The sequence below is a fragment of the Engystomops pustulosus genome, chromosome 1 (genome assembly GCF_040894005.1).
Source record: "Engystomops pustulosus chromosome 1, aEngPut4.maternal, whole genome shotgun sequence".
Classification (NCBI taxonomy): domain Eukaryota; kingdom Metazoa; phylum Chordata; class Amphibia; order Anura; family Leptodactylidae; genus Engystomops; species Engystomops pustulosus.
In genome coordinates this window covers 34,506,925-34,579,013 of record NC_092411.1, presented here as the reverse complement: position 1 = coordinate 34,579,013, position 72,089 = coordinate 34,506,925, and the positions used below count along the sequence as shown (strand labels likewise).

At 43.5% G+C, this 72,089-nt stretch overlaps 2 protein-coding genes across 6 annotated transcripts; both read right to left on the bottom strand.

Annotated features, from left to right (window-relative positions):
• Window positions 1–8,100: 8,100 nt before the first annotated feature.
• LOC140069925 (uncharacterized) lies at window positions 8,101–16,192 on the bottom strand. 2 transcript variants are annotated; one of them, XR_011848879.1, is made up of 3 exons: window positions 15,343–16,192; window positions 9,196–9,262; window positions 8,101–8,251 (listed from the first exon to the last, which is right to left on the bottom strand). XR_011848879.1 is itself a non-coding variant. In XM_072116291.1 (2 exons), exons 1-2 carry the CDS (start codon window positions 16,090–16,092, stop codon window positions 9,254–9,256), a joined length of 759 nt encoding a protein of 252 aa, XP_071972392.1. In that variant the 5' UTR covers window positions 16,093–16,192; the 3' UTR covers window positions 9,021–9,253. The 2 variants fall into 2 exon arrangements, 1 of the variants encoding a protein (XP_071972392.1); XM_072116291.1 differs by lacking the exon at window positions 8,101–8,251 and having other exon boundaries at window positions 9,021–9,262.
• A 14,894-nt stretch (window positions 16,193–31,086) lies between these two features.
• PIK3R1 (phosphoinositide-3-kinase regulatory subunit 1) lies at window positions 31,087–66,271 on the bottom strand. 4 transcript variants are annotated; one of them, XM_072137442.1, is made up of 15 exons: window positions 65,678–66,271; window positions 44,221–44,313; window positions 43,429–43,503; window positions 42,578–42,709; window positions 41,814–42,015; window positions 41,650–41,729; window positions 36,166–36,271; window positions 35,747–35,845; window positions 35,474–35,654; window positions 35,254–35,379; window positions 34,953–35,095; window positions 34,391–34,567; window positions 34,229–34,297; window positions 33,170–33,337; window positions 31,087–33,077 (listed from the first exon to the last, which is right to left on the bottom strand). In XM_072137442.1, the coding sequence occupies exons 1-15, from the start codon at window positions 66,009–66,011 to the stop codon at window positions 32,888–32,890; spliced, it is 2,175 nt and encodes a 724-aa protein (XP_071993543.1). In that variant the 5' UTR covers window positions 66,012–66,271; the 3' UTR covers window positions 31,087–32,887. The 4 variants fall into 4 exon arrangements, with proteins under 4 accessions (XP_071993543.1, XP_071993552.1, XP_071993572.1 ...); XM_072137451.1 differs by lacking the exon at window positions 65,678–66,271 and adding an exon at window positions 46,383–46,570; XM_072137471.1 differs by lacking the exons at window positions 41,650–41,729; window positions 41,814–42,015; window positions 42,578–42,709; ... (1 more) ...; window positions 44,221–44,313; window positions 65,678–66,271 and adding an exon at window positions 38,194–38,465.
• Window positions 66,272–72,089: the final 5,818 nt, after the last annotated feature.

The window sequence follows — 72,089 nt, the reverse complement described above, 5'->3', positions numbered from 1 at the left end:
TTATACCCCTGACTGAATACTTATGGTCTTTTAATAAATAATAATAATTCCTTTATTTATATAGTGCACACATATTACGCAGCGCTGCACAGAGCTTTGCCGAATCAGTCCCTGTCCCCAATGGGGCTCACAATCTAAACAATCTACCAGTATGTTTTGGAGTGTGGGAGGAAACCGGAGGACCCAGAGGAAACCCACTCAAACATCGAGAGAAGCTACAAACTCTTTTAGATTATTTTGGAGGGATATAAAAATGGTAATTATACTGCCCCCTAGCAGTCAGAGAGGATGCTGCCTCTAGCTGCCTGTGTGATGCTGTACTGAAACATCATAGGATTAACCATACACAGTAGAAAATATGAACATTGAGATGGTCAGAGAAGAATGGAGAAGAGGTAATGAGTTATAGATTTCTGAATGTTTGAGAGGGACCACAATGCACATGTGTGATGGACTCTCCGGCATTACTATGGCGTTGCCGGGATCATCCCATAGACGTGAGTAGCGCATCCTTCATACACAGTCCCTGTTGCTCCATTAATAAAGTTCTTCTTTCCCATTTAATTGGTGATAAGTTACATTGGAGGGATAACCCCTTTAAGACAAGATGACTTCTCACATGACCAGGATAGAAAATGTAAATTTTTTCTCTTTTTCACTTTTGAGGTCATTACTGTGACTGTGTCTCTTCCATAGCGATGAGATCTGACAATAAGTGAATAAATGGCGCGGCAGCAGAAACTAAATTAAAATCAATGAACATTGGATGACAATTACTCCTGATCATTGAGAACTGTGCAGTCTCCCTAATATGGATTCACCTAATGAATATTTTGTGACATTTTTATCTCCCCCATCAGGACCTGTGGGCATGTGACAGGTGGAATTTATGTGCGAGCCGCAATCTGTTTTATGACTGGTGGATGAAGCTGTGACATAGAGCCGTATTGTGCTGCTGCGCTCTACAGAGACAGTAGCTGCGGGCCCTGTAAGCGTGACATTGATAAGCTGCTCCTGCAGTCATGAGGGAGTAATTTGATCACTACTGGATGACATAAGACCTGAAATAAGTTCACGCATGTCTCTCTCGGCAAAATAGGAGGAGAAAAATGGGCTCTTCTGTTCATTTGCTCTGCGTTAGCAATTTTCAACAGCTCTGTTAATAATCTGTATGCACGGGAAAGCTTATCATGATGTATTTTTTAGCCTTAAACATCTACAGACAGTAAAATTCCATGAAAGATGTTACCAACTTTTCACATAAACCACTAAAGAGCAGCTCTAGTGCACTCAAGCGAAGTCCTTTTATTTGAATAGCTGTACGTAATACCAACTATCACCTGTAGTGGCCACTGCAGGAAAAACTAGTAGCTCGCACCATCTTGCCCATTAAAGGGTTGCCTTGAAATGAAAACAGGCAAACTTCTGTCTTTGGGATAACCACAGCATATATATGTATACCTATATATATATATATATATATATATATATATATATATATATATATATATGAGCAATGAGTCTTCTTCCATAGCTTTAAACTATGTTAGCGTCCAGCTAAGTCCTCAACTCATTTCAACACCTTGTCTAGGAGAATTTTTTGCATCCCCTGACTGTGTCCCCCTTTAATTCTGGAGCTTCAAGTTATGGCTTGGGTTGCTTTATGTGCAAATCTGACAACCCCTTTTTCCCAGGATTGGATTAGCCAGGACTTGTTTGTAGTGCTATATTATTAACAAAATGCACAACACCCAAAATGTAGAGTGATTTAACACATAAGGTTCTCTATCTATGGTCACTAGATGGGGAGAGGGCACTGGTAGACCAGAAAATGGGCTACCCCTCAATAATCAAGGGACCACAAGAGGGCAGCGCCTTCTGGTAGTCAGGAAATGTGCATACATAAATATTCAGTAACAGCGCATGTTCAAAGTACATTAAAAAAAACCTGGTTGCTTGGCGTGTTCTTTAGCTCTTTGTCTTTTATGTCTAAAGACCACTCAAAGCAACCTGGTTTTCTTTGTTTCTATAGTGGAAGTGCAATATATTACGATATTGCAGAAGCAAAGAAGTAAAGACTAGGCAGAAAAATATTAATTTGAAAAAATTACAGTAGTGTAACATTTGTGTTTAATTATGTAACATTCTGTCCTAATTAGTCTGAATACTGCTTCACTACTTTCCTGGCTGTGTTAATTGATTTCCACCACACCTGTCTGTCTCCTGTGAATTCTGCTCTGGGTTTAAGACAGTGAGATGGACAGAATCTCCCTCAATTCATATTTCTCGCCTACTGGTCTTCCTTATCTGGATCTCTGGTCTGTCTGGAACTGGTCTAATCCCATTATGGACAGGGACTCTGACACCTCATATATGATTTGCATCCTATTTCCTCTTTGTTTTCTATAAGTCTTCTTGGAGCTTGTTGGCATTTACCTTGAACTTCTTCTTATTTTCCATTCCTTGACCCTTTGCCTGTTCTTTGAGCATCCATTAGCCAATCGATTCTGTACTGTATTGTCCTCTTGGTTCTGACCTGTGTTTGTTTACTACTCTTCTGTGTTTGTATTGTCTATCCTTCCCGTCCATCTAAACCATTCCCATCCAGCATTATTAGCAGATTTTGTATATAAAATTAGCACAAAGTCTTTTGTTGTTGTTGTTATATTGATTCTTCTAACCCCAAGGGAGTGTCAATGGTGGAGATGGTTTAAGGTGATATTTAAGGCATAATAAACATTTCAACACCTCTCAATACCAGTTTAATGTGATATCTATAGAAGTTGACTTCTTGGATAAACCCTACTTACAAAGGCCCCAAGTCAATAATTAGATGTCCTGGACCACCAGTGATCAGCTGTTGTCTGCAGAGATCTTTATAGCCACCCTTCATGTAGGATTTATGATAAATGAACCACTCCACTTGTTCTCTTTGTTTTGCTCCACAATGTATGCCGCTCTTCTAGTCATTTTCTCTTACCTTGTTGGGTGTGTAATCTATGCCTAGCCTGGAGCTCAGTCTGGGATTGTATGTAATGTCTTCCAAGAGCCAAATGTATTGTGATTAGTGGGAAAATCCATCATCGCACAGAAGTGTAAAGGCAACAGGATGCCGATGCCGAGGTGTGAAGCCTCCAAGCAGATAATCATCTGACAGTCTTGGAGATTATAAGAGATTCCTGCGTGTGCTCTTCAATGATTTATCATCTGCATGGGAATAAAATCCATCATTACTGCTTCTCAGCCTGGAAAATTAAATAGATATTCCTGGATACTGAAAATATAGTTAGGATCAGTAGTAAATTCACACAGAGCAATAGTATTGTATTGACTTTCTCAGAAATTGGTGCATGTTCCTTTGGTCATGGTACTTACTGCCTTGAATGAAACTAATAAACTCTTGAGGATGCAGTGTAAATAAAATGGCAGCCTTATGTCTCTAGACTTCACTAGGGAGAGCATTGAGTTATAAAAGTATGAAGCAATCTCTGGAGCTCCCTCTAGAGGTGGTTTTGGACTGTTAGAACACTGTTATTTAAATCCTTTGTAAATCTTCACATTATCTTTTTTATTATAATTAATGTATTTTATTGTAAAAAAAATTCAATTGGGTATAATGAAAATTTGATTCTGTATTTTAGTGAATACATATCAAGCTTTTCAACCCTGACCTCTCAATTTCCATCTGGTTTATCACCATAACCCTGAGGCAGCATTTCTTATTTCAAAGAAAAAGGAGTTCCAGCTCACCTCCAGCCTCTATGTGCTCCGGAAACGGCACGGACTTTACCTCGTTTGTTGAGGTCAAAATTGCATATAAAAAAACTCTCGACAGTCCAGCCAAATTCCAGGAAAACTTCAAGACTTTATTTAGTCAAATCCATACATCCACAGCATTGTTTCCAATGTTCCCTTCACAATCCAACGCGTTTCGAACGGGTTAACCGTTCTTAGTCATGGTGTATCAGATACACCATGACTAAGAATGGTTAACCCGTTCGAAATTATTGCTCTGATTGACTCTCACATCAACTACTGTAGTTCCCTAATAATCGGTCTTCCACTTACTAAACTTTATCCTCTACAATCTATCCTCAGTGCAGTAGACAGACTACACGGATGCCTCCAGTTTGTGCCGGTCACTGCATTGGTTGCCCGTCTCCTTCCGAATTCAGCTTATAGTAATCATCCTCATCCACAAAGCTCTGCACATTGCGTCATCTCCCTACATAACCCAGAAAAATCCAAGATAATGGCAAGTCACAGAATCAAATAGCAAGAGAATGGTCAAATAAATGTAGCAGAGGTCAGATTCACAAAAGAAATATCAAAAGGGCTGCAGTAACCAACAAAAAGAACTGGGCGAACGTGCAAGAAGTTCCTGGATGCTGCCCCCAGCAGAAGACTGGTTCCATCATCCTTCACTCAGATCACAGTTGATACTAACACACAGGATCTGATGACACCAGAGAAATACACACCGAGCTTAGCGATTGGAACGGACTCTAAAAGGCAGCTATCAATCAATGCTCCAAGCCAATCAGCCCTGGAATGACTACAAGCTCAGAAGCCAAAACCTGATACCTTTCAGAACACTGCAGTAGCAATTCAGCGAGTCCTGACAATACCAGGATACAGGCTACAATGGACTTTTTATATAAGATGGCAGCTAATGACTAATTCATAAAGCAGGATTATTTATTTTTTAATTTATTTAATTAATTTATTCTGATCCTCTATAAAGAATGGCTTGACCATTCTACAAGCTCTAATACCTCCTGTGTCAACCCCTTCCAGCAGTGCAGAATATGGTGGCACTGTATAAATTTAGTATTTACCCATATTTTAATATGCAGAGTTCAATAAAAAAATAAATAAAATTACAAATTTGTGCATAGCTTTATGTCTAGGTTGGATCAGGAAAGTTCTGTATAAAGTAAACAAAGGTTTCACTGTTATAAAGATTTATTTTAGGAATATAAAAAAAAGTTGGCCAACCTCAGCAGGTTCAGCCACAACCATCTGATATTCGATATTCGGCCTCCGTAATTTTGCCCAGATTGCACATGTTGGGGAAGATAAGGTGGGAATTCAATAACTCAAAAAAAATGATTAAAGAAAAAAAGATTAAAGTGATACATTTTGTCATCTGGTTTTAATGGAGACACTTTCCCTTTTAATTACTGCATTTACCCTTCATTAAAATGTAATCCCGTTCTCACATTCCTGCAATTAGTTATAACTATTTTTGTACTCCTGGAAAAAAAAAAAGTTCAAAAACTTAGTCACCAAACTGACCTTTCCCAATAGATAAACTAAATTGGATAAAACTAATTGGACGCACATTTTAATCATTGAACGTAGAAACATTTAGGAACCACAACAACTCAGCAGGGTCATGCGGTGCAGCGACGCATAGTACATAAAACTTGCCAACGCTCTGCTAACTCAATAACCTCAAGTCTCCTCTGACGTTAACATCAGCACAAAAGCGGTGTAAGGCACAATGCCACCACTGGGTTTTGGAGCAGTAGAAACCAGCTCTATGACAAAGCCCTCTTCTCTCACTGCCTGTCTCATGGTCAAGTCTGGATTGGGCACAGCCGGTATCATAGCACTATCAATGCCCAAGACATTTTTGATAATAGGGAAAGATATTTTTTTGCTTCCAGTATTAATGTGACTCAGTGCTCAAAGTAAGGTGCATAAAGGTTTGTTTGGGCATTTGATGTTGGAGAAATCCACTGGTTGAATGAAACTGTGACCTCCGGAGCATTACTCCTTTAGGATGAACTTGAACTTAGATTAAGAGCCATGACCTCTTATCCAACATCAGAAACACCAGATAAAATGAATCTCAATCATCACCTAAGAAATAGAGCCTAGAAGCCTCCAACTTGGGTCATCTACTTCCATTTTTCATTATTAAGGCCGTTCACTGTGTGGGTCCAATTATGTTTCATATTTATTGTATAGATTGTTACGGATTCAGCAATACCAAATATATGTGTTTAATATTTAATAGTTTATTGGGTATTTCTATGCGGTTAAACAGCTTTTATAAGTTATATTACCCTGCTGTAGTCTCAATGACTGATAAGGAGCTGATATGTTGACTTAACGCTTTAGAGACAGTTCCCAGATAGTATGATGTTCAATCCGAGCTGAATCGTTATGTAAAGTATTCTCTAGGTATGTAAAGTGTTAATTTTTAGCCTCCTCTCCTAATCTCTTTGCTGTGTAGAGACTTGAGAAGACTTTTAGACACAGTGCTCACTACAGGGGAAGAAAGGAGCAAAGAAAATGGCACATAAAGTATATTACAAAATGTACTATTATCACCTGTTCTATTCATTCATGAAATAAAATTTTTTTAAAAAGTTTCAAAAGGTTTGTGATGCTATTCTGTAATGTTATTACATACAGCATTGTAGAAGAGCAGGTTTCATTGGTGGGTGAAGAAGTGAAGTTTAGGTTTGGGTCAAAGATGGCGGATCCCACACTTAATTTTTAGAGTCTATTGGTTGATTATCAGTTTTCCTAAGAATTTTAAATACTTAAAGAAACACTCTAATAAAATGCTTGGCTAATGTGTGAACTGAAATAAGAATTGTCTCTCAATGTTTCCAATTGAAAACAATGAAGGACAGATTTGAGAAGTCCTTATTTTGACCCATTTTGTGTGCCGGAATGAGAATACAAAAATTCTGAATAAACATACCCTTACTTATATGGTAGATGGGCTTTTGGCCTGAGGTCTGACTTCTACCCCTCATAATAAACATCTGACCCAGAAATTAAATAATACCACAAGACATTGTATATCTTGAGTCATCTTAACAAGGCAGAATCCATACTATAGATTTATTGGATAGTTCAATGCAAACCAAGGTCAGAGATCTATCAGTCTGCGAGGTCTTCTCGGACTTCTATGTTTTATGTTTTTCATGCTTCTAATAACTCATTACATATTTGTAGACACACAGCCGCTACATCGCCCTGGAGATCATATCGTATCCCATCCTGTCATCACTCATGATTTGTGGCTCCTTGGTCATAGAACAAGCGACACACTGTGACAGAACACCCTTCAGGGCAGACAAGGGGAGAAAGATAACAGATAGCAGGACTCATAAATACTAATAATCACCCAACATTTTCAGAGAGAAATCTTGTGTCTTAGCTGGATGGTTAGAGATGGACACTTATAGACTACTGTGGGTCATCTATGTACATGACCAAGGTCTTCGGCACGATCAGAATACTATAAGATTTATATACAAACACAGAAGTGCAAAATTTTACTCTTATAATTGTTACATATTGTCATATGGTATATATTAATTCAGTGGTCCCCAATTTTTTAATAACCATGAAAAAATTGCATGTCTGTACTTAACCTCCTTTCATGCACCTACCCCCCTTTATAATTCCCTGTTACCTTCAGCTGTTCCCTTATAATGCCGCTATCATGCAGCTGCCCCCTTACTACCGCCCACTTTCCTGCCACCACCATTATAGTGCCCTCTTTCTGATGCCCCCTCCTTATAATGCCTGCTTTTTTCAGACACCCTAATAATGTCCCTTTTTCTATAGCAACCCTCCTTAAAGAAAAAAAAAACTACTAAATCAAGTCTAATAAACCAGGGACACTCACTCTTAGATTCAGGCACCGTGACTGTGGTCATCCTCTTCCTTGGTTCTACAATCAACTTATAAAATTATGCTATTGAGCCTATCATCTGCTTTAGTGATGGATTAGTTGCTGGGGGCGGCGTACATAACCTTTATATGCTGCCCAGTTCCATTAGAGGTTGCTGTTTTCACTATTGCTTTGCTATTCTGTATATCCGACCTCAGCTACCTTTATTCGACCATTATCTTGTTATACGATTCTGGGCCTCACTGCCATCTTGGATTTGATCAGGTTCTCTCTTACATTTTTGTCCATCTACTATCTGTTGTTTGCCCCTCTGTGTCTTGTCTCTCCTGGTGTGACCCCGCTTTCCCTGACTTAAACTTATGTTTGTTTATTGGCTTGACATTTTCCTGTGTCCTTGTGTGAACACTAGGAAAAGAAAACGTAGCACACATCCTGTTTTAATTTTTATGCTTTCATTTTTTATTTCTTATGCATTTGTTTAGTATTTGTAGCTCCACCAAAAACGGTTTTACAAAAGTCATATGATGTGATAACAGATCATAGGTTATTTCGACGTTTCGGTCTCAAACGACCTTTGTCAAGCGTGATCTAAAATTAATACAAAAGTAGAGCAAAGTAAACGTAGAGCACAATAAACATCCTCAAAATCATAGTCTATTGCTAATGATAATAACATAATGGATCTAATTGACAAGTATATTGTGAATAATTCTAAGTTGAAGTCAGAACTCTAAAGAGAAATATGTTCAAAGAAGTCTATAAGGTATCTAAGTAGAATGTGAAGTGGAAAGTTGTTCCTGGTATACTGAGAGGTGGTGTTTGAGGAGGCAAGGTATGGGTGAACAAGCAGAAGATGAGGTAAGTGAAATACAAGTATGTCATGATGCTTACCTGGGTTGAAAACTGTATGGGCTCAGGTGGAGAGAGGGGCTTGTGCCTCTGGGTGGCGTGCTAATAAGCACGCTCCGTGCATGGCCGAGCCAGTGAGCGGTCGCGTCGCCGCGAAACCGGAAGTCCGGTCCGGGAGACCGGAAGTCGGGTCCGAGGTGCGCGAGTCGCTCCAATGCGCCCGCGCGCCTCGAGCGCGCCCCACGCCCCGAGGCATCGGGTCTCCATGGTAACGCGCCGCGAGGCGCGCACTCGCAGTGTAGGAGCCGCGATCCCCACCTCCCCATAAGGGGATGTTTTGTGGGGATCTGACTCCTTACCGGCCCGGCCATGCTTATGATAGATACAGATAACAGTGTATATTGAGAAATATGGTTGTGTGAAAGGTGGCTTAGATGTTGGGATATGGTTGTGTAAAAAATATGGTTGTTGGGATATGGTTGTGTGAAGGGTGGTTAAAATATTGGGATAAGATGGAATGACAATATACGTAGTGTGATGGACTATGGTATATGTGTAGCTAGAGTAATAAATATAAATGATGGAAAAAGAAGTATAGAAATACAGTAATAAAGAAAGATCATGTATAGGAAAAACAAGAGATGATGTTCATGAGCATTACTCTTATGTATGTATACAATTACCATATACCACGAGTCTATGTGTAGAAGTCGGTCCCAATGACCATATCCACGCTACAATCTATTTTTTCTGAAAGGCAAAAATAAAGCGAGTTAGAGATAAATCTAGACAGTCAAATGTACATAATACAGGGCATTAATCAAGAGAATATTCTATCATAGGCACGATTTAGTCCCTTTGGCTCAATTGTTTGGAGGGTATGTATCCACAGTGTCGGACTGGCCCACCGGAGGACCGGTGGATCCTCCGGTGGGCCCTTGATACCTCTGCCGTGGCAGGGGCCGCCATCCCCATCGGGGGGGCCAGCCAGCAAGCTCGCGCTGGCCCACAATGGGCCCCCGATATCTCCGCTGCGGCAGGGGCCTCCATCCCCTGTTGAGGCCCCTGCCAGGGAGTAACAGCAGTGGTACTCGATGCGGCCATAAGCGGCCACTCGAGTACCACCTTTGATGTAATGCGCGACCATTGCTGTGCCTGCGCGACGCGGCCTCTTCTTTTACCCGGCCCGCGTCGCACTATGACCTCCGATGCGCGGCAGCGTGATGATGCAATCACGCTGCCGCGCGCCTTGTTCTTGACAGTTCCTCTGCCGCAGGGAGAAGATTCGCGGAGGACGCGGGAGCGCTGCGACAGGTAAGTGAATTTAATTACCGTATTTTCATCTACTAAACTAAATATATTATAGGGGGCCACAGTAGTTAGGGAAACGTATAATAAGGGACTCCAAGGGGCCACTAGAAAACTAAATACATTAATGGGACTGGTTATATAATTAATGGCCACTAGAGGAAATATACAGTATAGTAAGGGGGCACAATATGTAGTAAGGGGGGGGGGGTTATTTTACATAAATACAGGATAGGAGTAGTAGTACTGTGCTGTGCCCATATATATAGGATAGGAGTGGTAGTACTGTGCTGTGCTCATATATACAGGATAGGAGTAGTAGTACTGTGCTGTGCCCATATATACAGGATAGGAGTAGTAGTGCTGTGCTGTGCCCATATATACAGGATAGGAGTAGTAGTACTGTGCTGTGCCCATATATACAGGATAGGAGTAGTAGTACTGTGCTGTGCTCATATATACAGGATAGGACTAGTAGTACTGTGCTGTGTCCATATATACAGGATAGGAGTAGTAGTACTGTGCTGTGCCCATATATACAGGATAGGAGTAGTAGTACTGTGCTGTGCCCATATATACAGGATAGGAGTAGTAGTACTGTGCTGTGCCCACATATACAGGATAGGAGTAGTAGTACTGTGCTGTGCCCACATATACAGGATAGGAGCAGTAGTACTGTGCCCATATATACAGGATAGGAGTAGTAGTACTGTGCTGTGCCCATATATACAGGATAGGAGCAGTAGTACTGTGCTGTGCCCATATATACAGGATAAGAGTAGTAGTACTGTGCCCATATATACAGGATAGGAGCAGTAGTACTGTGCTGTGCCCATATATACAGGATAGGAGTAGTAGTACTGTGATGTGCCCATATATACAGGATAGGAGTAGTAGTACTGTGATGTGCCCATATATACAGGATAGGAGTAGTAGTACTGTGCTGTGTCCATACATACAGGATAGGAGTAGTAGTACTGTGCTGTGCCCATATATACAGGATAGGAGCAGTAGTTCTGTGCTTTGCCCATATATATACATGATAGGAGTAGTAGTACTGTGATATGCCCATATATACAGGATAGGAGTAGTAGTACTGTGATGTGCCCATATATACAGGATAGGAGTAGTAGTACTGTGCTGTGTCCATACATACAGGATAGGAGTAGTAGTACTGTGCTGTGCCCATATATACAGGATAGGAGTAGTAGTACTGTGCTGTGTCCATACATACAGGATAGGAGTAGTAGTACTGTGCCAATATATACAAAATAGAAATAGTAGTTACTGTGCTGTGCCCATATATACAGGATAGGAGTAGTAGTACTGTGCTGTGCCCATATATACAGGATAGGAGTAGTAGTACTGTGATGTGCTCATATATACATGGTAGGAGTAGTTGTGCTGTGTTCATATATACAGGATAGGATTAGTAGTACTGTGCTGTGTCCTTATATACAGGATAGGAGAAGTAGTACTGTGCTGTGCCCATATATTCAGGATAGGAGTAGTAGTACGGTGCTGTACCAATATATACACGATAGGAGTAGTAGTACTGTGCTGTGCCCATATATACAGTATAGGAGTAGTAGTACGGTGCTGTGCCCATATATTCAGGATAGGAGTAGTAGTACGGTGCTGTGCCCATATATACAGGATAGGAGTAGTAGTACTGTGCTGTGCCCATATATTCAGGATAAGAGTAGTAGTACTGTACCCATATATACAGGATAGGAGTAGTAGTACTGTACCCATATATACAGGATAGGAGTAGTAGTACTGTGCTGTGCCCATATATACAGGATAGGAGTAGTAGTACTGTACCCATATATACAGGATAGGAGTAGTAGTACTGTACTGTGCCCATATATTCAGGATAGGAGTAGTAGTACGGTGCTGTGCCCATATATTCAGGATAGGAGTAGTAGTACGGTGCTGTGCCCATATATTCAGGATAGGAGTAGTAGTACGGTGCTGTGCCCATATATACAGGATAGGAGTAGTAGTACTGTGCAGTGCCCATATATACAGGATAGGAGTAGTAGTACTGTGCTGTGCCCATATATACAGGATAGGAGTAGTAGTACTGTACTGTGCCCATATATTCAGGATAGGAGTAGTAGTACGGTGCTGTGCCCATATATTCAGGATAGGAGTAGTAGTACTGTACCCATATATACAGGATAGGAGTAGTAGTACTGTACCCATATATACAGGATAGGAGTAGTAGTACTGTGCTGTGCCCATATATACAGGATAGGAGTAGTAGTACTGTACCCATATATACAGGATAGGAGTAGTAGTACTGTACTGTGCCCATATATTCAGGATAGGAGTAGTAGTACGGTGCTGTGCCCATATATTCAGGATAGGAGTAGTAGTACGGTGCTGTGCCCATATATACAGGATAGGAGTAGTAGTACTGTGCAGTGCCCATATATACAGGATAGGAGTAGTAGTACGGTGCTGTGCCCATATATTCAGGATAGGAGTAGTAGTACTGTTCCCATATATACAGGATAGGAGTAGTAGTACTGTACTGTGCCCATATATTCAGGATAGGAGTAGTAGTACGGTGCTGTGCCCATATATTCAGGATAGGAGTAGTAGTACGGTGCTGTACCAATATATACACGTTCGGAGTAGTAGTACTGGCCATATATTTGTGGAATAGGAGTATTTATTAGGACTTTTATATAAAATATTTGATAAGAGGGGCACTAAATATAAGAATAATAATTAATAAAATATAATTAATAAGTAGGAGCACTGTAAGACTGTATAAATGAAAAGATTAATCGGAAATGATATATTATGAAAGGGAATTATGTCGGAGGCACAGTGTGGTCAGTTGTGTTGTGAGTGGTAAATATTATTTAGGAGCACAGAGTGGGACAGTGTTATCCAGGTGACATTGTGCTGTAGTGACGGTGATATTTTTAGTTCCACAGTGTGGAGATATGCCACACACAGATGAAGATATCTGGTGGAAAATTCACCATTGATAAGAAAAATAAAAAGGGAGAAGTCGTCCTGCAATTCAGTACCCAAAGGAGAAGACGTGTGACATGTGAGGTACTGAATCCCACTTCTGAGTCTGGTAACTGTAATTACTGACTATTTTTCTGTGGTGCAGAGAACATATGAAGGTGAAGGGTTATAGTTAAGTTATTCTTATTGGTAAGTTAGTGCTAAGCATAATGCAGCCACTGTGAACTCCTGTTAAATAACGAATATTTCTAGGCAGCCGTATGGTGGGCCCCCAGAATCAATTTCTCTGGTGGGCCCCAGGCGCCCCAGTCCGACCCTGTGTATCCAGTAGGCTTCTCTCTGGCGTAGTAGTGCTACACGATTGCCTCCTCTTCTTGGCATGTCGATTTGTTCGATTACCTGAAATCTCAGTTGTGATGGGTGGTGATGATGAGAGTTGAAATGCGCTGGTACGGGGAGTAGGTTCTGGTTTGTACGGATGGTAGATTTGTGTTTACTTATTCTGTCCTTTATTGGGGTGGTAGTTTCGCCCACATATCCTAATCCACATGGACACTTCAATAAATACACCACAAACTGAGAATTGCATGTGTGGTAACCCTTTATCGGGTACCGATGTCCAGTTCTGGGGTGACTGAAATATTCACCCTTGATTACTGAAGAGCATTGGTTACAGTCCAAGCATGGGAAGGTACCTTTCCTGGGGGTTGCTAGAAAGATCTGTTTTGACATTCTAGAAAAACTACCAATGTCCGCTCTTACTAAAGAGTCTTTTAAGTTCTTTGTGCGTTTGTAGCACATTAGGGGAGGTTCCTGAAATTCTTGAATGTCAGGGTATGCTCTTTGTAACAGGGGCCAATGCTTATTTACAGTTCTCGTAAGTAGGGGTGATAGTGAGTGATACTGATGTATCAGTGGTATGCGTTTGGAGTTTTTTTTAGGTAGTGGTTGTGTCTCTGTCATGCTTCTAGTTTGTGTTTCGTGTAAGAGTTTGGAGGGATATCCTCTCTGGGAAAATTTTTTTACCATATCGTCCATTCTCTCAATCTTTTTAGTTGGTTCCGTTACTATCCTATTGAGTCTATTGAATTGAGATGTCGGTAAGGATTTTTTTGTACTCGGGGCATGTGAGCTTTGGTAATGGAGGAGTGTGTTGCGATCAGTTGGTTTAATGTACAAATCCACTTGAATCTGGCCCTCCTTATTTTGCATGATCAAAGTGTCTAGAAAGTTCATTTGTGCGTTGTCATGATGTATCGTGAACTGCAATTCCGGGGTGATTGAGTTGAGATATATGTGGAATTGTAAAAGGGTGTCCAGGGGGCCCACCCATACGCAAAATATGTCGTCTATATAACGGCGCCAGTAGATAGAGTGTTGTTTAAAGATGGGGTTGTTGTACAGGTTTTTTTCTTCAAAATATGCCATATAGGCGTTTGCGTATGGGGGGGCCATGTTGGACCCCATTGCTGTTCCTTGTAATTGGAGGTAATATTGGTCCCCAAATAGAAAAAAGTTGTTGTGTAGGACGATATGTAGTAGTTCTATTAAGAATCTCCTGTCTAGTTCCGCAATCTGATTTTGTTTGAGTAAATGTTCCACTGCCATCAGACCTTTGTCGTGTTTGATGGACGTATATAAACTACATACGTCCCACGTCACTAAAATAGCATCTCTGGGTAGGGGAGAGAGGGCTTTGATGGAATCAAGAAATTCTGATGTATCCAATAGGAAGGCTGGAGTGGTTTTAATCATGGGTGTTAAGATTTTCTCTAAGAATACCGCCAGGGGGGAGAGTATAGAGTCCGTTGAGGCCACTATGGGTCTACCCGGGGAATTCTCTAACCTCTTATGAATTTTTGGAAGTGTATAAAACACTGGTGTGATTGGGTGATGGTTAATTAAATAGTCAGCGGTCTTAGAATCTATTGTCTCTGATCTTAGGTATTTTTCGATGGTGTTTCTCAGTAATTCCCTGATCTTAGGGGTGGGATCTTGGTGTAATGGTCTGTATGTGGTGAGGTCTGATAGTTGTGAGTTGATCTCCTTTATGTAGTCTGTCTTGTTCATTACTACTATAGCTCCCCCCTTATCTGCTGGTTTGATTATTAGGTCTTTCGCCTCCTTTAATGTATTAACCGCTTGTCTCTCTTCTCTTGTGAGGTTGGATCGATATTTAAATTTGTTCTTGTTGACCCCCTCTATTAGATCATGTACCTCCCTGGTAACTAGGGAGATATAGGTTTCTACTGGGTGATGGTTAGTGGGAGGATTGTACCTACTCTTTTTCTTAAGGCCTAGTTTATCTATTGAGAGGTTCGGTGTAGTGGTGGTTGCGATAATTTGAGTTGGAGGAGAGTCTGAAAAGTGGGCCTTAAGCCTAATGTGTCTAAAAAAGCGGTGTAGATCATCTTCAAGTGTAAACGTGTCTAACGGGTTAGTAGGACAGAAGGATAGCCCTTTACTTAACACTGTCATTTCGGTTGGTGTTAGTAATTGAGAAGAAATGTTAATTACTTGGTTCGACTCACCTGTGAGCGAGTTTGTAGGTGTGGGGGAGGTATTTTGGGTCTTGCCCCCTCGTCTCGTTGGTCGTCTTTTTCTGGTTGAACGGGTGGGCGAGGATAAGGGCTCCTGTGTTGTCTGCGTAAAAAAAAATGACTATTTCTTGAATCTGTGGATCTTTCTCCGCTTGATGACGAAGATCTACGATATGTTCTTCGTTGAAATCTTTGACTTTGGAAATTTGGGTCTTGCCACTTATAGACGCGTTTTTGTTGGTAATCCTCTGTGTCCCTCAGGAACTTTTGTCTCTTCTTATTTTCTGTATCTAATCGAAACTCTGAAATGGTTCTATCGACCTTTTCTCTAAGTTTGGACCATTCCTCTGGAGATAAGCTTGTACTGAGTTGTTGTTCGATTGATTTCAAGTTGGTTGATGATTCCGCTATCTTTTTCTGTAGGGTCTCGACCGTCAACAGGATAAGGTCAAATGAACACTTGTTTAGTATGTTTTCAAATTTTTTACAAAATTCTGGGTCATCTTTGAAAAGTGTAGGGTAGAGGTGGCTGCGAAGCCCTCTCGGTATACGTTCCACTTTGTAATATTCTGTTAAAGTGGCACAATGAAGTTTCAAGGAAGTGAATTTTCGATATTCCTTCTCGAACTCTCTTGTTTTGAGTTCTGTACTGGGTATTTGGAGGAACTGGCTAGTCAGAGTTACTTGGTCAATAATCTGGCTCGCCACCTCCTCTGTATAGAAAAAAGTATTGGTAGACATCTGTCCACAGGGTGCTGGTTCCGGGTGAGAAAATACAGTCCAGAAAACAGGGGTACCGCACTCCTGAAAAAATGTGTGGGTGGTGCTTACGTCGGGTCCTCAGTCCCGATATGCAGGAAAAGAAAATGTAGCACACATCCTGTTTTAATTTTTATGCTTTCATTTTTTATTTCTTATGCATTTGTTTAGTATTTGTAGCTCCACCAAAAACGGTTTTACAAAAGTCATATGATGTGATAACAGATCATAGGTTATTTCGACGTTTCGGTCTCAAACGACCTTTGTCAAGCGTGATCTAAAATTAATACAAAAGTAGAGCAAAGTAAACGTAGAGCACAATAAACATCCTCAAAATCATAGTCTATTGCTAATGATAATAACATAATGGATCTAATTGACAAGTATATTGTGAATAATTCTAAGTTGAAGTCAGAAATCTAAAGAGAAATATGTTCAAAGAAGTCTATAAGGTATCTAAGTAGAATGTGAAGTGGAAAGTTGTTCCTGGTATACTGAGAGGTGGTGTTTGAGGAGGCAAGGTATGGGTGAACAAGCAGAAGATGAGGTAAGTGAAATACAAGTATGTCATGATGCTTACCTGGGTTGAAAACTGTATGGGCTCAGGTGGAGAGAGGGGCTTGTGCCTCTGGGTGGCGTGCTAATAAGCACGCTCCGTGCATGGCCGAGCCAGTGAGCGGTCGCGTCGCCGCGAAACCGGAAGTCCGGTCCGGACTCTTTAGTAAGAGCGGACATTGGTAGTTTTTCTAGAATGTCAAAACAGACCTTTCTAGCAACCCCCAGGAAAGGTACCTTCCCATGCTTGGACTGTAACCAATGCTCTTCAGTAATCAAGGGTGAATATTTCAGTCACCCCAGAACTGGACATCGGTACCCGATAAAGGGTTACCACACATGCAATTCTCAGTTTGTGGTGTATTTATTGAAGTGTCCATGTGGATTAGGATATGTGGGCGAAACTACCACCCCAATAAAGGACAGAATAAGTAAACACAAATCTACCATCCGTACAAACCAGAACCTACTCCCCGTACCAGCGCATTTCAACTCTCATCATCACCACCCATCACAACTGAGATTTCAGGTAATCGAACAAATCGACATGCCAAGAAGAGGAGGCAATCGTGTAGCACTACTACGCCAGAGAGAAGCCTACTGGATACATACCCTCCAAACAATTGAGCCAAAGGGACTAAATCGTGCCTATGATAGAATATTCTCTTGATTAATGCCCTGTATTATGTACATTTGACTGTCTAGATTTATCTCTAACTCGCTTTATTTTTGCCTTTCAGAAAAAATAGATTGTAGCGTGGATATGGTCATTGGGACCGACTTCTACACATAGACTCGTGGTATATGGTAATTGTATACATACATAAGAGTAATGCTCATGAACATCATCTCTTGTTTTTCCTATACATGATCTTTCTTTATTACTGTATTTCTATACTTCTTTTTCCATCATTTATATTTATTACTCTAGCTACACATATACCATAGTCCATCACACTACGTATATTGTCATTCCATCTTATCCCAATATTTTAACCACCCTTCACACAACCATATCCCAACAACCATATTTTTTACACAACCATATCCCAACATCTAAGCCACCTTTCACACAACCATATTTCTCAATATACACTGTTATCTGTATCTATCATAAGCATGGCCGGGCCGGTAAGGAGTCAGATCCCCACAAAACATCCCCTTATGGGGAGGTGGGGATCGCGGCTCCTACACTGCGAGTGCGCGCCTCGCGGCGCGTTACCATGGAGACCCGATGCCTCGGGGCGTGGGGCGCGCTCGAGGCGCGCGGGCGCATTGGAGCGACTCGCGCACCTCGGACCCGACTTCCGGTCTCCCGGACCGGACTTCCGGTTTCGCGGCGACGCGACCGCTCACTGGCTCGGCCATGCACGGAGCGTGCTTATTAGCACGCCACCCAGAGGCACAAGCCCCTCTCTCCACCTGAGCCCATACAGTTTTCAACCCAGGTAAGCATCATGACATACTTGTATTTCACTTACCTCATCTTCTGCTTGTTCACCCATACCTTGCCTCCTCAAACACCACCTCTCAGTATACCAGGAACAACTTTCCACTTCACATTCTACTTAGATACCTTATAGACTTCTTTGAACATATTTCTCTTTAGAGTTCTGACTTCAACTTAGAATTATTCACAATATACTTGTCAATTAGATCCATTATGTTATTATCATTAGCAATAGACTATGATTTTGAGGATGTTTATTGTGCTCTACGTTTACTTAGCTCTACTTTTGTATTAATTTTAGATCACGCTTGACAAAGGTCGTTTGAGACCGAAACGTCGAAATAACCTATGATCTGTTATCACATCATATGACTTTTGTAAAACCGTTTTTGGTGGAGCTACAAATACTAAACAAATGCATAAGAAATAAAAAATGAAAGCATAAAAATTAAAACAGGATGTGTGCTACGTTTTCTTTTCCTGCATATCGGGACTGAGGACCCGACGTAAGCACCACCCACACATTTTTTCAGGAGTGCGGTACCCCTGTTTTCTGGACTTGTGTGAACACTAGTCTGTCTCTGACTTCTTATTAGCTGTCCTCTGCACCATCCAGCAGCTGCCAAAGTCCCCTCTCACCTTGCCAGGTCTCTTAGTGTCTGTTAGCAGGTTCCTGATAGTGGGTTCCCCCATTACCAGGGCGGTTTATCTGCTGTAGGCAGGGCCATAGCCCTCAGGGATGTTGCAGGGTTAGTGTGCCACCTCTTACCCAATCTAACAGCTTGCGGCAAGGCTGGTTGTGGTTGTCCTGTTCGCTGGACAGGTTCGTGACAGGTGTATTACGCATTGGAGCCTGTCCATTCTCTTGGTTCATCATTTGATGAGTTAAAAAAAAAACAACTGCTTGAGATTTGTAGGTACACTTTGCAGAAAAGCAGACAACACTATAAAAATGTACTTTTGGTTAGCGGCTGCCACTAAATCACAGATTATTTGGTGCCTTTAGTAATGGAACAGAGAAGACAAATAGACCTTAGCTGTGATTACTATTGAACCTAAATGTACTGCTATGCGGTGTAATATAAGAGTGCTTAAAAGCGCAGCCGTCCACCTATCCCAATAAATGACACTTTACTCTAGATATTGCCTAAACTTAGAAGAGAAATGTGTTCATAGGTTGTGATCACGTATTTATTTATAGTGATGTCAAACGCAGGGCATCCGGCTGCAGGAGAATGCTTCTATATCATCAGCTTCCAAATAAGAAGAAATGTGCAGCCATTGCGAAAAGGCTGCCAAACTATCGGCTCACTCCCTTTAACCCTTTGATATTGGAGGTATCTATGCCCTATTTTTTATTTTTGCTAAGAAAATTAAAAAACATGTACTGTGCGAAAGTTTAAGGCAGGTAACAAAAAAGTACTGCAAAATAGAAAGTAAGAATGCATTCAAGAATAGAGGTTTATGACAAAATACAAAGTAAATGAACAGGAACTCAGTTGGAAGGTAGTTCCGAAGATCTTGGGGAACAAACCACCAATCTTAAACACTTTTTGTGCAGGGAAAACTCATTGATGTTCAGATTAGGGCACAGCTGGGAACACCTAATTAAGGACTCCTTCTTATACTTTACGGTAAAATGGTTCCCAATGACATTCCTTTTTAAAGAAAATATACCATCAAAATCTGTGCAGTTGCATCAGAGGTTGTTGGTTATTGCAGTCTTACTCTTTGTCTATTGCATTTGCTATTCTGTGTATCCAACCTCAGCTACATTTGTTTGACCATTCTCTCACTATACGATTCTATGCCTCGCCACCATCTTGGATTTGACCCAGTTCTGTCTTATTTTCTAAGGCTAAATTCGCACTGCCGTGAGCCCGCCGCACCGTAGCACGGCGGGCACACGGCAGCGCGGGGAGAGGAGGAGGAGGTGAGCGCAGCCTCTCCATAGGAATTAATGGCGCACGGCGCCGTAATACGGGGAAAGATAGGACATGTCCTATCTTTCCCCGGGCTACGGAGCGCTACGGTGCCGCACGTGTGCTGCACCGTACCACTCCCGTACAGGGCCGTGAGCCCATGGAAGTGTATGGGGGACGTATATCGGCCGTATATAGGCCCCCCATACTGTAGTGTGAATGTAGCCTTATCTGTATATCATCTGTTGTTTGTCCCTGAAAAAATACTGCAAAATAGAAAGTAAAAATGATTCAAGAATAGAGACGTTTATAACAAAATACAAAGTAAATGAATAGGAACTCAGTGTGAAGTTTGTACCTTGGAGAACTAACCTCCGATCTCCAACTCTCTTCATGTAATCCCAGAAAACTCAATGATGATGAGATCAGGGCACTGCTGGGAACACAATTCATTTCTGGACCCCTTGTTATACTTTACACTAAAAATGGTTCCCAATGACTTTCATTTTTAAAAGAAATCTACCATCAAAATCCATCATGATAAACCATGGACACTTACTCGTAGATCCAGGCACTGTGACTCTGGTTATCTTCTTCTATTTGTTATCCATGGCCTCCTTCCTTCTAAAATCAACTTTTAAACTTGTACTAATGAGGTGTTACAAGAGCTCCTACATGCTTCTACATGTAGCTTCACAGACTGTTACAATGTGCAGGAGCAGGTAGATCTCTTTAACACTGTTTTTAAAAACATTCTAACTTTTTCCATACCGGCCTGAAACTTTTGCATGTTACTAGATATAGGTAGATAGATAGATAGATAGATAGATAGATAGATAGATAGATAGAACCACAGGCCTGACTGTTGTGGCATAAGTTTATGCAAAAAACAATACCAGACCCAAATATTATTTGGAGAACCACTATTCTAAACCCACCAAATGATCTACTTAGAGCTCCTGTACAGGTCATTGTGCTTCCTTGATAGTAGACAACAAATAAACCACCTGCTTCCCACATCTTGTGTGTTTATCATTTGTAAGTTTTAAGAAAACATTGTGACAGATTTACTTACCCGGTCCATTCGTGATCCAGCGGCGCGTTCTCTGCGCTGTATTCGGGTCCGGCCGGGATTCATTAAGGTAGTTCCTCCGCCGTCCACCAGGTGGTGCTGCTGCGCTGAAAAGCATCGGAACGAACTGGAGTTCACCGAGCCGGGCTGAGTGAAGGTGAGTGCAAGCTCCGCGACAGATTTTTTTAAAAAATACGGCGTTTTTTCCGAATCCGTCGGGTGTTCGTTCGGCCACGCCCCCCGATTTCCGTCGCGTGCATGCCAGCGCCGATGCGCCACAATCCGATCGCGTGCGCCAAAATCCCGGGGCAATTCAGGGGAAATCGGCGCAAATCGGAAATATTCGGGTAACACGTCGGGAAAACGTGAACCAGGCCCTTAGTAAATGACCCCCATTAGGTCCAGACTACACTGGATTTGTTTGCTGTCTGTTACCATGGGAACATTTTGATCTCCATGGGTCCTGTAGACACAAATGTTTCAGTTGTTTTGTAAAACTGCTCCTTTTTCCATGGCAGATGCATTGGAATAGTAATAAAATGATTGTGAGAGTAAGAAGTGAGTTTCATTAGAAGGGAAATTAAGCACAACAGTGATCTGCGAGAACTATTTGGTACATTATTCTTCCTGAAAGTAGTTAATCCAGTTACCACGTTTATGAGCATTATAAAACTTACGTCTTCTGAATTGGTAGATCTTTATTGATATGATCTACAATAGAAATTACATATAACAGGAGGAGGGCCTGTGGCCTATGGCGACCTCAGTCAGAGTTTTCAGCAGACAGTTACTTATACGACTGTCGATCTAAAGTTTGGGGTAATGAAGATATAAATTTTTCCGCGATAAGAATGTAAAAAGAAAAAAATCTTCCCCTTGCCTTTATGAGACGATATCTCACAGTAGGCAAATAAAGCCAATGATTCATTCACAGCAAAGATTATGTCATCTCCTTTATTTCTGTGTAACATTCAGTGAAAGCATTAACCTTCATGAAACGCCTGAGAAAATGAACTTAATATTCTTGACTTGTTTCTTGGCAGCTATAATGTGATATTAAACACATACTAGTAATATCTGCTCTCCGCAAGCTGTACGGCATGGGGGGGGGGGGGGCTCACCGGCCGCTAACTTACAGATTTATGGACGTTAATAGAAAGAGAAAAGCTCTAGGAACTGACCAGCTGTCAGACATTAGTGGAGAGGTACAAAAAGAAAGTGATGGTCTGATGGTTTGTGCAAATTTTCTAAATGTTAAGGGAATATTGGAAAAATGTAGCGTTCCCGGTGCAGGTCAATATATTGACATATGGGGTCTTAAGGGTCCCGTGGTCAGGTTTTCCGACTTTTCGGGGAACGTGCCGCAGGGACAGGGATTTAAAAGTAGACTGTGTCGCATAAAATCAGATTGTGTCGCATTTGCGCCGGATTTCATGCAATAAAAATCGGGGGGGGCGGCTCACCGGCCGCTAACTTACAGATTTATGGACGTTAATAGAAAGAGAAAAGCTCTAGGAACTGACCAGCTGTCAGACAGTAGTATAGAGGTACAAAAAGAAAGTGATGGTCTGATGGTTTGTGCAACTTTTTAAAATTTTAAGGGAAAATTGGAAAGATGTAGGGTCCCGTGGTCGGGTTTTCCGACTTTTCGGGGATTGTGCCGCAGGGACAGGGATTTAAAAGGAGACTGTGTTGCATGCAATCAGATTGTGCCGCAATCGCGTCGGGTTTCATGCGATAGAAACCAAGGGGGGGGGGGGCATCGGACGACCCAACGGATTTGGACAAACCACGAGAATTAACATTTAAATTGTGTCACAAGCCAAGCACTTACATGCACCGGGAAGGAGTTGAACTCCGGCGGACCTGAGCGGGGAGCGACACATGCAGGATTATCGGGAGTACGCTCCTAGTGAATCGCTTGTCGGGAAACGCATCTGGGGATCGCGCAGGGACTGGTAAGTAAATCTGCTCCACGATGTTAAATGAGATAATCAGATTAGCCAATGGTAGATGTTTATCACTCACCTCCCTGCCCCGGTACCGTTTCCAACATGCATCTTTTATTATATCTTAGAATGGCCGATTTTCGTCAAAATTATCGTTTTAAAATATGCAAAACACCTCGAGGCACTGTCGCAAACTAAATTAAGGACGTATTGGTGCCTCCTGGATGGTTGGACTTCTTCTGGTTGGATGGTTGGTCTTCTTCTGGTTGGATGGTTGGACTTCTTCTGGTTGGATGGTTGGACTTCTTCTGATTGGATGGTTGGTCTTCTTCTGGTTGGATGGTTCGACTTCTTCTTTTTCACATTTCTGGATAGTCTAGGTGCCCCTGATACACCAAAATTTTCATTCAATAATTTTTTATATTGCAGAATGTAGATATTTCTGGCTATACAGTCACCTGAGATAAAGGTCTAAAGGTGGAGTCAGGTTTCTTATTCTAAAGCTATTTATTTGTCATATGGCAGTACACGTACATTGACACAGTTATAGAGGTCACGTCTATGCTATATGTACACAACACCCAGAACATACTGTACGTACTGGACAGAAACCGGTTACAATTATTATCTCATAAGCTCCAATACCTGATAAAGTGAGTGCAATGTGTCGCACCACTATATTGTCTCTGCTGCCTCATGCAGAACTTTATCTCAGATTCCCAGGAAATGTGATATCATTGGTGGAGCCCTACCAGGAATTATATAGTATTTTAAGAACAACTATATGTCAGGTATGAAATATATCCTTCACAGCAGACATCTTCTTCTCATGGGGACAATTTTTTTTTTTACATTTTCTAAGTGAATCTTTAAAGGGTACAACCATAGAGTTAAACTAAAATCTGTACATGACCCTAGTTTATATATAAAAAGGGTTAATAAAAGATAGACTATAGTTTAGAAACATACACAGTCCTGCAAAAAGTAAGCCATCACACAGTGACAAACGACAAATGAAACAGAAATGGTCTCTATATGGTGAAAATATTTGTTCCTAATGGTCAAAAATAGGCTGGTCGTACATGGGGTTAAAGAATGATTATTGCTGATCAGTGTCGTGTATTCAGGCCAAAAATCTGTCACAAATAAGGTTGGAAAAAGATGCAGGTCCATTGTGTCAAGAGTGTTGATCCAGAGGAAGATAAAAAAAAACCTCTGCAACACTCATGCCAATTGGCCCAGAATAGGGGAAATCCCTTCACAGGCTGAATATGTCTGAATAAGGCCCCAGACACACAGTCGTGGGGGGAGGGTTCGAAGATTATGTACGGCCACTGGTTGCAGACATATACATATGTACATGTACGGACGTGTACATGTGTCCCCCATAGACACAGATTGCCCCATGGAAAGATACACTGCGGCACCGTACCGTTCCACATACAGGGAAAAGATAGGACATGTCCTATCTTTCCCCTTGTTATGGCGCCGAGCGAACGTATGCTCATCCGGCTACATAAACTGTATGTATTTTAAAGCACACAATAAAATGTAAAGGAGATAACCTTAAAAGACACTGATCAAAATTGGAGAACCCTTTCAGCGTGCATTCACACGTGGCGTTAACATTAACAGTTTACAAAACTCAACAGTTAATGCATATGTTAACACATGCATTAGCGTAACATTCGTTAGCACATGCGTTAACACCAAGTGAATGGTTGCATTTTGTAGAGGCAATTGTTAACATCAATTTAATTAGCCAAATTTCTTTCCAGCCGTTTCATTGCGTTTTGAAACACATGCATTCAACGCCACATGTGAACGCACCCTCAGATACCTGCAAGTTATTGGTGTTAACCTGGCACCTGGTGCTAATTTCCTTAATTTCCCAACAAACCCTATTTAATTGGCGCCTAACTTTCCAGTTTTCACTGACTGCAAAAATGGCATGCCCTTCCAAAGTGACTGAAACCACTTTGAAGGGGTGACGCCATCAGCCATAGCAAGAGAAGTTGGTTGTTCCAAGTCTGTGATTTCTAGAATAATAATAACTCATTCAAGTTCCCCCCAAGAAGGCTGATCGTCCTTGAGAGACAAATGCAAGAGAGGACAGGATAATGCAGAGAATCTCCATGGGTAATCTTTTCAACACTGCAACTGGAATTGCTTTCCAGTCCAGCACTGAACAGGTTAAGGACCTGCCTCATCATACAGTGTCTCAACATTTAAGAGCATTTCCAATGAAAGCCCACTCCTCTTATTAACGGAAATTATCAAAAGGCTAGACGGACTTTTTGCTGGTGTGGCCAGAGGAGAACTGGGCCACAGTTCATTTTAGTGATGAAAGCAAGTTACATTTATTTGGATCTGATGGGAAACATTGGGGAACATTTACAAAGGGTCCGAACTCCACACTTTCGTCGGGTTTCACGATTATTTACGTTTTAGGGTGAATTGCCCCGGGATTTTGGGACACACGTTCGGATTGTGGCGCATCGGCAGAGGCGTGCACGCGGCACAAATCGGGGGGCGTGGCCGGCGGACAACCCAACTGATTCGGACAAACCGCAGAATTTAAAAAGGCAATTGTGTCACAAGATCAAGCACTCACATGCACCAGGAAGAAGCAGGTGAACTCCGGTGGACCTCAGCGCAGCAGCGACACATGCAGGAACTGGGACGCAAATCTTAGTGAATCGCGGCAGACCCGAGTCCTCGTCGGACAACTCACCGCGGGATCGCCACAGGACCGGGTAAGTAAATCTGCCCCTATATGTTTGTCCACAAACTGAGGAAAGACTGAACCCAAAGTGTGTCAAGAAGTGAAAGGTGGTGGAGGAAATGTCATCATTTAGGGTATGTTTTCTGCAGCTGGAGTTGAACCTCTCATACAGCTACATGGCAGAGTGAATGCAAGTGTTTCAGAACCTTCAACAGAACTTGGTTCCTTGCTTGTATTCAATCAGCCTGTAATTAAAGGTGAATTTGCAGGAGTGTGGAGACTTATAGCCATTGTAGCTCCACCAGAGGATTCTGGGAGATATGCAAATAGGTCTTCTTAGTTGCCCACTTCAGTCTTATAAGCCCTGCCAGGTCACATCATCACACTGCTCACCATGTTCAGATGATGTGGTATGCTTTGGATGATTAACCGTTTCAAGCCTCTATATTTTCATCTTCCCCATCATGGTACAGGTTACTAATTGTTTCATCTTTACAAAGAAGGTGGTTTCATAACTGGGCCGCCTTCTTTAGATTTTTTATTTTTTTTTCAAAAGTCAGATCTGGCCCCTCTTTTTGGGGCAGATAAATGATTTGCACTATATGGTGAACGATCTGTTTTCGCTCTCTTGAAGTCTTCTCTATCTGATGATACACCTCCTTCTCGAAGAGCAGCTGTCACTTGGGAGAACATTGTAAAGTGGCTTTTCTTCCGGAAAACATTCTGAGATGATCTACCACTATTATCCTATGTGCACATCCAAGGTCTTGAGGTCTCCAGTGCATTCTATATTTTGCAGAATTCTCTTTCATTTCTATTTTTTTTCTGCAGGCCTAGGTCAGTCTGTTTCACTTCCATCAAGATCTTCTTTGACCACAAACTATCTAACAGCAATATTTACAAATGTGAATGTTTGGCTGTGTTCACACGGTCAGTTTTTCAAATTTAGATTTCAAAGCCAAAAGCAGATGTGGATCATAAATGGGATAGAACATATTGATAGCTGCTCCTGTTTTTCACTCCACTCCTGGTTTTGACATCAAAAACTGCATCCGAAAAACTGAATGTGTGAACGCACCCTCAGAACTAGAATCAATTCCGGATCCTTTGCGTTATTGATGATGGATTGCAAAATCATTGTGCATGTAGTTCAAGACTGTTAGGGAAACATTCGCTTAGGTGTTCATTCTCATGTACAGTACCGTCCTCTAGGTCGCTTTTTTACGTATAAATTAGCGATGACCTACATATTACCTGGATTGCTACCTCAAATAAAATTTGGAAAACTGCTCTGGGTTCTAGAAATTTCTTCATGTTTGAACACCACCATCAGGTAGTATTTATTTAATGCACGAAAATGTGTTTCATGGGATTGGGAAAGCGTGACATCGGGCCAGGAGTTCAACTAGGGCACTGGTCAAGGACGCAGTACAGAAGTCACTGCCAAGACTAGGCTTGGGAGCGATTAGGATGATTTCTACGAAATAAAAACCCATAGTGATGTTTTTCCCGACTTATGACAAGCTGCAGCAGGAGCCTATAACTAGAAGTTCTATTTCCATTGGGATAACAAAAGGTGAATCCCTCTAAGGGTCCAATTACATGGCCGAATATCCCACACAGTTGGCCCCTACTGTATTCACTACATTGTAGAGTTCTAAGATTCTGCTGGTTCAGGGCAATCAAGATGTGGGTGATAAGAGATGACAGTCCATGAGTTTTAGGGATTAGTCATGGCCAAAAATTATACATCTCCCTTAACCGGGGTAAGAAAACCCAAATACTCAACTTGTTCTGGCTACCACTTCCAATTTTGATCTAGTACTTTCTAGCTTGTGTCCAGCAGTTCTGAAGGGGAGGGTCAAGAGACCCGATTTGTTTTATGAGCAGCCTCCTCAAATCAGGGGAAAACCCAGGAAGTTAAGTTCCCTGTGACATCCAGTGTCGGAGGAGGCTACTCAAAGGATAAGCAGGTCCATGAAGAGGTCTTTAGGATGCCCATTCAGCCATTGGAAAAAAAAAAAAGTTAAAGGCAAATCAAGAACCAGTTGTGAATTTGTGAAAAACTTGTTCTTTACAGGTTCTTGATATGGACCTCTTTTTGGTTTCACAAAACCTGAATGTGTTCTTTACCCCAAAGTGCAGGGATACACAGGTCAATGTCCATAGCTATTCCAACTACAGAATAACCAGCCGGCAAAGGGTAATTTAGGCTAGGACTAAGGGCTCCTTCACGTAACCGTTATCAGTCTGTGATTTATGGATGGTGCACTGGCCCGATTTCACAAACCCAACACTGTTCCCATGTTTTATATCGATATATGATGTAGACAATTCTACCCTGCTAAAGGAGCTTAACCTTGGATTCCAAATCAAATCTAAAGCAACAAGAAAATGCTGCAGATTTGAAACTCACAATGGAAAGTTTTTACAGAAGGTCTTTTTTTCCTGCAGTATATGAACACTATTTGTATAGATCCCATCACTAAGAGACACGAACATTTCAGCAGAATAGTCTGTCCCTCCACAAGTTTTAATGTTATCCCAATTACCGTATGATTAAACCAGGATCCGACCACTTGGTCTACCCAATGATTATGAGAATGGGAGTCCTGTTCCCCGAACAACCAGTTGACCCAGTACTTTGCTTTCTATGACAGATGCATGAACAGTGAACGGAAGTGTTGGGGCTTAATTAAGGTCTGTCTTTTATTGGTCGGACATTTTCCCTTTTCTTATTGTTGAGGGTCCCAAAAGTCTGACAACCACCAACCCGAATGTTACATAGACAACCCCTATATACTCGGTTAACATAATGGTCACAACTTAAACGACTCCCTTAAACAATAGGTTCACACGGAAATTAGTTTTCAAAACAATCTTTATTTTGTTTGAAGGTCTAATACAATGTTTTAAAGCAACTTAAAACGAGACACAGAGCTTTATCAAAGCTATAGCTCAAAGTTTCAGAGGCACAACTTTATTAATTGCCTTGTAAAGGCAAATAACTACTAACCATCCTTTCCTCCCCAACAAAAGACCAAAGAATTAATGATGTTTAGCAAAGTCACTGTATTTTTTTTTTTTTTTAATGTTGTATAAACATTGAACATAATTTTTTTTTTTTTTAGTTTTTTTTTTTTTGAAATAGGAATAAAAAAATAGCAGCACATTGGGCAGCTAATGCGGTCATATAGTGACAAAGAATATGAAGTCGTCGACATCGCGTGTCAGAAATATTGACGCATTCAGCTGTTCTTTAAGGATACAAAATTTGGCATGTTTCGCCTCTGCCAGGCAATGAGCACAATGCTGCCCATTTCTAAAGAGATCCTGAACACCACATTAAAGGGTCTTGTCCAAAAAAAAATAAATTTAGACAACCATGCATGACCGGGGGCTTACGATACGGGCAGCACACTGTCGAGACGGGAAATGAGCGGAGACTTCAACAGTTCTATAAGTGCCTTTAAAAGAAGAAGCATCTACTGACATTCACAAATATACACAATATATAGATGTAAATGGTTCAGCGACTCGCCAAAACTGAAGATATCCGGATTATCTTGAGTTCCGTAAAAGGCAATTCCACCTAGAAACCTATGGCCAGTTGGAGCTCAACGATGGCTTTGTATTCAGATACCTAGTTGACGTTTTATCTCCCCGTAGAAGATAGATTTGTGTGTTTTAGGTAAAATTTGGGATTGAAAACGACCACTCACAGTAGGGACAGGTAAGGCTTTGGCACTCCAAATAATTGCTTAGACCTGAGCACCTTATGAAACATATTTCGGCCCCGTGGTCAGCACCGTTTGAGCCGAGCACCAAATCGGGAACATTGTACAGTGCTGAACGCTCTCTCTATAAAGAGGACCTGCCAAAGCAAGAATACAAGTTGCCATCTTTTTAAAAAAAATAAAACCTGTCCTATACATGATCGAAAGAACATTCGACAACGGGGCTTGTATTTTACCACAGGGGTCAATATTTACACAACACCCCCACAATAAACAAGAAAGACGCACCCACTTTTCCGACCGAGTCAACTTGTATTGCAGATTTAGCGGCTCTGTAGACCGTTCCTACTGCAACAAGGATAAAGAGGTCTGCTTTTCATTCCAGAAACAGCACCATTCATGTTCCAGAGGCCGTTGTGGATACTGCAGCTCTAGTCCCTACACTAAAACTGGTTTCCAACACTGTGGCTAGGAACGCGGGAGATCCCCTTTTAAGCACAGATGAACTGCAGTACCAGACAAATCCTAAGGATAAGAATGGCGCTATATTTGGATAACAAATCCAAAAAAACCCCAAAAATTACTAAACAATTCAGACTCACTTTTACCCACATACGATTTACACAGAATTTACGTTTTCCTTGTTGAACCTTGAATACAATTGCTTGTGCTTCAGAAATCAGCATGGTGTACCTTGAATCTGATGAATAGTGCATGTGCAAGAAACTTATTAGATTCCATCTTAAAAAAAAACCTCTTCCATTCACCTATTAAACTGTATGAGAAATTAAAATAAACTATAAACCAGTTTAAGGGGCGAAAAAAACCCAAAAATTATGGCTTAAAATCGGGAAAGTCGTCGTCAAAGCTTTTCCCAGAGTCTTAAGGAGAAAACAAATCTGCATACAAAAAAAAAATGTCTTATAGTCTTAAATTACCTAACGCTTAATCCAAGTACCAAATAAGTTCCTTAGCCATGGAACAACTTATATCAAAGCTGGGGGCACGCCACTTCCAGACAGTCTATAGATGATGATGTCATAACAGGACGCCGCAACATTGACTTAGAATCTACAGAAGCCGAAAGAAAACGGAGCCTGGAATACAAAACGCAGACCCCTCCCCCTTGCTATTATTTATAGCTTGGTTTTTCAGAGTAAGTCGTGTACAGTTATAATGAAAAAAAAAAAAAACTCATCTCCCAAGTTACTCGGAAAACGGGAGACGGCCGACAAAGTCAACGAACTTGGATGAAGATTCCCGAGCTCAATTCATCCTGGTCTATCGGCGAAAGCGATGGAAGAGAACCACATTGGGCGGTCGGATAATGTCAGCAAATACTACAAAAGGCAGGCATATACTATAGAATACAAAACGCAAGCGGTACTGTACGTGTCACTGCCTTCCAGGATCGCGTCAAAGAACTGGGTCCCCGGAAACAAGCAGTGAAGAAAGTGCCCAAAAAATGTAAAAAAAAAGAAAAATGTACATCCATGACGTTTGTATCCCACAGTATTCCACGCTCATCTGCTATCTTCTTTCATTTTTTATTAAAGGGCCAAAAACTTGTTTTTTTTTTTACATAGAAACAATTCAAAAAAAGTTTTCCCCTTCCCACAAAAACCAAGTCCTGACCAAAATTCATAAACTAAAAAAATTGTCTTCTTAAAACCAAATGCAGAGAAGTTACTTTATGGCAGAGTCGGCATGCTACGACATTGAAATGATGGGGGGGTGGGGAGGGTTTTCGTCACGTTCATATTGAGCAGGAGGCAGAAAGTTTGTGCAGGCTTTCTACCCAGTCACAAGTAGTAAGGACAAGAATGCCCCAAAGCACATCGCCAAGTACCGTAATTAGAAACAACCCATAATAAAACACTGTCAAACTCTTGATTTATTATGTTTATATATTTATATATCTTTTAGGTTTTATTTTCTTTGTTTTCTTTTATCTTAAAAAAGCAGCTTCGAAGCTCATTAGGCACTGCCCAACAATGCGTTAAATCAAATATCTGTCGTCAACTTTTTTTTTTTTTTCTGAATTAAATTTTCTTCTTTAATCTTGGTACGTAAAAAAAAAAACCAAAAAAAAAAAACCGCCAAGTTACTCTATACAAAGTTTCTGGTAAAATAGCTCTTGTTATATCACCCATAGTTCTCTTCACCTCGGGCTAATTACCATCCACGCTCCTCCCCTTCCCCTGACAAACGTACTGCACATTTTTCTAAACACAAAAAAATAAAATAAAATAAAACTATGACAAAAAAAAGTAACATTTCATGGACAGAAAAAAAAAAAAAGGTAATGTTATTGGTAAGTATAAAATAACAAAAAATAACAACAAAAAAAACAAAACAAACAAAAACAGCTTAAAGAAATCGGATGTTGCATAGCATTAAGGATTCAGCAGTCAGCAAAATAAAAAGACAGTTTGGTATTGATAGGGTTCGTTTCCCCCCCTGTTCCGAGAGTTTGTCCCCATTGCTATGTACATATATATTTATATATATACTGTTTTATCAGTTTTCCAAATCCTGTCATCAGTCCGTATTAAATAGGTTCTCTCAAACAGAATTTTTTTCTTATTTTCTTGCGATAAAGTCTTAGTAAAACACTTCCCGGCACTTTGCTAGGGGTATTTTTTTTTTTTTTTTGAAGAAAAAATTTCGTAAAAGGTTCAGTTATTCCAAAATTTCTCCTGAAGTGCCGTTCTGCTACATCTTATTTATTTTGTAGAGGGGGCAGGGGTCGGAGGGAACAAATCAATCCGCAAGGCTTTGGGTGGGGTACACATCCACTTAGCTATAGGTCACTGATCCTTGATAGGCTGTTATGGAACAGTAATTCCCCCTGCCCCGCCCCCCCAAGTTTACGAGAAAGGAAAAAAAAAAAATTTTTTTTTTTTTCGAAGAAAACAAACAGTACTGTTCTTAGCGAAAAGACACCTTGGCTTCTTGGATCTGCGGTGACCAACATTCAAGCTGGTAAAGCTTCAATAGAACGTAAACAAGCACCATGGGTGAAGGCCTCGCGGTACCCGCAGGCCCGGGAGATAGGCTTTATAATAGCATATCTTCTCTGTCGCTGTGCTTCTCGATCTCACAAAGCGAGCACGATAGCTTAGAAACATACATTCACAGCTTAACACTCATCTCCTGCTTCCATGGCGAAAGAAAGCTCTCATCTCATCTGAAGGTAGCTTTTTTTTGATACTGCAGCTCAATCTTGTGAAGTAGGCGGACGAGGGAGCTCACGTAGGAATTTTCTCGTAATTTTTTCCTTTTATGCCGTCAAAACGCGGCAGCAAACTTGTTTTTTTTGTCGTCGAACGCGGGAGTAGACTCCAGAGTTTGTTTCGGTCGTCGCTCATCGCCTCTGCGGTGCATATACCGGGTATGCTAGTGTGACGTTCAGAGAGTCATTGTGCTGTACGAGGGACGTGTGTTGGTAATGTAGCACCAGTTCTTTCAGGGAACTATATAAGTTGTATGGTTCTGCAAATCCATAGCCGGTAAGAGTTTTGTTGATGACGCAGTGCTTGACCTCCCCATCCGCTCTGCAAGAAAGAAAGACGGAAGTCATGAATAACGCGGTTTACACAACGTGGGTGGAGGGAGGGGGGTATCAGTACAGTAAAGAGATACATACACTACAGAGCAGGCGTAGCACCCTTGCTTGCTGCTCTCCCGTACAAGGAATGTTCCATCTCTCTTTCCACGTAACAGGCTTTCGGCTTGATTTCGGTTAATATTCCCTACGTTCCACGTCCTTTCGTCGTGGTGAGGTAAATCCTCATCTTCCACTGTAGAGTATTGACTGAAAAGAAAGGAAACGAGTTAACTGCATGGACTTCGGAGGAGTAGAGTCATTTTTCTACAGTGCGTCAGGATATACAAAATAAACCTTTAAAAAGGTGTTGTCCAAGTATTCATATTATCGCACAAGGTGACCGGGGAGGGTGCAAACTACTGGGACTTCCACCGAACGTGAGAGACTACAGTATGAAATACATGACGCTCCATCTATTTGTGGCAACGGGGAATACCTTTTCTCCGGATTTGTGGCGGCCCCCGTTCTCACTAATGGGCGGAGGGGCATGGGTCCTGCCGTTCCATTTAATACTATGGGAGTGATGGAAATTGCCACACATAGCGCTCAGTATGTCAACGCGCTGCTCCACCCATTAGTGAGCCCAAATTCTCCAGATTGCTGTGGGTGCTGCTCTTGTGATCACGGAGGTCACATCACTAGGACCCTCACTGAAGAAGAACTTGGAACAACCTTGGAAGTGAATATATATCCGTGCTGAACGTGACAAGTCTCTAGTGAGGCTAGCCAGCGGTTATGCAAGGACACAGGCCGCTCATGCTTCTTATCAGGAATCAAGAGACTCTGAACTTCTGCCCTCCGTGTCTCTTGGGTGACCTCCGGATGTCATAACGCTACACCTGCTGCTACAGGGCATGTAAAGCCCCTGCATTAAGTGTATTTAAACCCCATTAAAAGTAAGAGAGGATTTTGCAGGACATGATCTGCAGCGGTAAGAACCTGAAAATCCTCTATTCAATTTAACCCCGATGTGGCGCTAATCCAAGGCTACTATCCATGGCATTTGTGTGGTCTCCAGAATGTCCATTTACAAGAGATCACACAGTGCAAGCGGGTAATGCATTCTAGAGCCTAGAAAACCCTGATATAAGAACTTACTCTTCTGTGTTCTCCGAGCCCAGCCACTCGTTCAGCTTCTTCTGTCTTACTCCTTTCTGTGTCAACCACCTATTGTAAGGAGACAGGGGACAGATATGAGTCAGGAGGCCTCATGTTATACACATCTAGCAATGTGACGTTACATAGTAGAGCAGGACTTACAGTAAGTACTGATCTCTAGTCTTCCTCAGCTGTATCAAGTCTGGTTTAATACTATTCATACGCTTGTCGATCTCCCGGTATTCGGCCGCCTGCTTCTTCAGGTCTTCCTCCAGCCTTCGTTTACTGTCCACAATCTCGCTGATTCGAGATTTTAATTTTTCGTAATTAAGAAGGATTCTAAGAAGAGGAGGGAAAGAAATTAAAAATATTAGCTCCAACGGAGTGAATGTTATCCAATCCCCATCGCTCAAGTCATTTCTGGTCCTAAACTGGGCAAAGATGTTGCATATTCCATCCTGTGTAGATTGTACCAAGTTGTAAAAGTATCACCCATCCATAAGTTTACCCAACAGGTCCCCCTCCGAATTAAGGCGCTTATGATTCCATACAACTTCTAGAGGCTGCGCCACACATCCAACACATATGATAAGAAGTGTTGGTGCTCATATTTGCCATCAATAAAGGGGAACACTGGACCCTTTGTCTCTTGAGTTGTCAAATTCCCCATACAGAGGGAGCCCTTCTGTCCTACATTACACCTTGTTGTTCAGCAGACACATACCTCTGTATTTCCTTCTCATTTCCCTCTCGTCTGAACTTCTCGATGTACTCCTTGCTGTACTTCTCCTGGGTTTGACACTGCTCCTCAAATATTTTAATGGTTTCATTAAAAGCTTCAATGGCTGTGCGTTTCATTTGGATTTCCTGCAAACATCAAAAGGGGATTTGGTTACATTCTCTTGTCCTGTCTCTTCTCGATCATCTAACATGAAGATACTTATTGGAAACGTCATTAGGATCCAATCACAGCGACGTAGCCAGATTCCCTGTGGCTCACGTGACATGGGCATTTGCATTCTTACCTGAGAAGTCCTTGTGTAGTCTTCATACAGTCTATCGTATTCCTGGTTCTTTTCTTGAAATTGAAGATTATACTCGTGCAACTTCTTCCCCACTGCTTCGATACTGTCTTCCTTTACCACTTGATCCTTGAAAATGGATAAAAGCGAGACATTTAGTGACTATAAACTACTATCCTTGTGCCAAGACCCAACTGGCAGTGGGAGACAAAGTGATATTTACCTGCTGGAACCTGGAGACTGGATACAAGAGCTTAACGTCTAGTTTGGGATTGTATTGGGCCAGAGACTCGTTCCGGTAGTGAATGATGAGCTCGACCACTGAGTTAAAGGTCAGTGGGTCCGAGAAGCCGTATTTCCCGTCTCGGTGAAATATTTTAATGAGTTTGTTATTTCCCCCTTTCCTGAAAAGAAGGAAAAGATCGGACTGATTAGAGATGGAGAGGATTAAGACGTGCATAAAGATTAGAGACCTCACACGTCACATCCTACTCACCTTAGTGTAAGTGTGTAGTCCCCGTGCATTTTGGTTGATGCATCTCGTACCAAGAAGGTGCCGTCAGTGGTATCTCGAAGTTTCTCGTTGACTTCCTCCCTAAAAAAAAAACGGTGACCAGGTTGATATTCTGCACAGAACTATTAAGCCAGTACAAGATCTAGTAAAGAATCCCTCTCGTCTAGACGGGGTCAGAGTTGTTGCAATAGGATAAACAAGTATTTCTGACAGTTCCAAACATTCAGAGCTTGGGGCAGTCAAGTGACGCTTGGCCCATAAGTGGGTGTTACTGGGAACCTGCAAGGTCCGTCTAAGTCCACACATGTTCATAGCAGTCACTGACTATTGCCCCCCCGTCTAGGTGCAGGTTTCTCCATACAATGCAATAGACGAGAGCAAACGGTGGGATGGGCATTTACCTTGAGATATCTCCCCAGTACCATTCAGCATCTTGCAAGGACATACTGTGATTAGTACCGTTGTTTGTTACAGCAGTGGTGGATTTGGGTGGTTTTGGAGGCAGTGCTGTAAAAATAGACAAAAATATATAAATATAAATATATAACAGAACATATACAATATACTCTCTATGCATTGCTAGGCAGAACCTGCCTTCATTGAATCACAAAGCAGGTGACAACACGAGGGCTCAAAAAGTGGCAAAATATGCTTAAAAAGCCCAAATCGCCAAGCCAAAACGCTAATGGCATCAAACGGTGACCCAGATCCGCCTGACACTAATCTCTGTATAAAAAAAAAAAAAAAAAGAAGTCGACGTTTTAATCTGGGCTCAGTATCACTGCGGCAGCTGAACGCAACAAAAAGCACCAAATTAACCCCGTCAGTCCCTCTGCCTGGGTGGCTTCTGAACAATAGGCTCTTAGTAGAGGATCGCGATACCGACTGCAAACAAAAGGGGACCCAAGCGCGGTGAAGAGAAAACAAAAGTGCAGCAGCACGGATACAGAACAAAGAAAAGCCCAGCGCTGTGATAATATTATATATATAAAAGACACGCCAATGTTACCTGGAGCGTCCATCTCTATATAAAACAACAAATCTCCCCCAAATTGTGGCTCAGACTTGTCATACTGAGGGTCGGCTTCATCTAGGCTCCACATAGCGTTGCACATGGTAATAAGCACCGAGCTCTCCGTTGAAATGATGTCTTGGAATTCACTTAAAAACCTTTAAGAGGCTGCACAGAAACCTATGACATCATCCCCAGGGCCGGCCGATCCCACGTGTTGTGGATGAGCCACTCCTGTCTCTCGCACAAACCTCCGATTCGAGGGAACGATTTGCATTTGCATTTGACAGCGTCACGTAAAAAAGTAAAAAAAAAAAAAAAACCCTGATAACGTTACTTGCACAATGCAATTCCCTCTTTTATGATCATGCGCGATGGTACGGCCCTCGCCTGCTAATCTGATGAGATGATCTCCTCCGGCACGTACCACTGACACTTCCTTCACATGTACATCCCCTGGCATTGTCCCCCGAAATCAGACAGGCAGAGACAATGGCAGCTGCTACTACAGAACGGAGGCCACGACCACAACAATAATGTATCTGGTATTAGCCATATCAATCGTATGGGCGACTAAAGTGCAAATATAAGTTCACTAATTTCAATCGTATAGGTGACCAAAGTGCAAAAACGACATCACTGATATCAATCATACAGACAACCAAAGTGCAAATACATCACTTGTATTAATCGTATAGGCAACCACAATACAATATCTCTAAAACCAATCGTATAGGTGACCAAAGTGCAAATATAAATATACTAATATCAATCATACAAGGCAACCAAAGTGCAAATACAACATCACTAATATCAACTGCATAGGCAAGCAAAATACAATATTTCTAATATCAATTGTACAGGTGACTGAGTGCACATATGTCTTCCCCAATATCAATCGCTAAAGCAACCAAAGTGCAAATATAACATTACTAATATGAAATATATAGGAGACCACATAATATACGACTATTGCCCAGTGAAATAATTTGTGCAAAGTGCAACTAAAACGGGAAATATTGCAAAAAATAAAAATATATGCACACGAGCCCCTTTAAAACACAAGTAAATCCTCTCCCTATTGCTATAGTTCAGCACACATCCCATCTTTATATACGGATTTAGCAAAGTTGGGAAGGACACGGCTGCCACTATGGGAAGACACTTGTTAGGAAAGTGTTAACAATGTGGCCGAACCCCTTCACATGACATGACACTGCCCCGCCAAACCAGTCTAGCGTGCTGGGAATGCGGAGGTTAAGCAGCAGCAGCAGCGCGGGGTTAGCAGACTGGGAGACTAGAGGTAGATTTCCACTCTCTCAGTAAGTGAAGGAACAAGTAGAGCGTGACCGCGGGTTAACCCCTTCCACCGGCTGACACATAAAGGAGCAGGAGACAATAGAAGCCAAGTACTTACTCAGAATATCGTGCATTGTCCTCGGCTACAAAGTATCAATCCAATAAATAGTAATAATCCCAAAGGGGGGAAAAAATATCAAGTAATTTCCAGGGAAGGAAGAGGAGGGGAATAAAAAGAAAAAGTGCTTGTAGTGGAATAAAAGTGCAATTGGCGTAAGTGCTCAGTATCCCATGGGTGCTGCGTGCGTGTGCCACCAGTCCCCGCTCAGGAGTCAGGACCAGGGAGTCGGGTGCACTGGAATCTAGTCCTTCATTCTCAGTTAATGATTAAAAAGTGAAGGCGATTTGAGTGCGGGCGCTGAGCTCAGGAGGAGGAGGAGGAGGAGGAGGAGGAGGAGGAGGAGGAGGGGGGAGAGGAGACTCTGGCTTGCACGTCTCTCCCAGATAAAGATCTCAGTTTCATGATTAACTCAAGCAGGTTCAAATATTTGCTGAGCTAGGGATTTGGGGAGTAGGAGGAGGAGGAGGGGGGAGGCGGCTGTCAATCAGCCGGTGGAAGCTGTCATCAGCTAACAAGTGGCTGCTGCAGGGGAGCCGCGCTGGTTATAGCTCAGTAACTGAGACGGCCATTGTGTAAGGGGGGGGGGGGGGGACACTTAAAATAGACTGTCACTGGCTTCGAGGACTTGATCTCTACATTCAGGAAATGGCTTAATAGGGAAAAAAAAAATACACCAATTTTTTTATTTTTTATAAAATGTATACACTCCCCCTAAAAAATTTGACGAGTCTACACCCCCCCCCCCCCCCCAGGCAAGTTTTGCTGAAGTTAACCCCTGCACTGCCGCTCAGCGAGTAGCAATCCGTGACTAATCGGGTTTACCGCGTGAGGATAAATGTGCATTGTTCTGCACGTCTCTCCCCCCTTCCCCGTGTCACGTCAGCGCCAGCGTGTGCTGCGGATCACGGCTCCTATGACACTGGCCGCGCTTCCTAGGACAAAGGGCTAACCGAGCTAAATCTGCGGACGCGGTGGGGAGAAAGATTCTGCCTCGCTGTGAGCAGAGATTATCTACGTGCCAGCAGATGGCCAGACCGAACACAATGCCAAGGTTTGTCCGGGAGAAATGGAGCGTCGTATGACACCGCTACTGCATGTGACAGCGCCACAGATGTACATATGGGGGGAGGGGGGGGCATTTACTACAACTTTAACACAGGCAAGGATAAACCGCAAGACCCTGACGCGCCGCCTCCTCCGATAATACAGCAAAGAATGACTTAAAGGAACAGCCTAGCAGCGGGGAGTCAGGGGTTACACGAAGGGAATGACTTCATCTTTTGCACAGAACAAAGACTTCCAATAGTGGAGCGTGGGCTCCCTCTGCTGGTCACATTACATATGACCGCTCTACTGACTACTGCAGCTTTATCTAATATGATGTAGGATTAAACATCAAGGAAACTAGAAATTATATTCTACTTGATCATTTTATTAACATTGATTTAGCAATTCAACAAATGCAAAACAAAAATAAAAAAATAATAAATCACTAAATCGCAAGGGAGATGAGAGCAAGGGAGGTGGAGACAGTCTAGTGACTTAGTAAGCACTCAGTGAGTGCACTCCAGGACAGATGTATGGATGCTTTACCCCCGGCGGTACAGAGCGTCTCAGGGCGACACGGAAAATACTGTATGTACTAACAGGTCTTGGTTTACAGCTCAATTATAGATGTAAATGATATGGAGGAAGAATATAGAAGCGCATCTGCTGACTGGCCACAAGTATGGAGGCACAACATGACCTGTGTTATCAAACAGCCTGGCCATAAACACACACACCTGCTGGGAAAGTTTCCCGACAAGCCACAATTCACACTGGAATGGGGCTTTTACAAAAAAGGGTGAGGGATGACCTCAAATTAGGGACAACAAAAGGTAGTGATGGTATAACAAAGACGCTGAATAGCCCATATACCCAGTACATACACCTGATCCCAGAGTGCATGTTGGGAGTTGTAGTTTTTGCTGGAGTGACCCTCCTTGTATTGTATCTGTGCCCTGGCTAGAAAGGTTTATCTATAGAGCTGTATAAGACGCCGCTTCCTTCTGTGTTTTACACTTCTCTGTCAGCAGCTCAATTCCACTTTCAGCAACAACAAAAAGTTATTGTATCGGGAACACAGACAGTCATGTAAAAGGATGAGTGTGAACGCGACTCGGATCACAGATGGATTTAGACCACAAGTACAAGAACTTTGTAGGTTTCACGTGGCAAATAAAGAAATACCCTGTGTGAACGCGGCCTTACGACACACATTGCATCCTAAGCTCTGGTCTTAAAGGGTCAAAGGAGAACAACAAGTAACCAATAAATTCATGACATCAGACTAGACACCTGGTGATACACAAAAGTTCCTCTGGGTGGGAATTTGTGCAGCCAGACATCCCCCTCCCACACGCTCCTGGGCGCCAAGAGCAGCCAAACCCAACCAAATACAGAGTAAAGCACCAAATTACAGCAATAAAAGTATAAAAGGTTTATACACTGCAGAGCTGACTGCGGCCGGCATCTCTTATCACTGGATCACATGCCGCGGCCTGGTGACCGATATGTACAAGTCTACCTCATAACACAGCCCTGTATGAAAATGTATGAATACACTGGGAACTGGGTGTTAGCCCCCCCCCCCCCAAATAGTGATGGTGTGAAGGGAACTGGTAACACCTAGCTGCTGCACATGTATACCTTCCGATGAGGAACCCCGCATAATACAGCATTTACTAAATCAGACATGTCAGCAGCGGCGACAGATCCTCCTCAAAAGAAGCACAAACCACTTCCTAGACACAATGATGCATCCGTTCTACGCAGCAAGCAGAGGTACATTCACTGTGCTCCTCATAGGATGGAACTATTTGATTAAAGGACATCTACCAAAAGGATGCAAGACTGTATGCAAATGAGCCTGAAGGGCTCCCGGCTCCGTTAACACCTATAGAGCCCCTCAGGCTCATTTGCATACAGTCCTTCATCCTGGTGGTAGATGCCCCTTAAGCAGATGCATCCTGGCAGGACTGACACCACTCAACCATGAGCAGCTTCATATCCAAAATGAATAACTTACTTTGCAGCCAAAAAATCCAATTGCACTAAAAATCACTTAATACTAAAACACAAGCCTCAACCAGCTCTGGATTCCCACTCTCAAAACCTCGCAGATTTACTCCACACACGGTGTAACCTTAACTCCACAGCGGGTGAAAATCAATTTAGGCGTAAAGGTCACGTTGAGTAACAGGGTCAATAAAAAAAAGTAATGACCCCTCCATAAAGTACAAGCTTCTATGCTGTGTATAGGGAGGGATGCACATTTACCAGCCCTTTTCCCATATGAGCAGCTGTCGGCTCCTCCGGCAGTCAGTCAATTTTCTGAAGAATCTTACAAGCAGAAGCCTAAAGGCGGATTTCATTGCAATGGTATAAGATAATAAAGGTAGGGGCTGCTACCTGGCGCCGCTTGCTGCTCATTCCATTCGCTGGCGATGAGTACTTCTAGTATCTGAGTGCTGTATTCGGGGCCGTCCGTGCTGCAAAATAGAGAAAAGGAGATGAGTGATGTGCAAAAAAAAAAAAAAATTAAGAAATAAATAAATGGCATGTCAGTCACTTACTTTCCTTGCTGGTTTCTGAAGAGGAGAGGGCTGAAGATCTCTGCCAGTAGCTTTGCACTTAGAAAGTTCTTGCTGGAACTTTGAGAAAGTTGAAAGAAATGTTTCAGCAGATGCTGAAGTGTCAGCCAGTATTGCTGGGGCACGCTCGCCGCCTGGAGGATCTTCCTCAGCAGTGGAGCGTAGTCGTCCGAATTCAAGGATTCTGTAGCAAAAAAGAAAAAAAAAAAAGTCTAGTCCAAAAGCGAAAGGAATCTGTATTCTGACCTAGACGTAGAACTGAAAACTGAGCCTACACGGTGCTGCAGAGAGACTACCTAGGAGGAGCGACGGGTGAGGAACAAGGTCTGTGGTCATTGGCTGAGGGAGACGGCACCCGCAGGTTCTCGTGTGAAGGTTATCAGATCAATATCCTGTTCTGTGCCATGTGACAGGACGAGAGGTTTAGGGGCTGATACCAAGACGTCCTTTACATTTGTTCCGCTTGGACTTTGTTTAAAAAAAAAAAAAAACACGCAAAAGATAAGCCTCGCAGCCGGCGGCAGGTGTCGAGTCCTGCAGAGGGGCTGCTGAGCCTGGAACACAGTGTCCTCCCCAAATAAAACGCCATTCGCCAGCGCTGATAAAAAGGTTAACAATTACCTCTCTCCGCATACAGATACAGAGACCTTCGTATCGTTAAACATTACAACGATCGCCTTCTTCTCAGAATTAAAGGGCCAAAAAAAGAAATCATTGTATAACAAAGCACAGATCCTGATCCTCACCTCTTACAGCAGTGTGCATTTCATTGTAGGTGGTGGCTGGAATGACGGGGTTAGGGAGATCTACCAGGTATCTCTTCAGGGCATCGCCCAGGGTGGGCACGTCCAAGTGCTCGTAATCAGACGCTGCCGTATCTGAAGGAGAAGGAGAGAGGCTCACTATACAGAAACATTGTAGAGGTGGCTCACCGGGGTCAGCTAAGTGCAGCCACAGGTCTACATGATGTTACTATTCACACATAGGAAGCACCGGAACAAGGACCAAGGTTACAGGAGCAGATTTTAACAAGTCTCTGTTTTGCCTGTCAATATTTTAGTATAAACAGAAGGAGGTTTTTGTTTTGTTTTTTTTTGAGGGTGGGGAAGGCTCCAGGCAATCCAAATAAATGAAGGTCTCTAGAAACGGGACCGAAAATAACAACAATGGGCTTCAGATTTCAGTCTTCTATACTTGGTATATTATATGCGCAAATTGTTTACACAAGTATATAAGTATCTATAAACAGATTTTGGCCAAAACTTGGAGCTTTTTAGATGCCCCCAGAGATTAAATCTCCCATGTTGCATCAGACATGGCGCAGGACTGTATTGTGTGGCCTCTGGCGCCATCTGCTGGTGCAAAACAGAACAGCAACGCCATAGCAGAGGCTTACTCCATAAGAGGATATTTGGCAATGCAATCCATTCCTCATATATCGGATCTTTGTAAACATTAATTGTTATTAATTCACGTCACATCAAGACTTGTGTGCAGCTCAGTCACTGTACAATGTAAGGGCTCAGCCTGACCGGGGCTTTTACCAATCCTGAACATCCCCCTTTTAGGATATTTAACCCATCCCATAGGCTCGTACCATAATCCAGGATCTGTCGGAGCTCAGCCACGCCGATGCCGCTCTGTGATCTGTATAACGTTGTGGATTCCAAACCTAGAAGAGAGAACAGGAAGACATATGAACATAACTTTCATAAGGTGGACAACCACTATAGCAGGAGAGAAGGACATGAGTCCGGGCTGAGTATAATAGTGCCGGATACTGCAGAGCACAGCGTCCGACTATCTCCGGCACTCTCATAGTGACTAAGACTGTTGGAGATAAACAAGTGCTGTGATCGGCGATTTCTGACACTACTATACTACCGAATTCACCCATTGCTCGGATTTGGAGGGTGGTTACTTAAAAACTTGGGACTACCCCTTAAAATATTTGGCAGGTGCAGTAGCCCCATAAGGTTATGTACACTAGGGGTCTTTCACATTTGCACATAAAAGAGCTATAAACCGCACTCAGACATCTGCCGTGATCAGAGTTTGGTTCTTTGAAAGTATTTTGGGGTTCTGCTATTTGGAACCAAATACACTATGATGAAACTATAAAAGGAAGGAAGATGCAAGTCCTTGTACAAATATGAGGGGACGGAGGGAGGGGCATGCAAGTCCTTGTACAAATACGAGGGGATGGAGGGGCATGCAAGTACTTGTACAGATACGAGGGGACAGATGGGGGAGCATGCAAGTATTTGTGGAGATACAAGGGGACCAAGGGGCATGCAGGTACGTGTACAGATATGCAGGGATGGAGGGAGGGGCATGCAAGTACTTGTACAGATAATACGGGATTGTTAGGTTGGAGCACTGTCGGTACCTTTTCTTTCGATGGTCTCGATCAGCTTGATAAGGACCGGTGGGGCAGTTTCTGGTGGTGTGAATTGTTCTGCCAGATCAGGAAGCATGAAAGCTGCAGGAGACAGGGGGGAAAAAAGCCATGAGTTCTCATGTACTGAGACACCAGAGAGTTAACGTTTAACCCCTGAGCAAACACTTCATATTTAACAAGTCTGAGCAAATGTTACATAAATCAGACCCCGCTGCAGGAGACAAGGCTGTGTCATCATCTGTGTAGCCCGCTGCGCCAGAGGACAGCTAAACTAAAATAATGTACACAATTGCATTAAAAAAAGAAGAGGAGAGAGAAGAGAGTGCGTGGCGCACATACAGGCACACACAGCTAGGGGGAGCCAGAGACTACACTTGCAGGGACTAATACTGTGGCTTCTACTATGTGCAAATTGCTGGGGTTTTGGAGAAAAGTCTCAGAGTATAAAGTAAAAAAATATAATACGAGTACAATTAAAAAAAAAGTACAACCGCCCCCCCCCCACACACAAAATATTCTGAAAAAGAACACATTAGCCCCAGACCGTCCAATTTTCTTTACAAGCAGAAAATAAACGATATGTAATGAAAATGATGTTTACAAGACGCTGAGCATCTGGCCGAGACATCTGCTTTCTTATAAACTTCCTTTCATTCCAGGGGCAGCGCAGGAGGGTGGCCATTTAAAAAAAAAAAAAAAAAAAAATCACCAGCGACTTTTTCACTGAACAGCAAAGGAAAAAAAAAAAAAAAAAGTGCTTATTTTAGGAGCGTTCACCAGGCAGGATCCAACTCAAACATAATGGGAACAGGAAAACCTCGCACACTGCCGGCTTTTAGGTTGAAAAGGTACATTATAAGCAGCGCACAGCTGTGGCAACAAGGGCCGCGGCGCCAAAGTACAGGATTACTTTTCAAGTATCGCTAAACCCTTCAACGTGCCGAGCTTAGGACGCCACCGCCGCTTCTACTGAGCTTTCTTATAAAAGGTGAACGTTATAGGACTTCACACACGCGGAAAACCGCTCAGCATTCAGCCGGTCAGGAACGGAAATAAGAGGATCAGTTCCTGTTCCACGTGCAAAAATAGATTAAAAAAAAAATAATTGCATATATATAATAATAAAATATCCAATACATAAAAATATAGTCGTGCACACACAATGAAAAGGAATCGTAAAATAAAATTCCAGCTCCCCACATGTAATATTACCCTCTTCCTGGTGCCAAACCAAACAAAAGGCTCCATAAAAAGAAGCCTTCGTTAGAACTGACACAGACAAGAGAACAATTAATCCTCCGCTTACAGGAATTAAACAATAACCCCCCTCATCCGCATAATCCCCTGCAATTTACAGGCCAGCGCCTCCCGCCGCCATATTGCCAAACCTCTAATCTTCCCGTTGGTGGAGACTTCGCATAATCGGCATCAAAGTGCACCCCCAGCCCCGGCTAGATTAATTCCCGGGAGAGACACATGATGGATTGGAAATTCCGGGGATGAATTGCCGTGAGATGGGCGAATCAGTAAGGACACAATAACATCTGAATAGACGGGTCTATGGGAACATAGATGCTGCATGCACAGAACATGAGGCTTGCCAAAAACTTTCCCCCTGCCATGGCCGCTCACATAGCATCCAACTGCTGACCACATAAAAGTTTATACAGCATTCGGTTTAGCAAAGTGCACAGAGGGGGAAAAAAAAAAAGTAAATGCTGATTCAGCAGAACAGATTTCGTGCCCCCCCCCTCCCCTTTCCTACAGATCGGCACAGCAGGCATCTGTTCTATCACACCGCCTTCATGAATATGGTGGATGTGTTCATTTTTCCAAATCTCTGACCTGGAATGTGCGCTAGTAAAATAACCCCCCAAACCCTCCTCCTCCTGAAAAAAATGCAAAAGTTAAACTCGGCAGCGGGAGGCTGTGAATAGTCCCTTTTCATTTTAGGAAGGGAGACAGGAAATGATAAATGCTGAATTGTACGGGAGAGGGGGGGACTGAATGAGGCGGAAAAGAGGGACATTAAAACGCAGAAGTGGTGAATAATGCGTCCAGCGATCAGGAAGAGGAAGTCGGAGTTGTGCAGCGCTGCCTGGTAGCGGCAGAGGTGTGCGTGTCCCCCCAGCAGCTCACGCGTCCTGTACCTGCCACCACAATCTTCGCTTGCTTGCAGCTGTTCTGAAAGACGGCCTGGAGCTTGGGGGCGCCGAACCCCCCTTTCAGAAACTTGGCCACCTTGTTGATCCCTTTGCTACAGTCCTCAATGAGTTTCTCGCTGAGCGCAATCATTTTCCCGTGATCTCTCTCACTCCAAAGCTGTGATCACGGCGAGAGGCTCCTCACACGGTGCAGGGACGAGTGCGAGTGCTGGGACCTCCGGCAGGTAGTCACTAGACGCCTGTCACTGACTTGTCACCCACGCTGCATTTTCCACTAAGTCTATTTTTACTTTCATGGAGCGGCAGCGAATCACTTGGCTTGGGTAGAGCGTAGATGCCCTCCAATCCCCCTGGCTCTTGTCTCCTGGTAACAGAGACAGGTCCGAACAGAGAGACGCTGGAGACGACAGCATACCTTACATATAGGGCCCGTGCCAACATAGCTACACGCTGCAAGACGAGACCCGCTCACAGCTGCACCTTATGGAGAGGTCCTCAGCAGAAGAGACTTTATACAAGCCAATACCTGGCAGGGGAACGTGGAAACTTAAAGCGGCGAGATTCATTACAGACCTGAGCCCAGACCTCGTCCCAGGAATAAAATCAGTGACCCTTGTGTAGGGATATAGACACCAAACCCAGGGGATTTCCAATGAGGCCAATAGACAAATCCTGCAACTCACTGGCCCCAAGATAAGGAAATTTGGCTGCCGCCTGACAGGAGTTATTACCTGGGTTGAACCAAAGGAACTTTTAGAACCTTAAAGGGGTATTCTCGTCTGGACATTCACATTCAGTTTCATTAAACTTCCATATATAAACATTTCTTCAATTGGATGTTATTAAAAAAAATGTTCCTGTGGGAAGATAATTTCTCATAAATGTAGTCATGTTGTCCCTTAGAAACGAGATAGCTTCCTCGGTTACGACCACCTCACATTTTGGCAGTGGTGGCCAGACATGCACTTTTGAGCCCTGCCTGAGCACCAGGATTCAGCAATCTTTACCACAGGACGGCTGTGGTATATACAGTAACTCCTGGACATTTCTTATACAAAAACTTTTTGTTTCTTAGTGCAATCCCTCCAGCAGAGGTGGCCATATGCGAGGGGTAAGTCCTGTTTCTAAGGGACCATATCACTACATTTATGAGAAATTATCTTTACAAAGGAACATTTTTTTTTAATAACATCTAATTGAAGAAATGTTTATATATGGCAGATTAATGAAACTGAATGTGAGTGCCCAGACGAGAATACCCCTTTAAGGGAAACGAAAAGGTGTAGAGAGGGAACCATAAAATCCCATTCTGAAAGGGTTATTTACATCTGGCGTCCACACTCTTGCCTATGGGAAGGAGGAGTTTCAAATGCAATTGCAATGTGCGGCCGCGATCATTCGGGAAGGAGTTTCATCCCTTGTGCCTGCACCACGTTTCGACTATAACACGGGACTGTAGGTTAAGGACCAAGGGAAACCGAGATGTAAGGAATTTGTGTTGGGAATCGCCATAGAACATGGCAACTGTGCACAAGTCGCATCTTGTATCATTGTCAAACTACTGCAAACTACTGATACCCAATATCCCACTATTAAAGGGGTTGACCAGTCACAACAAGTCAGCCTCTATTCACAGGATAGGTCCCAAGTTGCTGAATGGCGGGGGTCTCTGTGTAGGAGATGCTCACGGAAGTTAGGGAAACAGCCGAGCGCCCATCAGAGCTCCCCCATCCTGTGAGCTCAGGTCAACTAGTTGTGACTAGACAACTCCTTTAAATTTTTGTATCCATAAATCTATAATTTAACCCCCAGCCATCAATAATAATGTTGCCTCATAGAAATGCAGGTTTCCGGGGCAACTTAAATTTGGGAAGGCAATATAGCTGGCCAAAAACGTCCGAAATATAAAAAAAAAAAAAAAGGTTCTGGCAGCGCTACCTGGTACTAGACTTGCACTATGATACAAGGGGCGCCCACTCCCCTCCAACCCCGATGCCAGGAATTCCTACAACCAGCGTTCTTCCTAATCAGTTCTCCGCTTTTAAGAGCGAGTGCAGGTGAATGGTCTTTGAGGTGTTGTACATCATGTCCCGACAGTTCATGCCTCAGTAAACTGGTGAATTACGACCTGTCATCCGGGTTTTATCTGCTATAGAATATACTTCTTAGAAATAGGAGCTATAAATACGAGAACAGATGGCTTTTGTTGGCTCCGGTCAGAGCAGAGAGAGACGCTTTCTGGAAGGAAGCCCCAAGGAATTAGAAGTGGGATTGCGCTCTGCTGCCCCCTACAGATCTACTCTGCGTCTAGCACCTTAAGAAGAACATGGGTTAAATAAGAGTTTTAGAAACTTGCAGAGTTCTACGCAGATCCTAGTGGAGGAGGCCTGCACTTCTAGGTTGCCCAAATCTTCCTTTATTTGAAGTGACATCGAGCAGAAGGTTTCCACGGTGTCCGGACCGTATGGACGGGGGTGATAATGTCAGCCACAGGACAAGATAAGACGCGTCAACACTGAGGCTGAAAGTTGCAAGATAACATCCGACACGTGCACCAAGGCAATGGCACATGCGGTGGGGAAAAATATAACTATATTTACACATGCACTAAATGTGTAGCAGTAAGGATGAACCCATGACCCCTGTATTGGTGGGGTGCACATGTCTTGTGTGTCAGGAGTGAAGGTCTTCAGTATCTCAGCACATGGACACGTGTTCCTAGCTCCAGGAAAATGACTTGAGTACAGGCAGGTATCGAGTGCTGAGTACTGAGGATAGGAACAGACAAGCCCTATAGCCGCTCCATACATGCGAGGCCTCACATTACATTCGCTGGAAACCTTTCGGAGGGGGGCTTTACCTGCTCATGATCTGAGGAGCAGCCCATAGGCGATGACAGGAGATCTGTTCTCCCAAATGCCATCGCTGCAGTCATGACCGGGGGGATAAGAGAAGGTGACCTGAGCTCGGGGCAGAAGGAGAAGTCCAATAAATATGGCTGGCCGGCTGACAGGCACTGACGGGTCAGCTCAGGCCCTCAATGTATTTTTATATCCTGCATCACCTTATGTATTCGCAAACTTTTCCAAAGCAGATCATGAACCCTCCTTATACTAACTTTCTCCAGCGTCCCCAAAGAAGTGACAAGTGCGACGGTCAAGTGCTGGCTCAGAGGATCCAAGGGGTTGGATAGGGGATACATTTTAGTGAGAAATTAAAAATTTTAATCCCATGTAACAAAAGATTTTGTTAAAAAAAAAAAAAAAAAAAAAGACCATTCCCCCTCCCCAATTTACCAACCAGGGACCAGTGATCGAATTTTTTTTTTTTTACTGGCAACTTAAAAATAACAGGGAAAACTACATGTGCATAAATCTTATATCTGTAACATTCCTGCTCAATAACATGCTGTCTGCAGATAGGACACCATGTACAACCTGCACTGCTCCTCCTGCTCTATAGCATACTGCCTGCAGATAGGACACCATGTATAAGATGTTCAGCTCCTCCTGCTCTATAGCATACTGCCTGCAGATAGGACACCATGTACAAGATGTTCAGCTCCTCCTGCTCTATAGCATACTGCCTGCAGATAGGACACCATGTACAATCAGCTGAGCCTATGGACCTATTATTTCCCTCTTGTACTTTTTGATATGAAAGCAGTCCTGTCATTTTTCGGCCTCTTTGTCCTATAAGCAGCCTGAGGCTGTACACACAACAAACGGCCCGGCTGTATCTCCGTCTGTCACCATTAGATAAGGAGGACAAGTCTGTGTATCTGCAGAGCACAGCCTCCTGCTGTCACACATGACACATGTGGAGTGGGCCGGGGATTTATGAACCTGCTCTCCTGAGAACAGTGGGGTGCTTCTAAAAGGTCACCCTCCTCTATGCCAAGGATTGGATTGCAGACCTTACACCAAAAAGGAGGTGAAATCATTGCTGCGCCCATTAAGCTCCCGCCAACAACACGAATGGTGACCGCTGGATCTGGAAGTAAACGCCGCACATATTTTACTACTGAATCGCTATCATCTTCAGCCCAGAACAACAAATTAAAACCACATTGGACCAGGCTCCCCCCTCGCCCCAGCACGCCACCCCTTTGCAAGAGGCGGAATATTGCCCTGGACTATGAGCGTCAGCGGTCAGTCCTCCCCGGCATCCCGAGATCTCGCCAATAAACTTTAACTTTTTTTTTTCTCTTCTAATACTTTGACTTGCCAACTAAAACAGCAGTCTCCTCGGGCGATCGAATAATGAAAGGCACATGTAGTCACTTGCACGAATCTGACAGATGAGAACTTCTTCAACTTAGCTAAACTATTGCACAATCCCAGCTCTGGAGGAGGAGGAGGAGGAGGAGGAGGACGGGAACGTCCCCCACCGCTTATACTAAAAGTAGCACCGAGATGTAAAAAGGGAGGAAAGATACCAGACTGTCCCCTTTCCTCGCTGCTGACTGATTCCCCAAATCCTTTCCATGAGGGGTTAATCCTATAGGCTTAACATTTCAAGCCAGACAGTTGCTAAACTGGATAAAGAGAAGAATACGCCCCTCGCGGGTTCTGATATCGCCCGTTCCAGGAGAGGATCAACCTGGTTTTACTGGTTGAGCTCTATCCTATAACCTGAGCGCCGAATAATAGAGCCACATACCGATCATATAGCACCGAAACAATGGCTCTCATTGATCGGTACCGTCAGTCAGGCCATATATTAAGGTGCTCTCTGGCCGACGAGGTCCATCCTAAAGAGGGTTGTACCAAATATTCAAGTTCTCCCCTATCCACAGGACAGGTGACCAATTGGCAAGCTCTGTACAGCGCTGTGAAATCTGTAGGGCACTATATAAAGAATTATAAGCTGATGGACCCCCAGCAATCGGGACAATGGGGGCGCTCCGTTCTCACTAATTATTATAGCGGCAGGACCAGAATGTTTCCCATAGACGGCAAATTATTGCATTGTTGGTATTAAGAATTTGTCTTTTGTAAACAACAGCGCAAAAGTTCATCTAATCTAAAAACCAGAGCGCGGTTCTATGCAATTCCAATACCACAAACGGAGAGCCTGGACCACGAGTGACCTGCCGATTAATGAGAACGGGATCCCCTCCTCTCAGGATTGCTGATCTCGTGAACGGTGGGTTCCCAGCAGTGGGACCATCACCATCAGCTCATTACCTCCTGTCCGGTGGATTGGAGGTTTGGAAGGTGTACATACCCATGTACACCTTCAATGCTATCCCTTCAGGCTTAACCCTTTCACGACCCGTGACGTAATAGCACGTCACGGGTCGGCCGTGGGTGCATGGAGAGGGCTCACGCGCTGAGCCCTCTCCATAGCCGGTAAGTCTTTGCTGCATATTGCAGCAAAGGCTTACCGGTAACACCCGCGATCGGTGCTAGCACCGATCGCGGGTGTTTTCACCTCGATCGCCGCTGGCAATGCTGCCGGCGGCTTCAAAAGCATGGCGGCGCATGGGCGCCGCCATCTTTTCGAGGATCGCCGCTCCCTGTGACGTCATCGGGGAGCGGTGATCCGTCGCCATGGTAACCTCGGGTCTCGCGAAGACCCGAGGCTACTTCTGGTTAACCCATGCATTACAATGTGCCATCAGCACATTGTAATGTATGAGGAGTAAAATCCCCATATACTGCCATACTGTAGTATGGCAGTATATGATAGGATCGTGCAGACCCCCTAGGGTTAAAGTACCCTAGGGAGTCTGAAAAGTACTAAAAATAAAAATAAAAAAAAGTTAAAAAAAAAAAAATTATAATAAAAAACCCTAAAAACTCAAATCACCCCCCTTTCCCTAGAACTGATATAAATATAAATAAACAGTAAAAATCATAAACACATTAGGTATCGCCGCGTCCGAAAATGCCCGATCTATCAAAATATGATAACGGTTTTTCACTGCGTTTAATCCCGTAACGGAAAATCGCGCCCAAATTCGAAAATGGCACTTTTTTTGTCATTTAAAAAAATTAAAAAATTCTATAAAAAGTGATCACAAGGTCGTACAGTCCTAAAATTGATAACATTGTAAACGTCATCAAAATCCGCAAAAAATGACACCACCCACAGCTCAGTACACCAAAGTATAAAAAAGTTATTAGCGCCAGAAGATGGCAAAATCCCCAAAAAATTTTTTGTACAGGAGGTTTTAATTTTTTTAAATGTATGAAAACATTATAAAACCTATACAAATTTGGTATCCCCGTAATCGTACCGACCCAAAGAATAAAGTAGACATGTCATTTGGGGCGCACAGTGAAATCCGTAAGATCCAAGCCCACAAGAAGGCGGCACAAATGCGTTTTTTTACCAATTTCACTGCATTTGGAATTTTTTTCCCGCTTCCTAGTACACGGCATGGAATATTCAATACCATCTCTATGAAGTGCAATTTGTTACGCAGAAAATAAGCCGTCACACAGCTCTGTACATGGAAAAATAAAAAAGTTATGGATTTTTGATCATGGGGAGTAAAAAATGAAAATGAAAAAACAAAAAAGGGCCAGGTCCTGAAAGGGTTAAATAGTCCTGTACCTGAGTTTTTATGCATCCTGCACAACCTTAATAGTGAATGACCGTTTAAGATCTCTAGTTTCCCAATGGTTGCAGCAATCTGCTGACAACTGACATGAAGTAGGCCGGTTCTCACCCCCGACGACCAATAACACATCGCCAATCTACCGAAAACCACAAAAACTACAACGTTCACCCAAATCAGTCATAAACAGCAGGGGCCGGCAGTATCACCATCTGCAGAAATCACACAGAAAGGCCCCGTCTTATGTTCTAGAAAGCCCATTTCCTCTGTACAGTGTGGAATTATGCAGACTTCAAGTCTATCCGTCTCTTTCGGGATCTTGGATGTCACCATGTACAAGGCTTTGATGTTCAAAGTTTCCAAAAATCCCATGGAAAATTTAATGGAGGGACTTGGATCGGTTTCAGGAAATTAAAAAAAAAAAATCAAAGAATGAAAGGGGGAAGGAACATTAGTTTAATGTGAAATGATAAAAATCTATCAAGGAAATCAGCCGGTGTACTCCTGACAGTAATGGCCATGGATTAAGGAGGGGGAGGGGGGGGGGGCAATTCTCCAGATCCGAGGCCACTCCATGTAGCGGCAGCCCCCCCCCCGCCATCCGCCTGTCGTCACAGCTGTAGAGGACATGCAGAACTGTTACAGTGTGCGCCTGACCACAACGTACAGAATGGGGATGTCATCACATCACAGGTTTTACAAATGCAAAACCACAGGCGGAGGGGGCAACACGGAGCACAACTAGTATGTACAGGGGAACATGATGAAAGCACCAGAACCCACAAGCAGTACACAGGCCCATATTGTAGCGGATACCACCAAATTGCTGCAGAAGGGGGTAGCCAATGCCGTTTACCAGTCATGTGACTACATGGATACTTTTTTTTTTAACCAGTTTTTGTGGAAACTACATTAAAGAAAGACGGAACTACTCTGTAGACGAGTATTGCACTGCTCCATTAACCCTTTAAAAAAGATTGTGGGACTTTGGTATGATAAAACCTGGTGACAGGTTCTCTTAAACACTTTCCACATCAAACTACCAGCCCGCAAAAATAGGGTATGAAATGTCCTTTCTAGGATTCCCTCTTTTGGGAGAAATCTCAACAGGTTACCTAGAGCAAAGCACCTCTAAAGTCATGTGAGTATGAGTAGAGAAGAGTCATATTTTGCCTGAGAGGAGTCAAGTTTAGAGGCTGCAGGCAGAGTCACTTCAGATGCCTCTATCCTCTGTTCTATAGCACCTAGAAACATTTTGGTGTCATATTTAAGGTTAATAATCTCATCTTTCAGATCACAACAGGTTTTGGTTCTGATTTACAGAACTGGAGATACAGGCAGGTGAATATAGTTAGAGACAAATGTGAACTGGTGATAAACATCTAATTGCTGCCTTTTTCTTAATTGTATCTCCAAACCACAATCCTGATGTGATACTGAGGCGACACCAAGGGGTCATGTTTCTAGGTTTTATAGAACCAAAAGATAGGGGCATCTGAAGGGACTCTCCTCCAGCCTATAAACTTGACTCATCTCAGGCAGAATAGGACTTTTCTCTGCTCATGTGCACACATTTTTTAAATAGGTAAATGGGTGAGATTTCAAATAAAAGAGGAAATTATAGAACGGATATGTCATGCGTTACCTGAGAAGGCTGGTATTTTAGTGGAGTAATGTTATAACCAGTTCCCTGTAAGACAAGGTTCTTAATATCAATATCCCACTAAGAAAGCATAATAACCAGTGCCCAGGTGTCTTCCCTGCTCAGACACCACGTATTATACAGTGGCTGTGTCAGGTACTGCTCTACAGCTCAGTAATATCAGGCACAGCCACCACCTAATACATGAAGAGAGCATGGACTGAGACATCCAAGGGTTAAGCCATCAATATCAAAAACCCCTTTTAATTAGGCAATGTCCCCGCACAGTCCGTAGACAGGAGTCGGACAACCCTTTTGAAATCCAGGTTCAGCGCTGAATTAGGATTTGCATACCCCTCCATTTTTAACCTTTCAGGCTTGTCAAGCATCTCAGACATCCCAAGCATGTGACTACGCGAGAACACCTTATCCCTCTGTAACCAATGCTGCCGGCTCTCTGGATCTGCTGGTAGCGCCTCATTGTGTAAGGACACCCAGGGGCGGCTTCAAAAAGTGACTGAAAGACTCACCAAGAACTAGAAAAGTTTACGGTGCCCCCCCATTCTGTTACCGGCTTTGTGCATCCCAGCAGATTGCACTAGGCCCATGACATCTATATCAAACCCCATTCACATTGAATCATAATGCTAAGCAGCTGGAAGGCCGGGGACGTCTACACCGCCGGACCGCGGCCAATGCATTCTGGAAGATCGCACTTCATTTCTGCTAAGGACGTTACCTAAATCGCGTCCAAAATATCAAAGTCTGTCCGAGCCAAGTATAAACGTCTGGGGGGAGGTGGTTTGGATTTGTGAGTAAAATCCAGTTTTTTAGTGCGGTATAACGTGGTGTGCGCGCGGAGATATCTGGCGCTGGCGTCCGCTGAGTGCGTTGGCTCATCGTGACCTTACAAATGGGAGCTGTAAATCAGGTCTCTCCATACAGAGGAACGAAAGATTTTTTTCCCCCCCTCGTTCCTCTGTGGCCATCTGGTTTTGGAATGTAAAAAAGTTTAAAAAAAAAAAAAAGTACAAGTCTGCGAATGGAGGGGGAAGGGGGCGACATGGCAAGCAAATGTACAACACAGCCAGCTACTCTCATACACGCTTCATTACCCGACTTACACATCGGACTAAGCAGATGGCCCCCATTGCCGTGGAATACACGACGAATGATGATAGGAGTTGTAGTTGTGCCTTCATCGTTCCCCCGCTAAAAGGACTTTACCCAGGTACAAGATGTCAATTATCACCCTTAAAGGGAAACTAACACCGCCAGCTAAGTGTGACGGATACAAACGACTGCGAGAGCAAACAATAGGCGCTGTTCTCCCTGACAAGAGCAGGCATGCCCAGCTGGGCTAGTGTAATACTAGGTCCCCGAGCCATTCACCACTGAAGACACAACTAGAAATTCTGGTGCTTTTTCTATGACAAGGAAGAAAAAAAAATAAGTCTTGGTTATTGTAGGAGAGGCCATGAATATACATATCCCCGGGGGAGAAGGACCAGCGCCAGACAACGCCAGGGGTGCAGCCTCACTGGAGACACGACATTCCTGGTGGCCTCCGCTTTAATTGCAAGAAACATGAGTGATGGACACAAGCAACAAGAAAGAAGAATAAGAAGAAGCCCCTTGTGGTGGGGATCTGGTTTGGTCAACATTTTCCATCTACATAATCTTAGAGCCCATCACGGTCACGTACAGATCACATCAGGCCTCCGATTATTTTAGCTATGGCGCATGGCCGATTCCACATCACATACAATCATCACAAAATCTCTCACGTGTAAAGTCACTGCCCCAAAGTAAGCATCGTCTTCTATCACGTCACCTGCATAGGATATGCATGGGATTCATACCCTCCAGGCTAGGACTCATATTAACCAGACAAAACCCAATGGGCGATGGACCAAATTCAACGATATTGGCAAGACTGGCCAACCATCAGATGATGGTATAATGGGCTCCCCAGGCTGGATCCAATGTGGAGTTAAAGGATGGACGTGAATCCGGGAATCCCAGCCCAATAAGGGACTCCTTGCATCATATATCACTGTGTTTCTCGGAGTGCAGTAGCCAGCCTTGTGAGAAGGCATTGCCCTCAGACCTTGCAGCCTGCACTAAAGCCTTACATAAATGCACATAATCACTTTAAAGATAAACTCGTAAAACGCAGCCTGCGCCGCAGACCTGTAAGCGACACGATCAAAGCAAATTGTGAAAATTACAGATTTAACTTCAGAAGGCAGAAAGAGCCGAGTCACGATGAGGCCATCCCTACCCAAAGAATAAATGGCTGTAATTGAATGTTCCCTTCTGTCATTTTCATGGAGATCACAATGAGGCGGGAGGAGAGGGAATCACGGGTACAAGGCTTCACTTGTAACTTATACTACAACAGGAGAACATTCAGGAGGGGGGGGGGGCAGACAAGTCTGTATTTAAGTAATTGTACACATCAAATGAACACTTCAGGGCGAAAATAAATAAATAACAATAAATAAAAAAATAAGTCCATACTTGATAATCCCTTTAAGGAGTCACTTACACAGTGGAACAATAGAGGAAATGGCACAGGACTTGGCTTCTAGAATGGGTGATTTTGGGCACCTGGACTATTATGGGCCTGTAATGGTCCTTCACTTTACTTGTCAAAAACCTCATCTCACTTCAAAGGGCATCTATCACCAGGATGAAGCCCTGTATGCAAATGAGCCTAAGGGGCTGCAGGTTCAATATGCATTAATGGAGCCTGGAACCCCTCAGGTTCAATTGCCTACAGTCTTTCATCATGGTGGTAGATGCCCTTTAAAGGAAATATGCAATCATAATCCAGGCACAGTGATTGTGGTAATCTCCTTATATTTGTTACCCATAGCCTCCTTGCTTCTAACATCAACTTTTAAAATTATGCTAGTGAGCCTGTAGGGCTCTGTGGGAGTTAAAGCCCCTCCCTGCTGTAGTGACACAGGTAGTTACACTGTCTCAACCTCCCCCTCTGCCTGCAATTATCTTACACAGTGGGAGGGTGGAAGAGCTACTGCTCCCTTAACAGCCTGTGAAGCTACAGCATGGAGGGGCTCTGGTAATGCCTCCCAGGGCCTTGGTCTATGAGTAATGTCCCTGGTTTAGTGTATCTTGATGGTAGATTTCCTTTGTGGAGTCACTCAACTCTGCGGTGACATAGAGGAACTGGCACTTAACTTGGCTTCTAGGATCTGTGGTTTTGGGCACCCGCTATGGGCCTACGATGTTCGCTCACTCAATTGAAGAAATTGTATTATACGTCAATTATGGAGATATTTGTCCCAAGAAGAGGCGGATATGGTCCAAGAAGAGACAGACAGTGCCACAGGATGGTCCACAGTGGATTCACTCAATGTGGCATTGCCTGTGATGGGTCGTACAGATCAAAGTATATACCTCTTCTGTAAAGTGGATGACTACATAGCACGTATGCATTCAGAGGCAAGCTATAGAGGCGTTCTTCAGGTCACGGATTCCATTCTCTTATAAACAAATGCTGATCAGATGCACAGGACTGGATCCGGACAAACTGGAGCAGACAAGTCATGCGGGCAAAGCTAGATAAGATGTCACGCATCAATTACAGACCCGCGTCAGCACTTTCTCACATTATACAGGACTCTCCCCACCATAAAGCCTATAATTTACACGTGCCATAAAGAGTCAGGGCCATTCCCGAGAAGAAATGACTCAACAAATCCTATAGAAGTAGTCAATGGATTCCGGCCAAAACCGGAGCACGAGATGGATTCCCTGACCACCTGTACACTGCGGACATCTGGTTTGGTTTTACACGGAGGTCAATAGAGAAGTCACTGCACCAGAGACTGGAGAATCAGGATTGTGGTCGGAACATTCCTGCTGCAGAACCAACACAGGGCAGATGTGTTTTCCAGCCGGGGACTGTCAATGATTCTCCACCGGTCACGGTGCCGCCATACATAACGTCCGGAAAGAGGATGTGTCAACTGAATTACATTCTGAGAACTTTTCAATGTCGTTCGGAACAAGTCCGAGAAGGCAGAGCCTTCAGGATCCCAGCCGCTTGATGGACACAATGACCAGGATTTAGCAAAACCCAAATCCCCGTGGACCCGTGTGCACCCAGAACAATACCCGCTTTATTTATAAAGTAGCGCTGTGCAGCCAGATGAAGCGGCTTTGGGTCTGCAATGTGTAACGTGTAGAAGGTCAACACTTTCCACACATAGTAACCAACTTGTAATTTCTCACGGGATGACACAAGGCTCTGCTAAGGCATGCGCTAGGCATCTCAGGTCACCCACTACAGTATAATAATACACCGATGAAGGTCCTGGGGTGGGATCACTTTCACACTACATTCTCCTCCAAACATGTCTCACTGCTCCGGGGTTAAGACTTTGGTCAATATCGCTGTATTTATAGTGGCTATAATACACGCCTATTCTGGCATGTGGATTAGGTTCATGGCTGCCGCTTTACGAGACCTATCAGATACTGCACGGCCATGACGGCTGCCAATGTGAACAAAGCCCTGCCAGAATCAAAAGGATTTTTTTTTTCCCAGTGTATTTTATTAGCAACATAGTCAGAGGTCATGACATTATAGATACTTCTGATATTGGAGCCGAGGAAAACTGGGCTGGGGACCTTTGGGTCAAACAAAACTAAAGACCCTTAAAAGGTCCTTTGTGAAGATACAATGAACTCATCACCAGTTTTTCTCTTTGGTAATGGGATTCTAAGTGGTGGATAGTTTGATGGAAGGATAAGGTTACCTCCTCACAAACATCCATGATCCACTCCTGCAGTTCCTGTCTTTGGTGCATAATCCGTTGCAGAGCTGTGCGTCCCCAAAATATACACAGAACACTTTTTCCCAACAACGGATTATACACAGTAGCCATGCGGGCCGCGAAAATGGACCACGGATCCAGAAAGAAAAAAAACGGAAGGTTGGGAAATGACGCCATTAGCTTGTCCTAACGATTTGTGTTGCCCCACAAATCATCCACAAATACGGGGGCTACATGGATGACACCTGTGAGGTATCCGTATTTTTTTTACATTCCCATAGACTTAAGGGGAGGCCCGATACACAAACACAGTATGGGATCGGATCTGAGTTTTCTACAGACTCCGCATGGTCATGTGCATAGGGCCATGGAAACTAGTGTCTTATAGACCACGCTTCTGTGCATTTAGCCTTATCCATACATGGCTAGTAACATCCAATCTTTACAATAACTAAGAATAACCATCAGCAAAGCCAGGCAACACTCACAGTGGTGTGAACAACTTCCTGCAAGTTCTTACAAACACTTCAATAACCAAGTTAGAAAAATGCAGTTATTACTAAAAACTAGAAAAGTTTCCAGATTAAAGCCGCCTTGTATTATCCTCCCAGCCGCCCCTCCATCGATTTCCTGACTGTATAAACAGGACTGTGCCGGCTCAGACAGGCTCTCGCTGGCGTCACATTACTGTGCAGCCTGCGGATTAACCCTGCGACTCTGCAGCACAATGTGAAGGCTCAGCCCTGAGCAAGGCAGGGGGAGAAGGGTTATCCTCTACATAGTCCTGCCCATACAACAATAGGGGGGATGCATCACTGCTAGATGATATGCAGATAATAGACTTCTAATAAAACTTTACACCAAGAGGTCGTCTTCAGTCTAACACCCGGGCACTAGACATTAAGGGTCACTGTGCCGGATGATGTTAGCAAAGCGATTCATGTGACAAGTCATAGTTGCATTCTGATGCAGGAGTTGCACATTCTACGACCTGAACAGTACAACAGTGACTGGAGCTTCCCCGATATTCCCAACTTTACTGGTTAAAGGGAGGAGGGGCCTCGATTCCACCATTGTCACTCATTTAACTTCTATATTGACTGACATGGACATTGCTGAGACTTCTGGTGCCACAAGTGTATGAATGGGCAGTGCTCAGTGTGACCATCTATAGAAAAATCCAAGGCACTCTGTCTTAACTTAGCACAAGGTTAATGGCTCCATCTCCTCCGCAGGCCACATCATGCCCGTCAGCTTCCCATGTAATGACTGCATGGATGTAATAACTTGCTGAGTATACATAAAGGTGAATACAGGCAGTCCCCGGGTTACGTACAAGATAGGGTCCTTAGGTTTGTTCCTCAAGTTGAATTTGTATGCAAGTCGAAACTGTATATTTTATCATTGTAGATTCAGACAATTTTTTTTTTTGCCCCAGTGACAATTGGAGTTTCAAAATTTTTTGCTGTAATGGGACCAAGGATTATCAATAAAACTTCATTACAGACACCTTAGAGGTGATTATTGCAGACTGGGACTATAATAAAGCCTCCAGAGAGCTTCACCAGAGATCACAGTGGGCAGAGGGGTCCGTCTGTAACTATGGGTCGTCTGTAAGTCGGGTGTCCTTAAGTAGGGGACAGCCTGTACTGTGGATAGTAGGGGTAAGAAGAGTAGCAAATCTTCTTATACACATTATCAAACAATTCACACACCTTTGGACTGAGGGTGCAGGTGCTCAAATGGAGATAAAATGACAGTGGGTGAGGGGTGGTGTTAAAAACCAGCTGCACAATCCTTCTCAAGAAGGGTGTCAGGAGGTAGGTAGCATGCAGGTTAGATAGCCGACAGGCCTGGTAGATATACATCTACTGTGTACATTACAACTTTACATGTCATGCTTTCACTGATCACCTATAGACATCAGATCTAGTCCTGACCCCACAGCTACAAGGTCCAGGACACACATTAACTCCTCCTCACATCTTCAGCCAGCAGCTCCAATATTTCTCTTTAGTTAACATTCGTGAATTAATAAAATTTGTGGGAAGAAAAACAAAAAAACAACAAAAAAAACTCAGAAAGTAACATTTCAGGGAACAGACCAAAAGACAGGACAAGTGCCAAAGGGGCCAAATCCAGTGTCGGCCATGGTGCCAACAGCCAGAGCACATGATGCAACCAGCGCTCCTCCGACATTTGTTGACTTAAAGTCTCCCATGATCTTCCAAGGATCAAGTCATTAGCCTAACCAAACATCTCAGCACAAGACATTACCACTGTGCCAAGTATGAGATCATAGTCTGTGCCGGGATTACTGGAGATTAAGTGTCACAAATCACACCGCATCAGGTGATGGGAGATACAGGTGAGGGATGCAGGCCTTTACTGGTCTGCCAAACTCAGTATGGGATATGCTCAATTCCAAAATATAGCAATGCGCTGCTCAACGATCCCCCACTACCCTCCAGTGCTGGGAGGTACATGCTGGATCCTCTCTACTGGTGGGAAGCGGACCAGCAGCCAATCAGAGGCCAGGGGGGAAGCGGGTCACCAGCCAATCAGAGCCTGGGGGGGGAGGAGGGGGGAGCGGGCCATCGGCGACAGCACATCAGAGGGAACAAGGACAGTCTGGATCAGATATTGCTGTAACCTGTTCTGAACAATTACTACTGGTCAAGAGAAAATATTTCCTGGGTGACTTCTTACAAGTACAGAACAACCTGTACACAAGAACATCTTGATTAATGTATGCAGGAAGCATATGGATCATGGACAAAGAAGGCAATTAAACGCCTGTCCAATTAGCCCTCATGCTCATTAGGGGCCTGGGAAGGTTTCATCAGAAATTTGGCAGAGGATGTAATAGGTTTTTAAGGGGGGGCATCACTTTGCTTCATTACTATCCAATTGATGACTCTGTTACCGAGGAGTAAACCGGGCCACAAGACCTTAAGACGGGCGTCGTTGCCAAATAGTGCAGAAAGCTTATGGCTCGACTGCTATGGATCATCACACTTGGGAATTTGCGAGGGGGAGTCACATGTGATCCATTATAAAACTGGGACATAAATCAACACGACTCGATACAGTCAAATTGCTTTACCGTCAGGAGCAATGTGCTCCCACTTAGATCCCAACTGAACTGCCCGGCCCAGTTATCCCAATACATTTATGTATCATTACTGCACCACTAAGGGCCAGGCACAGCTGTGACTCCAACACTGGAGGAAGATCATAAAGGATGGAGGCTTCCTTTGCAGAATGAGGCATCATGCACACAGCCATGGAGCAGCTTTGTATAGAGCCCTGATTCATGCTTACATACAAGTGTATAGACGCTTAAACCGGACCTCTCAAATACAGCTAGTGGCAGGCCTATTAACAGACACCTTTCTTTTATTTATAATAGTCTCCCCTTATATTACCTGGCATATAAGGTCCTTTAACCAGTTACATTTGCAACATCTACCCCATGTATGTATCTGATCACATGAAATGACAGCAGCCTCCATGGACCTTTACTTCTCCCCATCCTCTAGTGAGGCTGCAGTGATTTCATGTGATCAGATACATACATGGGATAGACTGTGCAAATGTAAAAGGACCTTAGATGATATTACCCTGGTCACATGACGATAAAGTGGCCATTGATGAAGCTTTCTCAAATGTTCCACATAGCAGCATGTTATGTAGCAGTGAGACATGTCAATCAGGAACAAAGAGGCTGGGAAGTGCAGTAACCACCGAATATATACAGGGCGTCATTGGACTCACATCAGTTGCATATAAGATTAAATTCTAACTCATTAAAATTGCAGCCATGGGAAGGAACCATTTAGGGAGAAAGGCAATGCTTATAGTTTTTACTGAAGCATTTATTTTGGGTGGGTTAATTTGCACGACAGACTCTCTTTAATTCACCTTCATATCAAACCAGGGGCACACTGTGCTAAATGTACAATTATTACAGATAGATCCAAGAAACAGCTTTAATTTTTATTTTCAAAAATCTGTATTATTTTTTAAAATTAACAATGATAAAAAGAATCAAATTTAACAATAAACTACCTCTCGTATTCCAAAAACGTTGCTCGATACAATCTAGACCAATGTTGGAAAGAGCAATAATACGCAATAATATGATTTGATACAATGTAACTTGAACATGATCTTGCATATGTCTCTGCAGACTCTACCATGCTACTCGGGGCCAGTAGATGGCGCCTGCAACCCAAAAAGCAACTTCACTGTCTTCATTTACTGCTTGGAAATTCTACAAAATATTCAGAAATAAATACAAGGAAGAATAGCGATATATTAAAAAAACCCCAAAATAAACCAAGTGACGAAGCCCTGCACTAATAGACAGCACAGAATCAGCAAAAATTTATAATATTAGGCTGCAGGGGGACCAAAAAAAAAAAATTAAAAAATAAGACAACGTAAAAATCCATACAACCAATACCAAGAACTAGATACAAGCAGCAATTCAGTAAATAAAACCCAATTACAATGTGACAAACTACATACGGATAGGACGGAGACTCTGTGATATCCCCTCCGATAATGAAGAAGCTAAAGTTAGAAAGGAATTCCCTAATATTTATCATTCCCGCAAACAAACATCGGATACTTTAATGTGGAATTGGAAACTTGATTATTATGTAAACACATGGACGCTATGTTTAGTATTTTTTCGCAGAGCCTTGTGCAAGACTCTAAAGCCCCTCTTATGGACCCCCAGGCAGGAGGAATCAAGTTCTCCTCTCTTATGCTGCATGCAAAGTCTGGTCACCGATTCTGCACAAGGCGCTAACACTTTATGACATTGCCATAAAGCGAGCCCATGAAAGCAGCAGCAGCTGCAGACCCAGTGTGCCACAGGGACAGTCCTGGTCTATTGTCCTCGGCACAAAGCTGCAGATCTACACGCAGCACAGGAAAGAGGAAGAAGAAATCAATAGTCGGCGACAGGAACCGGGCTTCTTTGTGCACCAGCAGCAAATTCCAAAGCTTCACAGTCCACTTGGGTTCAAGAATGTGGAGAACAATGAATGCAGGGACACAGCCGGGCCCTAATGACCCAGATAAAGCGATAGAAGAAGCACATTACAGGATGGGGGGGGGACAATGGTGAATGCACAGAGCCCGGTCCTGCAGGGGTCACATGTCAAGGCTATTAGCAGCGGCCCCTGTAATGGGAGCAGGGGACACTGTGCAATGGATACAGGAACATTCCACCTTGTTTGTAAACACTCACTAAATGGGTGATACATATTGTACCAACCTGGAGGCAGATCACCCACCAGGCAGGCCACAGGGGACATCAATCCCACCCCAAATATGAAAACTAATGCAAAGGACCCACAAGCCCCAGCATGCACAGACACACAGATGACATCTAGCTATGCCTGGACCACCATCTGCACATCTTCTTCACACTTATCTCCCCACCACATGCTGCAGGGAAACTTTGTAGCCAAGTCCAACAAATCTGTCACCCACTTCAGAGACTTCTACCATCACTTCATCCTCAGGTCATTACAAACCCAACTACCAGGGCATCAGATGACAAGTGTAAGTGAGCATGACAAGGGTTAAAAGTGCACTTCTCAGGGCTGATAAGTAGTAGGGGGCACAGATTAGCGATATAAGGGAGACCACTGAAAATTGGTCATACAAGGGTTAGCTGTGCCCACATGAGCAGTCAGATTGCAGACTAGTGATATAAGGGTTAACTGTTCACTACTTAGATGCCTAGTGTAGATTAGAAATAGAAGGGGTTAATGATGCACTTCCTTGCAAGTGCAAACAGGACCGATGGAAGATAGGACAGATGAGCAGCGTAAGGGTTAACAGTACACGCATCAGGGCAGATGAGCAGGATGGGTGCAGGCTGGTGAGAAGGGTTAACTGCTCACTACCTTGTGCACTTAGACATGTGACCACTGCAGATTAGCAACATAAGGGGTTAATGATGCACTTCTCTGCAACTATGGACAGGGCAGATGGGCAGTGTAAGGGTTAACAGTGCACCTCTAGGGGCAGATGAGCAGGTTGGATGCAGCCAGCACTATAAGGGTTAACAGGCGACTACTTGCATGTATGGACACAGCAGGGGGACAGATGACAAGTCTGGGGGCAATCTCGTCAGCAAAGAGTTAAGATTGGACTTTAATCAATTGCATTTTCTGTCTACATTCTGGTATCAATAAAACAGGAAAACCGCAGAGTGTGAACAGGACGTGGCAGTACTCACCCTGCGCCTCTGCCCCCGCCTCTCCTCGGGCTGCCCCGGGGGCCACGGGCAGGGGTCTGGGTGGTCGGGGTTTGGGTGTGGGAGGGCTGATCTTCTTCCGCCCCAAATACTCCACGTAGGTGCCGGGGAAGTCGCCCCTCTCCCCGGTGTTCTCGTTGAAGCCGTTAAGCCATCCGATGAGCTCGGGTCTGGCCTCGGCGCCCTCCCCGCAGCCCAGCGCCACCAGGGAGCCCCGGCTGACCGTCAGGACGTCCCCCAGCCGCAGCTCCATGTCCTCCTCCCGCTCCTTCTTGTAGGGGAACATGGCCCGGTACTGGTATCCCTCCGCGCTCATGCTGCTGCTGCGAGCCACAAGCGGAGACTGAGTCCGTGCAACGAGGAGCCGGCGCGGCGCTCACACACACAGGGTGCCCGGGGACTGCCTGGAGTCGGAAGCGCCGGAGCTTGCTCTCATTTCTCTGTCTCTTCCTCCTGTGTCCCTCCGCTCCGTCTTTCTTCCTTCCTTCCTCGCCGCCGCCTGTCGCGCGCTCACACACACAGAGACAGCACAGCAGACAGGAGCCGCTCACAGCACTGGGCGAGGGAGACTGAGCAGAGGGGGTGGGCGGGGCGTCCAGGGGGGAGGGGGCCAGCGCGCACGCGCACCCCGCCGCACATCTGTCATTGAGGAGTTCCGAATCCCTCTCCTGATTGGCTGCGGCGGGGGTTGACGTCACGGGCGGAGGAGGGGGCGGTTGCGGCAGCCATTTTTTTTAAATGGAATACAAGTCTTGTTGCCATGTGCGTGTGAATTTACAAGGGAAGATTTCAGCGCTGCGCTGCCGGTGCTGTGTAGCATCACGTCCTGCACTGTAAAAACTTCTCCTTGGTGATAGCAGTCGCACAGGCAGTGACTACTAATACGAATAGTGCAGATAATAGGGGGGTCTTATGTAAGAATACTGGGGGTCGGCCAGGGGTGAGGTGGCTGTCACGGATGCTGGGTGGAGTAGTTGTGGGGGTGTGTTCTCATGCCATAGATGTCTGCAGAGGCGATGGACATTCTGTACCCGAAATAACAGAATTTCTGACATTTTATCTCACGTTATATAATAATTTTGGAATAAATTGATAATCTGCAGCGTATGATGAAGCATCTGCCTGCAGTCACATCAGGATGTAATATTGTGCAGGATTCAGTCATCACAGAACCGCTAAATCACCCAAAATGATATTTTACATATTGGGGGGACAAAAAGTAATTTCTTTATTAAATGTATTTATATATTGGAAAAATGTAGGCGGATTGTGCAGATGTCAGAGGGATCAGATCAATCAACTCAATGATACAATCACAATGACCGATCCCCCCCGGGATGGATATAACTAAGATTCACTGAAACTAGAAGTGTCCGTACACATTAGTCCAAATGTGCGGGAATCGCAGACCATGTGCTGGTCAGATTTCACAGATTGGAAGGAGAAATCAGAGGAGGGGACCAAACATCTTCCGAGGAAGGCTCCAAGCATCATAGTGATACAAGGAGTCTCTGCTGTATTCAGGAATACAACTAAGCGTTGCTGTTTATGCAGGGAAGCAGGGACTCCTTGTATCACATATTACTATGATACTTGGTCCCTTGCTCTGCACAACAATCATGTGCCCCTGCCTAGGTGCAAAAAACAAATCAACTATCTAATATAATCATCCTCCCAAAAGCAGGGAAAGAAGGATCAGGCATGTGGGATATCAACATGCCCAGTCTTTTGTTCACAGATGACCTAGATGCACAATACATAGCTCTTATTTCTCCTGATCACCCCTTAAGCTGTAAATAGTAACAAGGAGTAAGATGCCACCATATTCTTCTAGTTGCAGCTTTTTCTCCTGGTTACCGTTACAAGGCTCCTATACACAATAAATGTACAGCCAATCCCAAAAATGTAAGTATGAATGCCACGCTCTTACCTGCTACACGAGGCTGTGTTCACATTGCGTTTTGAAACGTATATTGTGTTACCATTTTCAAATAATTTGTTAAGATTACAAAATACAAGATCCACATACTAATGCATGCTATTCACTGAAATGTGCACTTTTATGATCTACATATTAGTGCACTCTATTCACTGACAACAGCACTATTATGATCAACATGGTAAAATGTGCTATTCACTGGCAAAATCTCTTATTATCCAGTACACGCTTAGAAGAGCTCTTTTATGATCCACATATTAGTGGTTTCTATTCACTGACAACACTTTTATGATCCACATATTAATGGTCGCTATACACTGAAAACAGCACTTTTATGATCCACATATTAGTGGTCTCTATTCATTGCGAAGAACACTTTTATGATCCACTTATTAGTTTGTGCTATTCGCTATGATGACTACTTCTATGATCCACATATTACTGCGCACTATTCAGTGACAGGAACAGCTTTACAATCAAGGTATGATTGGTGATGATTTATGATTTTTCTTGAGCTGAACACTATACAGAAACAGGATCTTCAAGATCTTGCTGGTTGAATACAGTAAATGCTGTATGGTTTTTCAAAGTATTGCTGTATAATCCTCTATAGCAGTAAGAATATCCCTGTGAATTCTTCAGAGCAGTTCAGTTCTTCAGAGTGCCATAATAAGGGCAATTATTTCAGATTTCAACCTGTCCCTAATAGCAACGGCCTCCTCTATATACCTAAGTGCCTTGAAAAGGGCAAGTCCCTGCCTATCTGACGTGCAGCAACCTCTCCATAGCTCTGTTTTCTATGTGTAATGGCATCTGGACATGTGACCCTTCTCTTACACTGCAGAGTCACATGATGAGCCCTGCCAATCACTGGCATACCTACAGAGGACAAGCTTGTGGTCGCTAATCGGCTGCAAGCTGCTTAATTGCTACTTGAGCAGTCAATCGAGCAGTTTGGCACTTTTTCCCGCAACATGGACCCAGATTCCAAACGGCAACGCTTGTTCGGTCTCCAGGTGCGTGGGTCCCAAACACGCCAAATTTAGTATTGACCTGAATTTGGAGGTCATGGTTCACGTCCCTGCATCTAGGGACCGCTGCCCTACAAAACTTGTAACGTAGTTTCTGTATCCGGGCATGTATATTTGGTGTATGTGATGTCTAAAAAAAGATATTCCTGAGCGCATGGTCCATTTCACTGCCACAGTCAAGGCTCAGCAGTCACTGCAAGGAGAATGTAGTATTACATGGTGGCCATTCAGATAATTGTCTGTCTATGGGATATAAGGATGGATGAATTCACTAGAAATGGAACTACTCTTGTATAGAGAGAACCCTCCATCTACAATATATAGCAGTCCTAATAAGACATACAGACAGGGGTTATCTGCAGGAGAGAGCGTCCTTACAAGTCAGGATGAAAGAGGGATCACAGCAGATAAGAACAAAGAGTGGAAGAGCATTACAGCAAGTTGTAAGGGGTTTTCTTGTTACTACGTTTGTAAGTAGCTTTATCCCAAGACCCATCAAGTAAGTGTTAATGAACACTTATGGGAGTTTGCATGTCATCTGCTCCACTGATATATTGTCAGTGTCATCTGCATTCACTTAAAAGGGGAATGCTGTTTATCTCCATTGTCAAGTATAAGATTGTAAGGACCCTCATTCCTAATGTGTCTTCCGGCCGTGTTATTACTTTTATTTTACTTGACTATGTCCCACAAGATTTGTAAAGCCCAGCGCAATAGGATGCCATTTTATAAATAAAGTTTTATTCTATTTAATTTTTTTTAATATTGCACCATTCACTTATACAACTTTTGAGTCCATTCCTGCAGGCGGGGGGTAGTAGGTCAAAAGATCTGGGGCACAGGACCTGGGTGTCCCCGGTTCCTCCCCTCTCATCTCAATTTGCATCCTCTGGACGCATATATAGAGGTGATTACTGCAGTGGAGCGGGGTGCCGTCAGTATCCTGCTCCACTACAGAGCCCACAGCAGTGGAGTAGTGAGCTGTGCAGGAGGCGATGACATCACTATTGCAGCGTGGAGCAGGAGACGCAATTTGGAGACGTCACATTGCCGCTTTTTCTAGACAGAGGACAATCACGAGTGAAGAGGGTGTGTATTGGTGTTTTTTTTTTGTTATACAGCGTATGTATGGGGTTTTGGGGTCATTAATGTGTGTGTCTCGGGCTATCCCTGAGTGGTGAGTTAGGGGCTATGACTTAATGTGACAGTGGGGCACATTTACTAAGGGTCCGAACACTGCATTTTCGTTCGGGTTTCACAATTTTTTTCCGTTTTGTCCTGAATTGACCCGGGTTTTGCATCGGCGTTGGCTTGCATGCGACACAAATCGGGGTTGTGGACGTCGGACAACCCGACTGATTCGGACAAACCACAGAATTTAAAAAGCAAATTGTGTCGCAAGATCAGCACTCACATACACCAGGAAGAAGAAGGTGAACTCTGGCGGACCTCAGCGGGGGAAGCGACAGATGCAGGAAATTGGACGCACGATTTTAGTGAATTGCGGCAGACCCACATCCTCTTCGGACAACGCACGGCGGGGATTGCAACGGGACGAGTAAGTAAATGTGCCCCAGTATGTGGAACTGTTAGTGAGTGTGAGGGGGGCTATTCCTGAATATGGGGGCTATTAGTGAGCATAAGGGGGGTAATAATGAGTGTGGGGGCTATTTGTAAGTAGATGACTGTTAGGGCTACTAGTGAATGTAGGGTTATTGAGTGTGGGGGTTATTACCAAGTCTCAGGCTCTATTTCAAAATGTGGAGGCTTTTAGTGAGGGTGGTATTAGTGAATGTGAGGGGTTATAAGTGAGTAGGGGATGAGGCTATTAATGAGTCTGGGGAGGGGCTATTAGTAAGTGTGGTGGGCTCATAGTGAGTTTCAGGGCTATTACTGAATGTGGGGGCTATTAGTGCATGCGAGGGGGCAAAAGTGACTGTGGGAGGCTAATAGTGTGGTGGCTATTACTGAGTGCAGTGCAATATAATTGAGTGTGGTGAGGCTCTTATTGAGTATCGAGGGCTTATTACTGAGTGTGGGGTCTATTCCTGAGTTTACGTGGCATTATAACATGTCCGGCGACATTTAGGATTCATTATTAGGTGGGTGGCACAATATGAGGGCATTACAAAGTGTGGGGGTCGTAAGAGAGGGGTTTGATGTAAAGTATGATCCTTTACACTGCATGGAGCCGTAATTGGTGATTCATTGTAAAATTAGTAAAAAGGGGTATATTACATAGTATGAGGGCCACAATTGGGACACTGTAAACCAGAAGGTAATATGCTGTGTGGGGGGAGATTATAAAGTAGGGGTATGTACAGAAGTGGATGCAACAGAAAAATCACTACATATTTATCGGGGCTTATGCCCCAAATTCGTTGTGACCCTAGTAACACCCCTGCCTGCAGGAAGTATAAAAGTGCAATTAATTTACTGATTTGTATTATTTTTTAAAGGTCTATGATGTTGCAAGTGCAGGTTATTAAACCTGTAGCAGTGACAAGATTTGCCTCCTTACAGTGCATGTCCAGGGTCTGCATCTTATGGGGGCCTCCCAACTTTTACAGAATGACAGATACCTGTGAAGAATAATCTGCGCTTTATTTTTTAACTCAGCAGTGAGAAAAGCTTTGCAGCTAGCTAGTGCACTCCCTTCTCACAAACATGCTTCGCCAGGCCCAGAATGCATGTGTTTTTTATGGGTGGAAATAGCTAGATGACTAAATAATGGATAAGGGGGGCATCAAGTCTTCCATGCCAGTTTTGGTTTTCATGGTTTCATATACAGTATATGACCTTTCTGAGCTGCTTTGAGCATAACATGTTGCCTCTTTTTGCATTTTTTGCCACTATAATAAGTAGTTGAGCTGTAGTCAGGGTCACTATAACAAGTTTATTAGAACTTACGTCACAAAACCGCCATCTCCTAGCTGGTGTAGATTTCAGATACGGATATGGTCAGCTACGACAATCACTTTTCAATAAACTTGAGGATTCTGAAAATGGCAGCCTTAGAAAATTGAACCTGATGTGTACGGTTTGCCTAAGGCTTGTACATCCTTGACTTAAAATATTCACAATTTGCCAAAAACACAAATATGATACTTGATCCTGATTACTGCAATTTCACAGGAAATTTCAATATAGTATGTAAAATTTCCAGGTGTAGTGTAGTTTGGAATATCCTGTTTATACTAAAGGACCACCCAGAAATGCACCAGACCTGCTTTTTGAAGTGTAAGGGTTAGATCAGGGACTAAACCGACTCATTCATGGATAAAATCTATTGATTTCTTCAAAAAGGAGGACCTTAGAGGAGGAAAAATTGATCAATGTCAAAATTAGAGCTTGTCCCTATAAACTAAGTTTAGTTCAGTGTATGTCATTCAGTCTGAACATCGTTGGCTGGATTTACTGTTAC

What these genes read in the sequence shown, in the direction of transcription:
- LOC140069925 (XM_072116291.1), bottom strand. Translation starts at nt 16,092, where the DNA reads ATGTCTACCAATACTTTTTTCTATACAGAGGAGGTGGCGAGCCAGATT.
- PIK3R1 (XM_072137442.1), bottom strand. Translation starts at nt 66,011, where the DNA reads ATGAGCGCGGAGGGATACCAGTACCGGGCCATGTTCCCCTACAAGAAG. An exon ending in TTCAGAAACCAGCAAGGAAA is followed by an intron (nt 41,730 to 41,813) that starts GTAAGTGACTGA and finishes TCTATTTTGCAG; the next exon opens with CACGGACGGCCCCGAATACA. An exon ending in TACTGGGGAGATATCTCAAG is followed by an intron (nt 35,846 to 36,165) that starts GTAAATGCCCAT and finishes TTTTTTTTTTAG; the next exon opens with GGAGGAAGTCAACGAGAAAC.